The sequence below is a fragment of the Bufo bufo genome, chromosome 1 (genome assembly GCF_905171765.1).
Source record: "Bufo bufo chromosome 1, aBufBuf1.1, whole genome shotgun sequence".
Classification (NCBI taxonomy): Eukaryota; Metazoa; Chordata; class Amphibia; order Anura; family Bufonidae; genus Bufo; species Bufo bufo.
Window position 1 is genome coordinate 555,513,858 of NC_053389.1, and position 72,089 is coordinate 555,585,946.

General features: G+C 44.0%; 1 pseudogene; it reads left to right on the top strand.

Moving 5' to 3' along the window:
- The first annotated feature begins 30,606 nt into the window (after positions 1-30,606).
- On the top strand, positions 30,607-46,977 carry LOC120985836 (annotated as a pseudogene).
- The last annotated feature ends 25,112 nt before the right edge of the window (positions 46,978-72,089 follow it).

Here is a 72,089-nt window from a genome sequence, read left to right on the forward strand (position 1 = left end):
TGACTACATTGTCGCCCATGAAGATGAAATTAGGCATGTGTTGTTCATGCAGAGTCACTGACTGGATTAATGATGATATTCAAGTAGTATGGGCTTGTCACTGTACCATTCACAAAGTGTAGGGCAGTTCTGTATTGGCACCTCTTCAAGCAGCTGATGGGCTGGTTTGATTGGAGCTGGACCAACACCGATCAGATAAACCCTTTAAGCATTACAAACAGTCCAATAACAGTTCACTACTTACAGGTAGCAGTGGTGGTTCTGTTACAACAAACTTGTGTGTATAATGCCGGATGTTACATCCAGGGTGCCTGAACTGTCACCTTACTTCTATTTCTTACATAAGGTACCTTGCAAGAAGGTAACATGTCTTAATAAACATGAATCAACATTAAATATATGTTTTATAATTTATCCAGCTGACTGGCAGATGAATAAAACACAGGAGCCATGAGCCTGAACCAGCTATTAGAGGATGCAATGGATGGCATGGCCTGGATGAATAATGAAATACAAAAATAAGATACAAACATTTCAGTGCGTGTCTAGAGGCCCTGGTTTCAAATTTACATTGGGTCACACTTAAAGCACGCTAAAACAAATCCTGATGAGTAGAATGGCATAATGTGAATAATGCCAAAAACTGATTATACATTATGTACAGGGGCGGTGTCACGAGGGTGTCGAGGACCACGCCTGACTCCGTTATACCCGGGGTCAGGAAGTCGCAGCGGTTGGCTGCACGCTCTATTTAAGATAGGGCTGTTTTCCTTATGGTAGCTTTCTGGGTTTGCTTAGCAAACCCTTTTGGCTCACTCAGGGATCCGTAGCTCCTTCTCCTCAGCTGTTCCATGTCCAGCACTCCCAGACCTCCTTATATTTCTCTCTCACACTTCTCTGGTTGCCAGAGATAGAGCTTCCTGCCTGGACATCTATTCTGACCTTCTGGAGCTGTGTTGCTGCGTTCGCTGGTAGTTGGTCCAGTACGCTACCCTCCAGATCCCTGTTGGACCTTTTTGGTTTATTGTGGTCGCCCACCTGGGTGTATGTGTTTGTATGTTTTTTCTGAAAAGGGTTGTCAGAAGTTACCACCTCATCGTCCTTATGATTGCCCGGTTAACCTTATTCCCGGCGCAAAATTACCCAAGACCAGGTTATATAATCTTTCGGGTCCAGAGAGACAAGCCATGAAAGATTATATCTCCGAGAGCTTGGCTAAGGGACACATCAGACCCTCTTCTTCACCCGTGGCTGCAGGGTTTTTCTTCGTTAAAAAGAAAGATGGGGGCCTGCGTCCTTGCTTAGATTTTCGCGAATTAAATCAGATAACCATCCGAGACCCATACCCTCTTCCTCTCATTCCTGACCTGTTTAATCAGATTGCGGGTGCTAGGTGGTTCTCCAAACTTGATCTTAGGGGTGCCTACAATCTGATTCGTATTAAGGAGGGGGATGAGTGGAAGACAGCGTTTAACACCCCTGAGGGGCATTATGAAAATCTAGTTATGCCTTTCGGTCTGACCAATGCTCCTGCCGTCTTTCAACATTTCGTTAATGACATTTTTAGTCATCTTATCGGCAGGTTTGTGGTAATATACCTAGATGATATTTTAATTTATTCGTCCGATCTGAAAACACATGAGGTGCATGTCAGACAAGTACTGCAGGTCCTACGGACGAATGAATTATATGCTAAAATTGAAAAATGTGTCTTCGCCGTTCAGGAGATACAATTCCTGGGTTATTTTTTATCTGCGTCAGGTTTCCGTATGGATCCTAGGAAGGTCCAGGCAATTTTAGATTGGGATCTTCCTGAGAACCTCAAAGCACTACAACGGTTCTTGGGCTTCGCGAATTTCTATAGGAATTTCATTAAAAATTATTCACTTATTGTAAAACCGCTTACTGACATGACTAGGAAGGGGACTGATTTTTCTAAATGGTCTGACGCCGCTAAAGTTGCTTTTTCCTCTCTAAAAGAGAGGTTTACCTCAGCACCTGTACTAGTCCAACCTGATGTCTCTCAGCCTTTTATTGTTGAAGTCGATGCGTCAGAGGTGGGAGTGGGGGCGGTGCTGTCTCAGGGTCCGTCTCCTGGCAAATGGCGTCCTTGTGCTTTCTTTTCTAAAAAACTATCTGCAGCAGAAAAGAACTACGATATTGGCAATAGGGAACTATTAGCTATTAAACTTGCGTTTGAGGAGTGGCGTCATTTCTTAGAGGGGGCAGTCCACCCCGTCACTGTAATTACGGACCACAAAAATCTTCTGTACCTCGAATCAGCTAAGCGTCTCACCCCTAGACAGGCTAGGTGGTCGCTATTTTTTACCAGGTTTAACTTTGTGATTACCTATCGTCCTGGGGCAAAGAACACCAAGGCAGATGCACTATCTCGTTGTTTCCCTGGAGGGGGTAATATGAGTGATCCGGTACCCTTTCTTCAAAGAGGAGTGGTTGTTTCTGCGGTACACTCTGTTTTGGAGGGGAAGGTGTTAGAGGCCCAGGGGGACGCCCCGGTCTCTTGCCCCTCAGAGAAATTGTTTGTACCGTTGAACTTACGTTTCGAATTATTAAAGGAACATCATAATTCGGCACTTGCTGGGCACCCGGGTAGTAAAGCAACCTTGGAACTATTGTCTCGTCGTTTTTGGTGGCCAAGGTTGCGTCAGGATGTATTGGATTTTGTGTCTTCTTGTTCTACCTGTGCGCGCGCAAAAGTTTCACATACACGTCCTGCAGGGTCTCTATTACCACTCGTCATTCCCAATAGACCATGGACACATCTGTCAATGGATTTTATCACTGACTTACCTTTGTCTGCGGGTAAAACAGTTATTTTGGTAGTAGTGGACAGGTTTAGCAAAATGGTACACTTCATTGCGTTACCCGCACTACCTAATGCTAAGACTCTTGCTCAGGTATTCGTCAGTGAAATCGTGAAGCTTCACGGGGTCCCTTCCGATGTTGTTTCGGATCGGGGTACCCAGTTTATTTCTAAATTTTGGAAAGCTTTTTGTTCTCGTTTGGGGGTACACTTGTGCTTTTCCTCTGCTTTCCATCCTCAGTCGAATGGACAGACTGAGCGTACCAACCAAAACCTTGAGACATATCTAAGATGTTTTGTGTCTGAAAACCAAGAGTTGTGGTCATCATATTTACCGTTAGCTGAGTTTGCCATAAATAATCGTCATCAGGAATCCACTGGCAAGTCACCATTTCTTGGTGCATATGGTTTTCATCCCCAATTCTGTACTTTCAAAGAGGGGGGGTCTTCTGGGGTTCCCGAAGAGGAACGGTTTTCGTCATCTCTTTCATCGGTATGGCAGAAGGTGCAAGCTAACTTGAAAAATATGGGAGGTAAATACAAATGCATGGCTGATAAGAGACGGTCACCAGGTCCGGACCTAGGAGTGAATGACTATGTGTGGTTGTCTACTAGGAATATTAAATTGAAGGTTCCCTCTTGGAAACTGGGTCCTAGGTTTATTGGCCCTTACAAAATTGTAGCCATCATCAACCCCGTGGCTTTTCGCCTGGAGTTACCTCAGACTTTTAAAATTCATAATGTTTTTCATAAGTCGTTACTCGAAATATGTTCCACCTCTAGAACCATCACCGCTGCCACCCCCTCCTGTTGTCGGGGATGGTAACCTAGAATTTCAGATATCCAAAATTGTTAATTCTCGTCGGGTCCGCCGCTCTCTTCAATATCTGGTGCATTGGAGAGGTTACGGTCCCGAGGAAAGAATGTGGGTTCCTGCGTCTGAGGTAAACGCCGACAGGTTAGTTCGGGTTTTTCATGCCTCTCATCCTGGGAGACCTGGTCCTGAGTGTCCGGAGGCCCCTCGTAGAGAGGGGGGGGTACTGTCACGAGGGTGTCGAGGACCACGCCTGACTCCGTTATACCCGGGGTCAGGAAGTCGCAGCGGTTGGCTGCACGCTCTATTTAAGATAGGGCTGTTTTCCTTATGGTAGCTTTCTGGGTTTGCTTAGCAAACCCTTTTGGCTCACTCAGGGATCCGTAGCTCCTTCTCCTCAGCTGTTCCTTGTCCAGCACTCCCAGACCTCCTTATATTTCTCTCTCACACTTCTCTGGTTGCCAGAGATAGAGCTTCCTGCCTGGACATCTATTCTGACCTTCTGGAGCTGTGTTGCTGCGTTCGCTGGTAGTTGGTCCAGTACGCTACCCTCCAGATCCCTGTTGGACCTTTTTGGTTTATTGTGGTCGCCCACCTGGGTGTATGTGTTTGTATGTTTTGTCTGTCCTCTCCCTGGTGTTTCCCTCTTAGTGATAGTGGTGTGGACTAGCGATCCCACCGGCCTGTTCACTATCCAGGGCTCATATTAGGGAAAGCCAGGGTTTAGGCACGCGATCGCCGCACGGGTGAGGAACCCGTCTAGGGACGTCAGGGCAGTCAGGTGCCAGCCGCAAGGTGAGTTAGGGGTCACCACCTTTCCCTCTCCCTTGGGCAGGGCTTTCCCTGTTTTCCTCCCTGTGCGTGTCGTCGGTCGTTACAGGCGGACTGGGAACTTAAAGTGGCCCCGGAAAATATACTAAAAAAGTGTTCTTTTGTAGTTGGGTTAGAATTGATGGAAGGCAGGGCCAGCAATCCCATAGAGTGGCACATTATACCACCGCAACTGAGCCAAATACCATAGTCCATCACAAAATACTGCCAGCAGCACAAAATACATCCTCAAAAACTTCCACTGGTTGGACGTGAGGAGGGCAAAGGCAGCCCCCTGGCCATCGGCCCACCGGGAAATTTCCCTGTAAGGTCTATGGCCAATCTACCCCCGATTATGTATCAATGTAATAATCATCAAAGCACCATTCTTTACAAGGTCTGCCATGTGAAAAGCACAGTTCTGTCATAGCCAGAAAAGAATAATCCATGATTTGTCACTAATGTCACTAAGCTTTATCAGTTGACAGTAGGCAGAAGGTCTCTCTTGTCTCTGCTAGTCACTTAATAACACAGAATTATGCAAAGTCATGTTGACTTTACTAATTATTGTTACTACTTTGGTCAAGCATAACAGTGTTTTCTATTCATGTGTTATACTGGACAGAAGTGAGTGGCATTGTTTATATGGCTTGTTCAAATATTAATAAAACAATACTAGGTATTAGACACATTTATTCCTGTATGTATCGGTAGCTTTGTTCAGAACCTCAGTCCCAAATTCCATAATTTTTGCATGAAGGGTTATTTTGTCTGTCAAAACAACAAATACATCAGTCTAACCCAACGCTCACTATTATACGTCAATGGCATCCATCAGGTGCCACAATTGTTCATTGTGTACAGAATTTGCTATGCAATGTGTATAACCAAAACCCCAATGCAGATATGACCAGAGTCTTATGAAGTGTGGGTGCAGTTATAACTCTTATTATGAACTGTAATATTTTGCATCTAGCCTGTTATTATAATTATTATAATAATAATTATTATTACATATCTACTATATGCTCTACATCTGTCCAATTATTTTATCTGTTGACCAAGGATGATATCAGACACACTTGATAGCCAATAATTGCCAATACACACTTAGGGCTGTATTAAAACAAGAGATAGTTGGGCAGATCATCGCTAACAGGTGTTCTTAGGAACGCTCATTAGCGATGATCTACCTGTGTAAAAGTGCTGCCGATTATCCGATGAACGAGCAAACACTTGTTCATAGGTCAGTCACAATTTTTAAGCAAGCAGAAAAATCGTAGTTTGCCGGCTGCAGATCATGCTGTCTAATCACGGTTTTCTGCCGGCAAATAATGATTTTGTATGGGGACAAGCAATAGCATTAGTGATTGTGGCAAACCTAGCCACTTCTGGACTATAATGTAATAAAGGTTGTCTGTAGGTTGTGCTGTAGGCTATATGCGTTTTGCGATGTATATTGGGCTATGGTAATTCCATGCTAGCAGCCGTAAGCTACTAGCATGCCAGCACTTCGTTTCACGAACAGCGGCTATCCGGGCTGGTCGTGGAACGAAGGGGGGCTCCCCTGATAGACCACACACTTAGAGACGTGTGGCGCTTGTTAACCGATTGCAACAATGTTGCAATCGGTAATTAGAGGCTCTCCTAGGCGGCCGCCGTTCAACTACCGACCATGCGGCGGTCGGCCGTCTTGGATCCTTTGTTTCTTCAGCGGTGTTTGGTCATTTCAGCTGGGATCTGAGCTGTATTCTCCCAAAAGGTGCGCTCAGACCCCAGCTATCTACCGAACGTTCGGCTATGTTAAAGTACCGAATAATGTCCAGAAAAGGTATTTTAGTGTAAATTGTCAGTTTTGCTCCACGAGGGGATAATCCACTTACCCGTCCATTTTAGTGGGAGTGTCCCTCTCGTGCAGCAATGCCTGTTGGGAGAATTACAATGGCTGATGGGAGAAATCCCCTGAACTACCAGAAAAGAAACCCATTGTATGGAAAACTGTATAAATATACAAGCTTGTGAATAAAGCCGGCAGTTGACTCCCAGACTGTGTTTCGTCCGGTTATTGGGAGGATTGGGAACATTGCCTTACTGTTCAGCGCGGACTGTGGATTTACCTGTTATACCAGCGGAGATCATGGATTCTAATATTGCACTCCGCTACAGTGATCTCTCCTCTCCATACAGTGGAAGAGATTACTGCATGTAATAGTAGTGGTCACCTCCACTGACAAGCAGGCGAATGTTGGGAAGGAACGCTTCCTTCCCGGCAATCGTCAGCCTCATCTGCTGATCTAATTCAAGAAATGCTACCAATCACTGATAAGACTATGGAGCTCAGAAAGAGCAGAGTTTCATGGTATAAATGACAGGTTTTACAGAATTTTTCCCCATAAAACCATATATCAATCTGCTCAGCTTCTCCTGCTCTATAACATGTTTTCTGCACATTGCATTGTATTTAGTGGTGACAGGTTCTCTTTAACGGTTCTGCTCTGGAATGGATGCTATTGATAATTTCCCGCACGAATGAGTGGTTACACAATAATCTATACCTTCCAAGGGTCAATTATGTTTACAGCATTTAAATTATTCCTTTGACAGTGACGTACTAAACATACAAATTAATGTAATCTGCAATATGTACAGTATATCACAGCTTGTAATACAATGGTCATGGACAGATAAGGACATAAGGCCTATTCAGTAATGTTCCCATAAGTACTATGTAAAATCTAACAGCAAACAGCAATGCTATTTATGACAGCCTGAGCCACTAGGTACTGTATGACAGAAAAGACACAGGTTGCGTATTACCAGAATCTCTCGTGTACAATAGGTAAATATTACAGGACTTTTAATTATCTATGCAGTCCCTGACTTAAAAAGTATGAAACTATATAATATATATGAGAGTATTCTGCACAGAAAGATTCTGTTACAAGACCAGCTTTACCTTGCACTGTAGAGTGGTAATATTCATGGCTGGATGGAAAATAATTATTAATATTACCGTATTTTTCGCCTTATAAGATGAACTTTTTTAGGGGAAAAATGTCAGTGCATCTTATAGGGTAAATACTAATGAGTATTATGTAAGCGCTCATTAGTACTGTAGGACCGAGGAGCGGTGAATGCAGTGCTCTGTGCTGGCTCTGTACTCTCCCCGCCCTGGTCTTCATCTGCCAGCCCTGCAAGCTGTGCTGTGACCTGCGCACAGCGTGAGGACGTAGGCACGCTCTGACCTCACGCTGTGCGACGTCGGGTCACAGCACAGCACGGGAGGAATAGTGCTGAATCCCAGGAGCTGCGGCAGCATCTGGAAGAGGAGAAGTGAGTTACATAGTAACATAGTTGATTTTATTTATTTTTTGGTCTGATCTGAGGTCTGATGTACATTGGGGGTCTGAACTGGGGTCTGATAAACATTTGGGGTCTGATTTGAGGTCTGTTTGGGGGTCTTATTAAAGGGGTTTGTCGAGATTTTGATACTGATGACCTATAATGAGAATAGGTTATTAGTATCTGATTAGTGGGGGTCATTAAAGTGAATGGGGCTGAGTGCAATACCAAGCGCAGCTGCTATACAATGTATGGCGTTGTGCTTGGTAAGCTGCGAGAAGGAAGCGGCGCTCACAGGAGCGTTGGTGTCTTCTCAAACAGCTGATCGGCAGAGGTCCAAGGTGTCAGACCCTTACCATTGAGATCCTGATGACCTAACTTGAGGATAGGTCATCAATATCAAACTCTCAGAAAACCCCTTTAACATTGGGGGTCTGATCTGAGGTCTTTTTAGGGGTCTGAGCTACTGTCTAATTAACATTGGGAATCTTATGTGAGGTCTGATGGGGGATTTGAGCTGGGGTCTAATTAACATTGAGGGTCTGATCTGAGGTCTTTTTGGGGGTCTGAGCTGCAGTTTAATTAACATTGGGGGTTTGAGCAGAGGTATGATCAACACTGAATTATTTTATTTTTTTCTTACTTTCCTCCTGAATATGGAAAAATGAACCAAGCCAGCAAAGGAAGCAATATGGATATTAACAAATGTTAATAAGTGCCTTGTATTAACTTTCTCTACATTTGTGTGCTGTCTAGTGATGAGCGGGAGGTGCCATATTGGATTTCGCGATATTTCGCGAATATTCTATTGAATATTCATCTTATATTTGTCGAAATATAATATACGTCATTCTATTTATCGCTAATAATATGCGATTTAATTATTCGCGTATTGCGATTTTATTTTAACTGTATAAGGCAACTTTCCTATTGGTTGGCTATTTAGAATATTCCAATTTTTTTTTCCCAATCTGTACAGTTTTTCACATTCTCCTCCCCGACAAGCGTCCCCGTCACCATGGGAACGCCTTTGGGTTAGAAAATACCATCGGATCTGAGTTTTCCCTGAGATCGTGAAAACTCAGATCCGATGGTATTTTCTAACCCACAGGCGTTTACATGGTGACGGGAACGCTGGTTAGGGAGGAGTATGCGAACGACCGTACAGAAAAAAAAAAGACGAATATTCTAAATAACGAATATATTCACTAATTTGCGATATATTCGTTTTTTTGAATATTCGTCATATTCTAAAACACGAAGTTATAGCAATATAGCGAATATTCGTGAAATCAACTAGTGCCTCTGTTTGTCTCACATCCATGGGTATCATCCTCCCACATTATATCCTCACCCCTGTCTCCAGGACTTCTCCCATGCTACACTCATCTAATGGAGCTCTTTACAATATAGCTTAAAATATATTTTAGATAGCTTGGTTAACACACACGCGCATGTTTTGCTCGGCCAAGTGTGCATATTTTTCCAATAGGGAGAGTGAAGTGAGCCACAGCCAGAAACCTAGGTAGCAACTTAACCCCCTACCTCAGAGAACAAAAGGACCAGACAAATTGAAGTGCAATAGCCTTCCCAGACATCTGCCATTAGGGGAGACCCCCATACACAATAGATGGCCAGCCAGTCCCTCAGAAATCAGCAGAGTTGAACGGCATTAATCTAATGTGTATGGCCAGTTTTAGACTTACTCATGACATTCAGATTTTAGTGTTGGCATTTTACATTCCATTGTCTTCATACAACCTGACCTCATCATACATATCTCTTAACTGTGTTGTCTTTAACTTCACACATACGGCAACCAACTCTGGTAGTCTGTTTCAGCAGTCTACATGCAGCAGTAATTGTCTGGCCAAAAGCTGACATTTATGTCAGAAAGACGCAGGATGCCCATCAGAGTCAATGAGATATATATGGGGTTGTATCTGGCTATGCCGGTTATGGTAAACTCCCGTAGTCTGATTATCTGCCAGAATGGTCTACCGGAGTTAGTTGTTCATATGTGAACCAACTTTAACCTTGTTGCATCACCGTGAGCTTTATATGTGTTTTGGCAGGTATAGTGGAGGGATGGCTGGTGCAGCTTTATATAAAGTCAGGTCCATAAATATTGGGACATCGACACAATTCTAACATTTCTGGCTCTATACGCCACCACAATAGATTTAAAATGAAACAAACAAGATGTGCTTTAACTGCAGACTTTAATTTGAGGGTATTTACATCCAAATCAGGTGAACAGTGTAGGAATTACAACAGTTTGTATATGTGCCGCCCACTTGTTAAGGGACCAAAAGTAATGGGACAATTGGCTTCTCAGCTGTTCCATGGCCAGGTGTGTGCTATTCCCTTATTATCCCAATAACAATGAGCAGATAAAAGGTCCAGAGTTCATTTCAATTGTGCTATTTGCATTTGGAATCTGTTGCTGTCAACTCTCAAGATGAGATCCAAAGAGCTGTCACTATCAGTGAAGCAAGCCATCATTAGGCTGAAAAAAAAAAAAAAAAAAAACATCAGAGAGATAACAAAAACATTACGCGTGGCCAAAACTACTGTTTGGAACATTCCTAAAAAGAAGGAATGCAGCGGTGAGCTCAGCAACACCAAAAGACTCGGAAGACCACGGAAAACAACTGTGGTGGATGACCAAAGAATTATTTCCCTGGTGAAGAAAACACCCTTCACAACAGTTGGCCAGATCAAGAACACTCTGCAGGAGGTAGGTGTATGCGTGTCAAAGTCAACAATCAAGAGAAGACTTCACCAGAGTGAATACAGAGGGTTCACCACAAGATATAAACCATTGGTGAGCCTCAAAAACAGGAAGGCCAGATTAGAGTTTGCCAAATGACATTTAAAAAAGCCTTCACAGTTCTGCAACAACATCTTATGGACAGATGAGACCAAGATCAACTTGTACTAGAGTGATGGAAAGAGAAGAGTATGGAGAAGGAAAGGAACTGCTTATGATCCTAAGCATACCACCTCATCAGTGAAGCATGTCATGGCGTGGGCATGTATGGCTGCCAATGGAACTGGTTCTCTTGTATTTATTGATGATGTGACTGCTGACAAAAGCAGCAGGATGAATTCTGAAGAGTTTTGGGCAATATTATCTGCTCATATTCAGCCAAATGCTTCAGAACTCATTGGATGGCGCTTCACAGTGCAGATGGCCAATGACCCAAAGCATACTGCAAAAGCAACCAAAGAGTTTTTTTAAGGGAAAGAAGTGCAATGTTATGCAATGGCCAAGTCAATCACCTGACCTGAATCCGATTGAGCATGCATTTCACTTGCTGAAGACAAAACTGAAGGGAAAATGCCCCAAGAACAAGCAGGAACTGAACACAGTTGCAGTAGAGGCCTGGCAGAGCATCACCAGGGATGAAACCCAGCGTCTGGTGATGTCTATGCGTTCCAGACTTCAGGATGTAATTGACTGCAAAGGATTTGCAACAAAGTATTAAATAGTGAAAGTTTGATTTATGATTATTATTCTGTCACATTACTTTTGGTCCCTTAACAAGTGGGAGGCACATATGCAAACTGTTGTAATTCCTACACCGTTCACCTGATTTGGATGTAAATACCCGCAAATTAAAGCTGACAGTCTGCAGTTAAAGCACATCTTGTTCATTTCATTTCAAATCCATTGTGGTGGTGTATAGAGCCAAAAATTTTAGAATTGTGTTGATGTCTCAATATTTATGGACCTGACTGTATATATTCCTCATTATGCATACAAGTGGCTGGTCAACTGGACAAATTAGCACTTTAGAACTATCATTCCTCTCAACCCCTTGATACTGTAAGTTCTTGCTGCAGGATCTTCTCTGTCTCATTGTTTGGTGAGACACATGCTGCAATAGTTTTTCTAGCTTTTATATCTCTGAAATTATCAATTTACTTTGATTTATTTGACATGAATGAAGAGGTCTGTAATTTTTATTGAAGGTACACTTCAACTGTGAGAGACAGAATCTAAAAAGAAAATCTGAAAATCACATTGTATGATTTTTAAATAATAAATTTGCATTTTATTGCATGAAATAAGTATTTGATACAATAGAAAAACAGAACTTAATATTTGGTACAGAAACCTTTGTTTGCAATCACAGAGGTCAGACGTTTCCAAGTTTGCACACACTGCAGCAGGGATTTTGGCCCACTCCTCCATACAGATCTTCTCCAGATATTTCAGGTTTCAGGGCTGTCGCTGGGCTACATTGAGTTTGAGCTCCCTCCAAAGATTTTCGATTGGGTTCAGGTCTGGAGACTGGCTAGTCCACTCCAGGACCTTGAAATGCTTCTTATGGAGCCACTCCTTAGTTGCCCTGGCTGTGTGTTTGGGGTCATTGTCATGATGGAAGACCCAGCCACCACCCATCTTCAATGCTCTTACTGAGGGAAGGAGGTTGTTGGCCAAAATCTCACAATACATGGCCCCATCCTCCCTGCAATACAGTGCAGTCGATCTGTCCCCTTTGCAGAAAAGCACCCCCAAAGTATGGTGTTTCCACCCCCATGCTTCACTGTTGGGACGGTGTTCTTGGGGTTTTACTCATCCTTCTTCCTCCAAACATGGCGAGTGGAGTTGACACCAAAAAGTTCTATTTTAGTCTCATCTGACCACATGACCTTCTCTTATGCCTCTTCTGGATCATCCAGATGGTCATTGTCGGACTTCTAATGGGCCTGGACATGTGCTGGTGTGAGCAGGGGGACCTTGCGTACCCTGCAGGATTTTAATCCATGGCGACGTATTGTGTTACTAGCGGTAATCTTTAAAACTGTGGTCCCAGCTCTCTTCAGGTAATTGACCAGGTCCTTCTGTGTAGTTGTGGGCTGATTCCTGACCTTTCTCAGAATCATCTTTACCCCACGAGGCGAGATCTTGCACGGAGCCCGAGACCGAGGAAAATTGACAGTCATCTTGAGCTTCTTCCATTTTCTAATAATTGCGCAAACAGTTGTTGCCTTCTCACCAAGCAGTTTGCCTATTATCCTGTATCCCATCCCAGCCTTGTGCAGGTCTACAGTTTTGTCCCTAGTGTCCTTAGACAGCTCTTTGGTCTTGGCCATGGTGGAGAGGTTGGACTGTGATTGATTGATTGAGTGTGTGGACAGGGAGTGTGTGGACAGGTGTCTTTTATACAGGTTATACAGAGTTCAAACAGGTGAAATTAATACAGGTAATGAGTGCAGAGTAGGAGGGCTTCTTAAAAGAAAAACCAACAGGTCTGTGAGAGACAGAATTCTTGATTGTTTGTAGGTGATCAAATACTTATTTCATGCAATAAAATGCAAATTATTTAAAAATCATAAAATGTGATTTTCTGGAATTTTTTTTAGATTCTGTCTCTCACAGTTGAAATGTATCTACGATAAAAAATTAGAGACCTCTCCATTCTTTGTAGGTGGGAAAACTTGCAAAATCGCCAGTGTATCAAATACTTATTTACACCACTGTATTTACACAGAATGTATTTATAAACATTAGTTTCTGAATGAGTTTCCCAGTCCATACAGCTTAAAAATATTTTCAGATGCTGTGGTACCCCCAAACCAGTGACAACTGCAAGTTACGTAATTATTGCACTTGCTCTACAGTCAGGACCAGATTAACGTAGGGGTGGATGGAGGCCGCCTGGGTGAAAATAGGCCCAGCAGCAGCCCGCAATTGTAGGAAGCGGCAGCAGGGGCCGCCCGGCACAGGGAGATGAGTTTCCATTGTGGAAGCGCTCATCTCCATAGTCATCTGTATCGCTGTCCTCAGGACAGCGATACAGATGGCTGTGCTGTGGCAGGGCAGGGGAGGGAGAGGCGTGTCCCTTCCCTATGTCTCCTAGTGCTGGCAGCCTATCAGAGGCCGGTGCGATTACGTTGACGTAATCGCGCTGCCTGAGTTGTACAGCGCGGGACACAGGCCGGAAGAGGCCTGCATCGCATCGCTGACATGGAGGTAAGTATAAGTATTTTTTATATGTTCAATTACAATACTGCCAGGATGCTCTTGTTACTGGCACATGATGGGGGGGCCCTCTTGTTACTGGCACATGATGGGGGGGCCCTCTTGTTACTGGCACATGATGGGGGGGCCCCTCTTGTTACTGGCACATGATGGGGGGGCCCTCTTGTTACTGGCACATGATGGGGGGGCCCTCTTGTTACTGGCACATGATGGGGGGGCCCTCTTGTTACTGGCACATGATGGGGGGGCCCTCTTGTTACTGGCACATGATGGGGGGGCCCTCTTAATACTGGCACATGATGGGGGGGCCCTCTTGTTACTGGCACATGATGGGGGGGCCCTCTTGTTACTGGCACATGATGGGGGGGCCCTCTTGTTACTGGCACATGATGGGGGGCCCTCTTGTTACTGGCACATGATGGGGGGGCCCTCTTGTTACTGGCACATGATGGGGGGGCCCTCTTGTTACTGGCACATGATGGGGGGGGCCCTCTTGTTACTGGCACATGATGGGGGGGCCCTCTTGTTACTGGCACATGATGGGGGGGCCCTCTTGTTACTGGCACATGATGGGGGGGCCCTCTTGTTACTGGCACATGATGGGGGGGCCCTCTTGTTACTGGCACATGATGGGGGGGCCCTCTTGTTACTGGCACATGATTGCGGGGGTGCTCTTACTTATTCCTGGCACATGATTAAGGGCCTGGGGGGTGCTCTTGTTCCTGGCACATGATGGGGAAAGGGCCCTCTTGTTACTGGCACATGATGGGGGGGGGCTCTTGTTCCTTGCCATGATTGGGGGGGTGCTCCTATTCCTGCCACATGATTGGGGGGATGCTCTTGTTCATGGCACTTGATTGGGGGCCTGGGGGGTGCTCTTGTTACTGGCACATGATTGGGGGGCTCTTGTTACTGGCACATGATTGGGGGGGCTCTTGTTACTGGCACATGATTGGGGGGCATCTATGGGGGCACTTATTACTGCCACATTATTGGGGGACTTGTTACTGGCACATTATTGGGGGCACTTTTTACTGGCGCATTCTTGGTGGGCACTATAGGGGCATCTACTGAGGCCACAAAAAATGGGTATTTTATATGGGGGGCTCTGTACAGTAGCATTTTATACTGGGACACATTATGGTGGGTACTGTGGGGGAGAGGAGTACTATGGGGTCATCTACGGGGGCACTAAGAAGGGGTATTTTATACTTGCATATTATGGGGGACACTGAGGGCATCTACTGGGCACTATATATGGGGAATTTTATACTGGTACATTATGGAGGGCACTAGGAGGAAGGGGGGAGAGGAGCACTATGGGGGTATTTACTGGGGGCACTATATATGGGTTTTTTATACTGGCACATTATGGGGGCACTATGGGGACATTAGTTCAACTGGGGGCATTACAAGGGGGTATTTTTTGCATTGTCACATTATAAGGAGAATTATTTCTATTGGGGTGGGGGCATTATGGTGGGCTTTATTACTCCCCCATAGTATGACCCCCTAGTAGCAGCACCAGCCTCTCCCTGCTCTATGACCCCACTGCCCCTTCTCCAAATCCTTATTATGAAATCTTTCTCATTGGGATAAAACACAACATCAGCTCCGCCGAGTCCCCCAGTCAAAGTGTTGAAGTGGTGTCCGAGATCCCCAAGGGCCAAGCCAAGTAATTTCATGTGAAATTTGTTTATGTTATACACATATAGCATACACTGTACCAGTGTGTGCCACACAATATACAGTATACCTTTACACTGTGTAGTCTGTTCTATAAGCACCATTGTTTTGTGGCGGCGGACAGAAAATAATCTGGAAGTGCCCCTCCCGAGACCAGGCTCTGGATCTGCCACTGCCTCGGCCTCGCTAAAGTCGCCTGGCGGCCTCCCCGCAGCCCAGTTGGAAGGTCCGGGCTGACTGTCAGATGATGACAGGGCCGGCGCCACAAATAGAAATCTCCCAGGCCGACCCTTTACAGAACTCACCAGGACAGTGATAGGTCAGCTGTGCGTGCCGCACTGCGTCTCACATCAGACTCCTCCCCTAGGACATGGGCCCTGTCGTAAAGTGAAAGACTGAGGGCTGCTGCGCGCAGGAAGTAAAAAATTCTTCCTGCTTGGAGTCAGGTGCGGTGCTGCCAGCTGGCGGTGAGTCACGTTCAGCAGCCTTCAGTGTACTGCCCACTTGCCCAGAAAACAACTCATAGGCGGTAAGAAAGTAACTCAGCATTGGCTCACCTCACCTATTATACTGTATAATTTATACATATGTCATTCAGGAGCATGGAAAAGCTGGGTGATGATTTTTTTCACCTAGCTTTTCCATGCTCCTGAATTGCATATCTGCTTATAGGCATATATCTTTATAATAGCTGAGCCTGATCTATTATAAGCAGATATGCCATTCAGGAGCATGGGAAAGCTAGGTGAGAAATAGTCACCTAGCTCTTCAATGCTCCTGAATGGCATATCTGCTTATAATAGATCAGCTATTATAAACAGATATGCCTATAGGCAGATTTGCCACTCAAGAGCATAGCATGGAAAAGTTAGGTGAGAAATTGTCACCTAGCTTTTCCATGCTCCTGAATGGTATAGCTGCTTATAATAGTTCAGCTATTACAAACAGATATGCCTATAGGAAGATATGACATTCAGGAGCATGGAAAAGCTAGGTGACTATTTATCACCTAGCTTTTCCATGCTTCTGAATGGCAGATCTGCATATAAAAGCTTAGCTATTATAAACTTGTGGTCGGATAGGCTATCAGAAAGGTGTACCTAACCTATCTAACCCTTATCTACAACAAGCAGTAGAATTATGCCATAACTGCTGTGGTAGGGCAGCCTAAAGGGGCCAAAAAGAGCAGACCTTGTTTAGAGTAAATATGTACATAACGTTACGACACCCAATTTTGAACGGAAAGACCTTTCACGATGATGGTGCGGAATATACCGTATATATCACAGTGACTTCCACCTACCTTACCTCTTTGTCTTGTGCACCGGCACATCGTTCTTGGAGATGGTTAATGCTGATGCAATTGAAAGAGTGGCCGGTAACCAGGAACGATTAACTCCTATGTTGACTAACATATGACCCTATTACGAGAAGGTCTGAATCCTGAGAGCTGCAGACTGAAACAAACAATGGTGAATCTGTTGGAAGGGCCTAGATGAACTCCAACCATCCGCCAAAGGCCCTGATTGGGCACCGACTGTTCCTGGTGGCAAAATACTTTACCTCTACTTATTCCCCAGGCCACACTTTCTATTAAGGGCCCAAAAGTTAGAACATGGTGTCTGCCGTCTTACTGTAGTAGTAAATTAGGTGAAATGTGAAAACCCACCAGGCCTGGGGAACCATCCACAGGAATACATGGCTATTCCGAATAACGAGCTAATGTTGCCTGTAATAAGGACAGAACGTACACATAATACCTGCAATTGTGACAGAAAATAAGCTTAAGGTCGTGATAAACTATGTATGCTGCGCCTGTAGTCGTGATAGGACTTGTCGTGTCAGAAGACATGACAGACTTCGTAAACTGAGCCTTATACTGTACCTCCTACTGGAAGATGGACCGATACCCAGGACTTAGGCCGGACACCAACACCCTCAGCCCGAGTTTGTAGATTAAGTAAGCATGCCTGGGAGAAGATGATGTCCGCAAAGGCAGGCTTGGGATGACTGCTTATAAAGAAAACCATGAAAACCCAACAACCTAGAAAATAAAAGTCAGGGAAAACAATAACGTGAGTGAGACTCTAATGGCACAAGCCACACGTGCGAGCCACCACAAGAAAATTGTATTGCGAGCCACAGATGACCGAGCCATGTGAGCGTGTCTGAGGACAGAAAAAGACATGGAACTTACTTGTTGTGGGACCACGCAGCCGGCCTTGAATGGCGGAGTTATGTGTGTAAAATTTAAACGGAGAAGCCATGCGTGAGAGACTAATGGCGGAGTCATATGTAACACTAAAAGGGGGAAGCCATGCGTGAGAGACTAATGGCGGAGCCATGCGTGAGAGACTCTAATGGCAGAGTCATATGTAACACTAAAAGGGGAGAAGCCATGCGTGAGAGACTCTAATGGCGTAGCCATATGTAACACTACAAGGGAGAAGCCATGCGTGAGAGACTAATGGCGGAGTCATATGTAACACCAAAAGGGAGAAGCCATGCGTGAGAGACTAAGGGCGGAGCCATGCGTGAGAGACTCTAATGGCGGAGCCATATGTAACACTACAAGGGAGAAGCCATGCGTGAGAGACTAATGGAGGAGTCATATGTGTGACACTAAAACGGAGAAGCCATGTGTGAGAGACTAATGGCGGAGCCATGCGTGAGAGACTAATGGCGGAGTCATATGTAACACTAAAAGGGGAGAAGCCATGCTTGAGAGACTAAGGGCGGAGCCATGCGTGAGAGACTCTAATGGCGGAGCCATATGTAACACTACAAGGGAGAAGCCATGCGTGAGAGACTAATGGAGGAGTCATATGTGTGACACTAAAACGGAGAAGCCATGTGTGAGAGACTAATGGCGGAGCCATGCGTGAGAGACTAATGGCGGAGTCATATGTAACACTAAAAGGGGAGAAGCCATGCTTGAGAGACTCTAATGGCGGAGCCATGCGTGAGAGACTCTAATGGCGGAGCCATATGTAACACTACAAGGGAGAAGCCATGCGTGAGAGACTAATGGCGGAGTCATATGTGTGACACTAAAACGGAGAAGCCATGCGTGAGAGACTAATGGCGGAGCCATATGTAACACTACAACTGAGAAGCCATGCGTGAGAGGCTCTAATGGCGGAGCCATATGTGTGACACTAAAACGGAGAAGCCATGCGTGAGAGACTAATAGCGGAGTCATGTGTGTAAACCTAAAAACGGAGAAGCCATGCGTGAGAGACTCTAATGGCAGAGTCATATGTAACACTAAAAGGGGAGAAGCCATGCGTGAGAGACTAATGGCGGAGCCATGCGTGAGAGACTCTAATGGCGGAGCCATATGTAACACTACAAGGGAGAAGCCATGCGTGAGAGACTAATGGCGGAGCCATATGTAACACTACAACTGAGAAGCCATGCGTGAGAGGCTCTAATGGCGGAGCCATATGTGTGACACTAAAACGGAGAAGCCATGCGTGAGAGACTAATGGCGGAGTCATGTGTGTAAACCTAAAAACGGAGAAGCCATGCGTGAGAGACTCTAATGGCGGAGCCATGCGTGAGAGACTCTAATGGCAGAATCATATGTAACACTACAAGGGAGAAGCCATGCGTGAGAGACTAATGGCGGAGTCCTATATGTAACACTAAAAGGGTGAAGCCATGCGTGAGAGACTAATGGCGGAGTCATATGTGTAAACCTAAAAACGGAGAAGCCATGCGTGAGAGACTCTAATGGCGAAGCCATTCGTGAGAGGCTCTTATGGCGGAGTCATGTGTGTAAAACTAAAACAGAGAACCATGCGTGAGAGACTCTAATGGCGGAGCCATGTGTGAGAGACTAATGGCGGAGTCATATGTGTAAACCTAAAAACGGAGAAGCCATGCGTGAAAAACTAAAACGGAGAAGCCATGCGTGAGAGGCTCTAATGGCGGAGCCATATGTGTAAAACTAAAACGGAGAAGCCATGCGTGAGAGACTAAATGGCGGATTTATTTTTTATTTTTTTTTATAATTATTTCATTTATTTATTTATTTCTATCTTTTTTTTTATATACCACTTATGCAGCACCAGTATGACTTGGGGACTCGCATGACCATGACCCTCTCCGACAATAAACCTAGGACGCTAACCAGCCTACAACCATATTGTACCCCTAACGAACATGAAGAACGGTCATTGGGCCCCCGAAGCCATGAGATTGACCTGGATGACCTTACAGTGATGATAAGTAATTAAAACGGGAGCCAGACCTAATGGAAAATGCATAGACATTAGTGATCCGAACCACTTGCATGAACGAAACATTACCCAACTGCGAAATTGAAACAGATGGGAGAAACACAAGAGCTAGGGGCATTGCAGTTCGCTAAGAACAGACCCTCTTTGTGACAAAGGAATGAACAACATAGTAGGAATTTACTCCTATTGGCCCACTGTCTGCTAGGGAGCTATTTGGTTAACTGGGGCGGGAGATCAATCTAAGTGAATGCGAACCAGAAGTAAAGGAGACCAGTCTAAGTGAATGCAAACCAGGATTAAAGAACCCCACCCATTTTATTTTTTATTTTTTTCCTTTTCTCCTCTCTCTTCCCCCCAAGTAAACAGAAAAAGGTAGGCCTAAGGAATGTAACAAACCACCGAGGAAAGAAACGTAAGCCTGAAAAGAAAGCGGCTATCTTTATCGGAAGAGCAGTATCAGAGTGGTGTGCTGATAGCCCTAGTAAGAATACTGAGTAACCATTATGTAGCAATAAAAAGAAATGCAGCTTTAAGTGGAAGCAGAGTATAACACATGATGTAAGAACAAGTGGGTGAATGCAGCTCTGGATGTGAGTGGTGCCTAAAAACATGGTATGGGCACAGCTCTGAGTATGAGTATGAGGAGCATGGTATGAAGCGGCCGTATGAATGCAATCTGAAAGTGAGCAGAGTATTAATGTAATGCAACAGCGGACGCATGAACGCAGCTCTAGTAGTGAATGGCGTATAGGACAAAATGTAAATGGACACACGAACGTAGCTTTGAAGGTAACAATCCTAACCACGATCATTTGACCATTGAAGCCCAACCCCCTTCGCCCCAGAGCGCTACAAGTCACGGACCGTGTAACCAAGTCCAATCCTACCGTGAATGCCAGCACTCGCCTGGCACCTTCTGCCTTTGCCCAGGCGCAACCGAACCTCCACATGATGCTGCAGGTTTTTTTTTTATTTTTTTTAAATCAGCAACCATTGATCCATATTTACCATCACTTAAACCCAGCACGCGTAGCTTTGAGCCAACTGCAGACACGCACCCCGCATGTAACGCAGGTATCGGAAAACATACAACCATGCCCACTCTAAGCACATGCTACCCCAATAACTGTATGCAATGGCCCCACTAGGCCTCTGAATAGCCAGACAAACAATACAAACAACCATGGTTCGACCATTAGCGCCCAAACTCTGCTGCATCCCAGAGCGCTACATGTCGCGGACCGCAGCGTGGGTCCCGTACAAACAACTCCGATCCTACCATAAATACCAGCGCCGCCCAGCCGTAAGGAGCCTCCACACCATGCTGCTGTATCCTAGAGCTGAGCCAGAGGTAGTGAAATCAGCTGAATCATCGTCAGCCTGGGCCCACAGGTGCGTGTAATTAGCCTTGTAATCAGCCTCCCCTCCCACAAATGCAGCAATATTTTTGCTTAATACATGTATGCATATAAGCAGATATGCCATTCAGGAGCATGGAAAAGCTAGGTGACTACTGTATTTCTTGCCTACCTAGCTTTTCCAAGCTCCTGAATGGCATATCTGCTTATAATAGATTAGCTTTTATAAACACATATGCCATTCAGGATTCAGGAGTATGGAAAAGCTAGGCGTGAATAGCTTTTCCATGCTCCTGAATGACGCATCCAGCAGCACTAGTTAACTCCTTGAGGGGTGGCTATACATATACAGCCATCTACAGTATATAGATGGCTGTATATTTAAACTGTGGCCAGAGATGTACACTTAGGCTAAGTTCACACGGCAAATTTTTCACACGCAAACCCGTGCGTAAATCTGCTTCAAAATTACGCATGAACTTTAATCCAATAGACTTGAATGGGATTACGCAGACCCATTCACACTTCAGACTTCACGTGTGCGTATTTTCATATGCGTAATTTTGCATTCTGCTTTGTGAAAAAATATAAGTGCTGTCTTATATTTTTCTGCAAGTCAGGGCCGTAATCCTACTGAAGTCTATTGGAGTTGAAGTTATGCGAAATTCACGCGGAATGTGTGCGTAATTCTTGCAGAATTGCGCATCGATTCCTGCTTAATTCGCCTGAACGGCCTATTTTTTTACTTTTAACATAGCTAAACTACAACTACTCCCATCATGGGACAGAGACTGTCCCATGATGGGAGTAGTTGTAGTACCTGAGCGCTGAGGGATGGCTTTTGCACATCTTTTTTTTTTTTTACTGTTAGGACTACGACTCCCATCATGGACATACTGTGCCCATGGTGGTAGTTATACTCCAGGTGCTGAGGGACAGATCTCAGCGGGTCTCACTCCCGAGAGCCGCTGCGATCCGCAGTTATTAACTACACAAGCCGCTTGTGACAAGCGGGCGGCATATGCCTCTCCTACTTAATGGGGGGGATTATTGGCGTAATGGGATCGATAATGCAGGCTTTTCCTACCTGCCTACTCAATGGGGGGTCTACTTGCTATGTGACTGTCTACCTACCTACTGTATGGGGGCACAAGGGGGTGTTATTACCATTTGGGGCACTATAGATGGGGTGTTTGTATAGAGGTGCTAAGGGTGCTGGAAAACTGCTGCTTCTAAGATGTTTGCCTTCCAATACTGCAGAAACGAGTCACGTATCGGCATAGTGATCTGAGCAAGATGGAAAAGAAAAGAAAAGGGGATGACTCTGATCAGAGAAGACTTCACCCGTGAGTCCAAACCTTTCCCAATGTGGAAGCTTTTACACATAGCATCTTTTCAAAACGATTTATGGAATATTGCTAGTCATTGTCATTAATCAAGATGCTTACATTTTTACATGCAGTTTTGCAAATGTGTTTGTATTGGGTATAAAACCCATTGCACAACACCATGTTTCATATAGCATGCTACTGTGTATAAAAAATGATCTCCAAATAGATTCGAAAATCTTGAAAATCATGAAAATCTTGCACTGGGCCCACCAATGTGTAAAAATTGAGTATTGTCCAATTTTGGGCCCCTCTACAGGGAGTGCAGAATTATTAGGCAAGTTGTATTTTTGAGGATTAATTTTATTATTGAACAACAACCATGTTCTCAATGAACCCAAAAAACTCATTAATATCAAAGCTGAATATTTTTGGAAGTAGTTTTTAGTTTGTTTTTAGTTTTAGCTATTTTAGGGGGATATCTGTGTGTGCAGGTGACTATTACTGTGCATAATTATTAGGCAACTTAACAAAAAATAAATATATACCCATTTCAATTATTTATTTTTACCAGTGAAACCAATATAACATCTCAACATTCACAAATATACATTTCTGACATTCAAAAACAAAACAAAAACAAATCAGTGACCAATATAGCTACCTTTCTTTGCAAGGACACTCAAAAGCCTGCCATCCATGGATTCTGTCAGTGTTTTGATCTGTTCACCATCAACATTGCGTGCAGCAGCAACCACAGCCTCCCAGACACTGTTCAAAGAGGTGTACTGTTTTCCCTCCTTGTAAATCTCACATTTGATGATGGACCACAGGTTCTCAATGGGGTTCAGATCAGGTGAACAAGGAGGCCATGTCATTAGATTTTCTTCTTTTATACCCTTTCTTGCCAGCCACGCTGTGGAGTACTTGGACGCGTGTGATGGAGCATTGTCCTGCATGAAAATCATGTTTTTCTTGAAGGATGCAGACTTCTTCCTGTACCACTGCTTGAAGAAGGTGTCTTCCAGAAACTGGCAGTAGGACTGGGAGTTGAGCTTGAATCCATCCTCAACCCGAAAAGGCCCCACAAGCTCATCTTTGATGATACCAGCCCAAACCAGTACTCCACCTCCACCTTGCTGGCGTCTGAGTCGGACTGGAGCTCTCTGCCCTTTACCAACCCAGCCACGGGCCCATCCATCTGGCCCATCAAGACTCACTCTCATTTCATCAGTCCATAAAACCTTAGAAAAATCAGTCTTGAGATATTTCTTGGCCCAGTCTTGACGTTTCAGCTTGTGTGTCTTGTTCAGTGGTGGTCGTCTTTCAGCCTTTCTTACCTTGGCCATGTCTCTGAGTATTGCACACCTTGTGCTTTTGGGCACTCCAGTGATGTTGCAGCTCTGAAATATGGCCAAACTGGTGGCAAGTGGCATCTTGGCAGCTGCACGCTTGACTTTTCTCAGTTCATGGGCAGTTATTTTGCGCCTTGGTTTTTCCACACGCTTCTTGCGACCCTGTTGACTATTTTGAATGAAACGCTTGATTGTTCGATGATCACGCTTCAGAAGCTTTGCAATTTTAAGAGTGCTGCATCCCTCTGCAAGATATCTCACTATTTTTGACTTTTCTGAGCCTGTCAAGTCCTTCTTTTGACCCATTTTGCCAAAGGAAAGGAAGTTGCCTAATAATTATGCACACCTAATATAGGGTGTTGATGTCATCAGACCACACCTCTTCTCATTACAGAGATGCACATCACCTAATATGCTTAATTGGTAGTAGGCTTTCGAGCCTATACAGCTTGGAGTAAGACAACATGCATAAAGAGGATGATGTGGTCAAAATACTCATTTGCCTAATAATTCTGCACGCAGTGTATATAAGAAGGACATGGCTGAACTAGAGCGGGTGCAGAGGAGTGCGACCAAGGTAATTAATGGTATGGGGGGATTACAGTATCAAGACAGGTTATCAAGCTTGGGGTTATTTAGTTTGGAGAAAAGACATCTTAGGGGCGATCTGATCACAATGTACAAGTATATGAATGGACAGTACAGAGATCTTTCTAGGGATCTTTTTATACCTAGGCCAGTAAACCATGGCAAGGGGGCATCCTCTACGTCTAGAGGAAATAAGGTTTCAGCCGTCATCACAGGCAGAGATTCTTTACTGTATAAGAGCAGTGAGACTATGGAGCGCTCTGCCACATGATGTTGTGATGGCTGACTCAATAAACAAGTACAAGGGGGGCCTGGATGTTTTTCTGGAGAGTAATAATATTACAGGTTATGGATACTAGATTTATATGGATAGAACGTTGATCCAGGGATTTATTCTGATTGCCATATTTGGAGTCGGGAAGGAATTTTTCCTCTGTCATGGGGCAATTGGCATCAGCCTCATGGGAGTTTTTTGCCTTCCTCTGGATCAACACAGTAGGGTTTTAGGTTGAACTGGATGGACTCGTCTTTTTTTCAACCTTACAAACTATGAAACAATGAATATAAATTGATCAAAAAGTCACATCTACTCAAAATGGTACCAATAAAAGCTACAAATCACGAGCACCGACATGAGAGGGACCTCCACTAATCACCTATTTATTTATTTTTCTCTTTTCTGGTCTTACAGAAAGAAGACCAAATTACTTTGGATCAAGAAACAAAGAAGATAATTTTTTTCTCAACAAAAGGGTTAATGACGGGACTTTTTAAAATCTGTTGTGTGTTTTTTTTTTTTGCTTAGTAGTGGAATTGGTCTAATAGACTGCCTCCATTACTAAGCTGAGGCTCAGCGTTAGCCTGTAAATCAGCTAGCGCTAACCCCTCTTTATTACCTTGGTACCCACCATTACCGAGAAGAGCCGGGTATCGTCAAAAATTATGCTTTGGGTCTGGAGCAGTAGCATGCTGGTATTATTAGGCTGGCAACACCAAAAATAATTGGCCTTTGCCTCCCTGGTAACACCAGGATGCTGCTGTTTGGTTTTGTACCTGGCTGGTCACAGAAATAAGGGTTCCCCATTTTCCAACCCTAGCCAGGTACAAAACCTAACAGCAAGGTGGTTAGGGCCATTTATTTTGGCTGTTGCCAGCCTAATAATATCAGCCTGCTACTGCTCTGGATGGCCTGACGGTACCTGGCCCTTTCCCATACCTCTGGTGCCGGTAGGTACCAGGGTAATAATAGGAGGTTAGCGCTAACAGTTTTTAGTTTTTTTTTAAACTAACGCTAAGCCCCACATTAGTAATGGACACCATCTATTAGATTGATTCCACTACTAAGACAAAAAGAATCACATCAGGTTTAAAAAATTACTTTATTGAAATTCAAAAAGAAAACAGTCCCATAAACACTTTTATTCTATTCTTGATCTGAAGTAGTCCTGGTCTTCTTCCTGTACAAAGAAAAAAAGATAAAAGGTACAAAGAAATATATGCATGACTATAGTCTCTCTTGTTTTTACAGGTAAGGATGAAAAAACAACGTAGTGGTTGGGATAAGGTGAAAGCTAAATGAGGAAGAGAAACAAATTTAAAAAAATTGTCCAAAACAAGAAAAATTCCTGAATTTTGTGGAAAAGCACATCTGGAAAAAGCAGTTCAAGTGATGTACATACTTCCACTTCAAGTGATGTACATACTTCCACTTCAAGTGATGTACATGCTTCCACTTCAAGTGATGTACATGCTTCCACTCCAAGTGATGTACATGCTTCCACTCCAAGTGATGTACATGCTTCCACTCCAAGTGATGTACATGCTTCCACTTCAAGTGCTCCAAGTGACGTACATGCTTCCACTCCAAGTGCTCCAAGTGACGTACATGCTTTCACTCCAAGTGACGTACATGCTTCCACTCCAAGTGCTCCAAGTTCAACCAGTGCAATCGATGTCAGTACATCCATTTTGGTTGCTACACATGTGTCTACTGTAAGTGAAACTAGTGCAGGAACAAGTGGATCCACTGAGTTTGTCACAGAGCAGCAAGAGGAAATTTTTCCAAATGATATTGGAGATTGGAAAATTTGTGATTCCTTGAGGGAATATGTTTGTCAAAAAGGGGTTGCCAACTGTCAACATATGGACAGTAATTTTAGAGTCTCAGAAAAGATATGTCCAGGTGAAACTTATACAAGACACTGTACAAAGTCTTTGTTTTTCCGAGAAACGATGAATGGAGAAAAAGTTAAGCGTAACTGGCTGTTTTATTCCCCGAAAAACTGGCAAAAAAAATTGCGCTCTTTACAAACTGTTTTCGAAAGATGAAACAACGCATTTGGCTTCAACTGGTTATTCAGATTGGCGACACGCCACAAGAGATTTAAGCAGGCATGAAAGTAGTGCTTCCCATGGAAAAGCAATTGAAAACCCCTTATCATAAGAAAAACTTCTGACCAACGCATAGACAAAGGGCTTGTTAAACAGTTTGAGAATCAGAAAAAATATTGGCACGAAATACTTCAACGTATTCTGAGAGTTATAAAATTACTTTCATCACGAGGTCTTCCATTTCAAGGAAATTATTGGATCAGTACACAATGGAAATTATTTGGGTTGTCTTGAGCTGTTAGCTGAATATGATCCATTTCTAGCAGAACATATTCAAAAGCATGGCAACAAGGGAAGAGGTCACATATCATACCTGTCATCAACAATATGTGATGAGTTTATTGAATTGATTGGTCAGAAAGTGCTCCAGCAGATCATAAACTAAATTAAGCAAGCCAAATATTATTCAATTTCTGTAGATTCAACCCCTGACATTGCTCATTCTGATCAACTGACCATAATATTTCGCTATGTACTAGCTAATGGTCCAGTGGAGCGTTTCACAAAATTTATCCTAATATAAGGACATACTGGTATGGTGCTAGCAAACACAATTCTTACATTTTTTGAAGAAAACAGAATTTCCATCAAAGACTGCAGGGGTCAGTCATATGATAATGCATCTAATATGAGTGGTAAATATACTGGAATGCAGGCCTTAATTCATGAAAAAAATCCACTGGCTGTGTACGTACATTCCTTGTTGTACACACTCACTAAACCTTGTAGGACAAAATGATGTAAACAGCTGTCCAGTTGCAGTTTCTTTCTTTAATTTTGTACAGCAGCTTTATTATTTTTTCTTCTTCAACCCACCAGTGGAATCTGTTAACAAACAGTTTCAAACCGCGTGGTATATCAACATTGAAAAGGTTAGCTGATACTCGTTGGTCTGCTCACCATGATGCTGTGATTTGAATATAGAATAAAGTGACTGGCACTCGACCTTTGACAACATGAGTTAGTATATAACGAATAACAATTTATTTGCAGAGTAAAATGTAAATGTGTATGAGATGGTTCATACAATATGTATAAAATTGCAGATAAAAACACTTATGATGATAAATACAGTATGTATAAAATCGCAGATATGATTAATACAGTATGTATAAAATCGCATAAGATAACTGTAATAATTTGCATAGGTATAATCGTATGGCTAAAAATAGCAATTATAACACTCACCAACATAAATTCGCATTGGTATAAATTATAGTCCAAATTCTTAAAGCCTATGGGTGGTATTTGGATAGTCCTCTCACTCGATGTTTTAACAAACAAAATCCACAGTTATAGTAGATAGTGTGAATTCAAATAAGCAGTTGAGTCAGTATGAAATACTTCAAGAGAATAGATGTTGAAAAGTGACTTTTTCGGATGATGAAATCGAATAATAGAAATCGATAGTGGTTGATTGTCGGTCTGTACCTCCGCTACTACGTGGCGTCCCACGGAGCGGTCAGTATCCGACCTTACCTCCCTCCTGTGGATGACTCCGGCCGTGTTAGTTTGCCGTCTGGGTACGATACCCCGTGTGGTCCTGGAGGTGTCAGCTCGGCGTCCCATGTGCTCAGGTAAAATTGGTTTCCGGCTGTACGGTTGAGTCTTGGATATCGGAGGTGGTATAAAAGTTCGTAGAAAAGTAGCGCTTCTATTTGTCAGATGTTTTATCGATAAAAAGTCAAGAGTAGGTCCTGCGATATGGGATTCCCAGTACCACGCGGGGTATCGTACCCAGACGGCGAACTAACACGGCCAGAGTCATCCACAGGAGGGAGGTACGGTCGGATACTGACCGTTCCATGGGACGCCACGTAGTAGCAGAGGTACAGACCGACAATCAACCACTATCGATTTCTATTATTCGATTTCATTATCAACATCTATTCTCTTGAAGTATTTCATACTGACTCAATTGCTTATTCAAATTCACACTGTCTACTATAACTGTGGATTTTGTTTGTTAAAACATCGAGTGAGAGGACCATCCAATAGGCTTTAAGAATTGGGACTATAATTTATACCAATGCGAATTTATGTTGGTGTGTGTTATAATTGTGATTTTTAGCCATATGATTATACCTATGCGAATTATTACAGTTATCATATGCGAGTTTATACATACTGTATTAATCATCATATCTGTGATTTTATACATACTGTATTAATCATCATAAGTGTTTATATCTGCAATTTTATACATATTGTATGAACCATCTCATACACATTTACATTTTACTCTGCAAATAAATTGTTATTCCTTATATACTAACTCATGGTGTCAAAGGTCGAGTGCCAGTCACTTTATTCTATATTCATTTTTTGTTCCTTCTCTTGACTGGGTGGGTCAATACGTGACTAAGGCACCTATCCATACCTTCAGTTGGGTGAGCCTCTATTCCTTCTTCTTTTGTCTACATGATGCTGTGAATGCCTTACAAAAAGGCTATAGTACTATTAAAGATGTCCTTACAAATATTCTGAATGATGAATCCACAAAAGGAGAGATCTGTTTACAAGCCAAAGGCCTAAGCATTGTTATGGATCACCTTGAAACTGGAATAATGGTTGAAATATGGTCTGTTATTTTACCCAGGTTTCACAGAACCAGTCTGTGTCTACAAAATGCTAAATTAGATTTACATACAGCAACAGGCATGCTGAATTCTCTAAAGGATTTTGTGCAGTCTCTTCGTTCTAGATTCTCTGAATTTGAACAACAGGGAAAAAACCTTGCAGGCGGTGAGGAGTACCAACTACAAAGTGGACGAAAAAATTTAAAGAAATAGGAAGTGGGACTACGGTGATGCAGAAGATGCTGATGCTGATATGACACCATCTGAGAAGTTTAAAGTACACACCTTTTATCTTAAAATTGACTAACTGACTGAATCACTGAGGCACAGACAAGTAGCATACAGCGTAATTGAAGAAAGATTTGGCTTTCTGTCAGAAATATGCACACTAGCAACAGATAATCTACGCTCCAAAGCCGGAACACTAGTAACAACATATCCTGAAGATCTTGACCCCCTGTTTGCGGAAGAAGTTGTACAGTTTGCCTCTGTTTTCAAAATTTACCAGTCTTCCCCTACGAATAAAGACATTCATGAGAGTCAAGAAATACAAATGTACAAGTTTCTGATCACACAATCCCTAGTTGGTGCATTTCCAAACACATACATGACCCTTTGCATGTATTTGTGTTTAATGGTCAGTAACTGCAGTGGTGAGCGTTCATTTTCAGCTTTAAAACGTGTGCAAAATGAACAAAGATCTTCAATGGGTCAGGAGCGTTTAAATGCGCTCTCTCTGTTATGCATTGAAAATGGTTTGCTGGGGGGGGGGGCCTGACCGAGCTTGATGGCGGCTGCTTGAGAGCGGAGCTCCCGCCACTAGATCCTAATTCAGCCTTATAACAGCACTACCCGGAGAACAGGGATGAAGATTCAGTCCAAGGAGCTCACTAGAGTCACTTCGGAGCAAAAGAGGGACTCACCGCAGCATTCTGACATGGAGAAGTATCTCCAGAAATCAGCTCCCCAGACACCCGCGCGCACGTCAAAGATGGCACTGAAACGGCATGGGGCAGAAGACTCATGTGAGGCCTTGAGTCCCGAAACACCGCACGAGGAAGCAAGTGAGGTGAGCGGATCACAGGCGGAGGCTGGGCAAGTGGCGCTCACCCGAGATTTCATAGAGCAAGCTTTGCAAAAAGCTCTAGCCCCCATTGCAGCTGACCTGGCTACTATAAAGGCGGACGTTCGCCATATTGGGGACAGAGTCGAGTCCCTGGAGCAAGTGCAAGACGCCATTCTTTCTTTTAATACGGCGGTCAAAAGCTCTTTGGGCTCTCACACCTAGAGCCATGAACAGCCTGCCGCTACAAATGGAGGACCAGGAGAATAGGAGTCGTCGTCGTAATATCAGGATAAGAGGCCTCCCTGAGGCTGATGATAAAGAGGACATGATGAAAACGATGGACGTACTGTTTACCTACCTGCTGGGCCAAGAAAGATCTCAGAACATCACGGTCGAGAGGGTCCATCGTGCACTGAGACCCAAACCTAGCACCTCAGAGAACCCAAGAGACATAATCTTTGGTATACTAAGTTACAGAGACACTGAGGTAATTTTGCAAAAAGCAAGGGAGTTGAAGGAAGTAACCTTACAAGGCAGAAGTATTCAGATATTTCTAGATTTAGCAGCTTCTACTCTCCAAAAGAGGAGACTGTTGAAGCCACTAACGGATCTCCTACGTACCTCGAAGTTCCCTTATAGGTGGTTATTTCCTTTTGGCATATTGATCACTGCGGGGAACCGCCGCTTCACAGTGAGAACACCTGCAGATTTAGTCCCCTTTTGGGAGATGATGGACTTAACCCCTGTGGAGATCCCTTCCTGGTTGCCAGTCCCTTCAGAAGAAGAATTACCGCCTCTACCGACGACCTCACCATGGATGAAGCCGAAGCAACAGAGAAGCGGGCGGAACAGAAAAGCTGCAAGCAGAGATGTGGACATCTGAACCTATGATAGATGGTTGCTGCACGCGACCATATACACATAAGAGGCTGCCTTATCTCTCCCTTTCATGTTCTCTAGAGAAGTATAATTAGTTTTGTTAACCTTCCTGAACATCACCCTCTGACCATTGTTTATTTTAAGCTATGTGACAAATGATGTACAGTACAGACCAAAAGTTTGGACACACCTTCTCATTCAAAGAGTTTTCTTTATTTTCATGACGATGAAGGCATCAAAACTATGAATTAACACATGTGGAATTATATACATAAAAAACAAGTGTGAAACAACTGAAAATATGTCATATTCTAGGTTCTTCAAAGTAGCCACCTTTTGCTTTGATTACTGCTTTGCACACTCTTGGCATTCTCTTGATGAGCTTCAAGAGGTAGTCCCCTGAAATGGTCTTCCAACAGTCTTGAAGGAGTTCCCAGAGATGCTTAGCACTTGTTGGCCCTTTTGCCTTCACTCTGCGGTCCAGCTCACCCCAAACCATCTCGATTGGGTTCAGGTCCAGTGACTGTGGAGGCCAGGTCATCTGGCGCAGCAACCCATCACTCTCCTTCATGGTCAAATAGCCCTTACTTTCAAAGTTTTCCCAATTTTTTGGCTGACTGACTGACCTTCATTTCTTAAAGTAATGTTGGCCACTCGTTTTTCTTTACTTAGCTGCTTTTTTCTTGCCATAATACAAATTCTAACAGTCTATTCAGCTGTGTATCCACCGGACTTCTCCTCAACGCAACTGATGGTCCCAACCCAATTTATAAGGCAAGAAATCCCACTTATTAAACCTGACAGGGCACACCTGTGAAGTGAAAACCATTTCAGGGGACTACCTCTTGAAGCTCATCAAGAGAATGCCAAGAATGTGCAAAGCAGTAATCAAAGCAAAAGGTGGCTACTTTGAAGAACCTAGAATATGACATATTTTCAGTTGTTTCACACTTGTTTGTTATGTATATAATTCCACATGTGTTAATTCATAGTTTTGATGCCTTCAGTGTGAATCTACAATTTTCATAGTCATGAAAATAAAGAAAACTCTTTGAATGAGAAGGTGTGTCCAAACTTTTGGTCTGTACTGTATATCAGCGCCCTATAATGCCTTATACGATTTTGTAGCTAGAATTTACATAGTGATGATGCAGATGTATGTTATAATGGGTAGTACCTCCACTATGATTCAATTTTACCATATCGGGTATGAAGTAGGATCTAGGCCAATCAGGATATGTTTGTGGCATCGGATTATCCCCCCCCCCCAAGGAACAGAGTCCTACCTAGGAGTCTGTCTCATCTATATTATTGCTTAAGTTATGCAATGTTTATTGTTCATTTTTTGAAGCATTCTAAGTTATATACTCCATCCCTTGGTCCTGATACAGTGGGATGCGAAAGTTTGGGCAACCTTGTTAATCGTCATGATTTTCCTGTATAAATCGTTGGTTGTTACGATAAAAAATGTCAGTTAAATATATCATATAGGAGACACACACAGTGATATTTGAGAAGTGAAATGAAGTTTATTGGATTTACAGAAAGTGTGCTATAATTGTTTAAACAAAATTAGGCAGGTGCATAAATTTAGGCACCACAAAAAAGAAATGAAATCAATATTTAGTAGATCCTCCTTTTGCAGAAATGACAGCCTCTAAACGCTTCCTGTAGGTTCCAATGAGAGTCTGGATTCTGGTTGAAGGTATTTTGGACCATTCCTCTTTACAAAACATCTTTAGCTCATTAAGGTTTGATGGCTTCTGAGCATGGACAGCTCTCTTTAAGTCACACCACAGATTTTCAATTATATTCAGGTCTGGGGACTGAGATGTCCATTCCAGAACGTTGTACTTGTTCTTCTGCATAAATGCCTTAGTGGATTTTGAGCAGTGTTTAGGGTCGTGGTCTTGTTGAAAGATCCAGCCCCAGCGCAGCTTCAGCTTTGTCACAGATTCCCGGACATTGGTCTCCGGAATCTGCTGATACTGAGTGGAATCCATGCGTCCCTCAACTTTGACAAGATTCCCAGTCCCTGCACTGGCCACACAGCCCCACAGCATGATGGAACCACCACCATATTTTACTGTAGGTAGAAGGTGTTTTTCTTGGAATGCTGTGTTATTTTTCCTCCATGCATAACGCCCCTTGTTATGGCCAAATAACTCAATTTCAGTCCACAGCACCTTATTCCAAAATGAAGCTGGCTTGTCCAAATGTGCTTTAGCCCACCTCAAGCGGTACTTTTTGTGCTGTGGGCGGAGAAAAGGCTTCCTCTGCATCACTCTCGCATACAGCATCTCCTTGTGTAAAGTGTGCCGAATGGTTGAACGATGCACAGTGACTCCATCTGCAGCAAGATGATGTTGTAGTTCTTTGGTGCTGGTCTGTGGGTTGACTCTGACTGTTCTCACCATTCGTCGCTTCTGTCTATCCGAGATTTTTCTTGGTCTACCACTTCGAGCCTTAACTTGAACTGAGCCTGTGGTCTTCCATTTCCTCAATATGTTCCTAACTGTGGAAACAGACAGCTGAAATCTCTGAGACAGCTTTCTGTATCCTTCCCCTAAACCATTATGGTGAACAATCTTTGTCTTCAGGTCATTTGAGAGTTGTTTTGAGACCCCCATGTTGCTACTCTTCAGAGAAAATTTAAAAAGGAGGGAAACTTACAATTGACCCCTTAAATACTCTTTCTCATAATTGGATTCACCTGTGTATGTAGGTCAGGGGTCACTGAGCTTACCAAGCCAATTTGAGTTCCAATAATTAGTTCTAAAGGTTTTGGAATCAATAAAATGACAACAGTGCCCAAATTTATGCACCTGCCTAATATTGTTTAAACAATTATAGCACACTTTCTGTAAATCCAATAAACTTAATTTCACTTCTCAAATATCACTGTGTGTGTCTCCTATATGATATATTTAACTGACATTTTTTATCGTAACAACCAACGATTTATACAGGAAAATCATGACGATTAACAAGGTTGCCCAAACTTTCGCATCCCACTGTAGGTATATGCAGGGTGAGTTATTTCTGTGTAACGCATGAATGGCACCGTTAGTACTTAATATCGCAACATTCAATGTCCATTGCTGCAAAGGCCCAGTAAAACGGAGCCGGGTTTTCCGGACAATCAAGGCAACGGCAACAGATATAATTATGCTGCAAGAAACACATTTCACTGCCAACCATATTCCCAATTTAGGCAATTCCGCATTCCACTATTGGTTTCATTCATGTTCCGATAAAGCTGCATCAAAAGGGGTTAGCATTGGGCTGAAGAGACATGTACCCTTTACCTTGCATTCCCAGTTAGTTGATCCAGAGGGGCGATACTTATTGGTAAACTGTGAGATAGGTCATACGAAATTTACCCTATGTAATTTATACGCCCCCAACGTTAAAACGGTCAAATGGTTACTATTAACACTGGATAAAATATCTGCCTTTGCTTTTGGATGGATCTTAATGTGGGGAGACTTCAATTTGACTTTGAATCCCCTATTGGACTCTTCATCCCAGAGGTCAGCTATTTCGTTTAGGGCCCTAAAATCCTTACAGGTACGTTTAAAGGCTTTACATTTAGCAGATATCTGGCGGTCCGTACATGGGAATAGAAGAGACTACACCTTTTATTCCAACCCACACAGATCATACCAAAGGCTAGATTACCTCGTGTTCCCAGATAATAACCTGATGCTGATTAAGTCTGCCACTATTGATAGCATAACAGTGTCGGATCATGCTTTGGTATCCTGTGCCATTCAACTTCCTGACTTTGTTGGGAGAGAGTGGTCTTGGAGACTAAACCACACAATATTGGATACGCAAGCTCATGTAGATTCTATTACAAAGAAGTTGCAAGACTATTTTGATCTGAATGTGAACGCCGTTGCATCTCCGGCTATCTCTTGGGAGGCGCATAAGGCCGTAATACGAGGGGAGTTCATTGCGTTAGGTTCATATATTAAAAAAGAGAGGGCAAAGCGCTTATCGGAACTCTTAACCCGTATTTCCCAATTGGAAAGTTCACACAAAAGGTCTTTAGCAGAAAAAGAGTTTGAGTCACTGGTATCACTCAGGCAAGAACTTAAGTCTTTGCTTAACATTAAGGTTGCCAAAGCATATCTGAGGGTTAAACAAAAACATTACATTCACGGTAATAGAGGCAGTAAGGTCATGACGGCAATGATAAAAAAGAGAGCAGAGCAATCCTATATTGAGCAAATGATGACACCAGATGGTTCTCTTTCCACAGATGCTAAGGTCATATCTAAGGTGTTTACTACGTATTACCATGATCTGTACAATCTAAGGAAAGATGACTCTAGTGAAGTGATTAGAGACCGTCAAGACAAGACAACCTCCTATCTACAAGGTCTTAATTTGCCAGTATTATCGGATTCCGATAAAGAGGTATTGATAGCTCCAGTGACTTTGGAAGAAGTAAAAAAGGCCCTAAAATCAACCCCTAAAGGCAAGAGCCCAGGACCTGATGGTCTGACAGTCACCTACTACAAGAAGTTCTTTCCCACACTAGGCCTTCATTTAGTGTCCCTATTTAACTCCTTAATGACCGGTACACCCCTTCCCAAGCAATCATTGGAGGCACACATCACGGTGTTGCCTAAGCCTGGCAAGGACTTAAATTTCTCATCTAGTTATCGCCCAATTTCTTTGCTTAATGCAGATATCAAACTCTGGGCCAAAATCCTGGCCTATAGGATCGCAGTTTTGCTGGGTGGTTTGATCTCTCCGGAGCAGTCCGGATTTGTGAATGGCAGGGAGTGCAGGGACAGCACATTTCGGGTCATACAAGCACAGCAATATGCTCTGTCTCATGGCCAGAAAATTACCCTGTTGAGCACAGACGCCGAAAAGGCATTTGACAGAGTCGACTGGCATTACATGGAGGCCACCTTATATAAATTTGGTTTCCCTCCTCAATTTGTGACCGCTGTGCTGTCCTTGTACTCCTCACCCACGGTGAAAATTCGTATAAATGGCATTCTCACGCCTCATTTTGATATCCGCAATGGGACCCGACAGGGCTGCCCGCTCTCACCTACCCTTTTCATTCTATGCTTAGAAACTTTCCTACAGGCTATTAGGCAAGATCAAGAAATTCAGGGACTGCGTATTGGTCCCCAATCGCACACAGTAGCTGCATTTGCTGACGATATGCTCCTGTTACTATCAGACCCAAAGGTAGCATTCCGAGCTCTACTGCGGCAACTAGATAAATTCGGGTATGTATCTAACTTCAAAATAAATTTGGCCAAATGTGTGGCCCTAGGAGTTAACACTCCTCGGACGACTGTGGCCCACCTCAAAGCAAATTATCCCTTTCAATGGGAGAGTGACTGCATCAACTATTTGGGAGTTCAAATTACCAGAGACCCAGAAAAACTCTTCTCCCAGAATTACCCTAAACTATTAGCTGACATCAAACTCCAATTAAAAGAGCTGAAAATACCCTTTTTAACCTGGTTAGGGAGGAAAAATGTCTTAAAAACCTATATACTTCCTAAATTGCTATACTTAATGCAGACATTACCGGTACTAATACCCCATCACTTCTTAACTCAAGTTCGAAAAACGTTCTCCGCATTTATCTGGAATCAAGCTAAATCTAGATTAGCCTACAAGAGATTAATTCTGCCCAGATCCAAGGGAGGTCTTAGTTTGCCTGATATAGGTGGTTACTATAAGGCTATACAAATGAGACTGCACTCGGAGATAATAAATCCCAGAGTCAACAAATTAGGTTGTCAAATTGCTAGGAGAGTATTGGGGTCAAAAGCTTTAGCAACGCTATGGGATCTAGGTGGGTCACCTCAGCACAATAATAAAATACCTGTATCGTTGAGGGGAGTAGTGGATTGCTGGCACAAATTGTCAGGCTACTTGTACGCCTCCAACTCCATATCACCTCTCACACCTATCAGGCATTTACCCTATTTATTCAATGCGGACTTCCATGATGATATGGGATTATGGGCGGCACTAGGTGATATAGCAATTGGAGATTTCCTAGCTGATCGTCTAGTTCCAGAGGTATCGATTCTGAGGACTCGTTTTGGGCATATCCCCTGGACTGTAACACAATACTCCCAACTTAATAGGTATTGTGGGCAATACTTATCTAGTACTCCGAGCAACTACACCCCTACTTGGTATGATGCACTGTGGAATCGATCTGTGGGCAAAAAGGGTACGATCTCTCATCTTTATAATAAAAATTTTGAGATCGACTCTGATGCCAAACCTTGGTTTATTGAGCAGTGGGAGAAGGAGATTAGACATCCTCTGGATGATGATACTACCGGCAGAATACTAACCCATTCCCATGGCCACTCGAGATGTATTAAAATACAAACCGGATTCCAAAAAAGTTGGGACACTATACAAATCGTGAATAAAAACTGAATGCAATGATGTGGAGGTGCCAACTTCTAATATTTTATTCAGAATAGAACATAAATCACGGAACAAAAGTTTAAACTGAGAAAATGTACCATTTTAAGGGAAAAATATGTTGAATCAGAATTTCATGGTGTCAACAAATCCCCAAAAAGTTGGGACAAGGCCATTTTCACCACTGTGTGGCATCTCCCCTTCTTCTTACAACACTCAACAGACGCCTGGGGACCGAGGAGACCAGTTTCTCAAGCTTAGAAATAGGAATGCTCTCCCATTCTTGTCTAATACAGGCCTCTAACTGTTCAATCGTCTTGGGCCTTCTTTGTTGCACCTTCCTCTTTATGATGCGCCAAATGTTCTCTATAGGTGAAAGATCTGGACTGCAGACTGGCCATTTCAGTACCCGGATCCTTCTCCTACGCAGCCATGATGTTGTGATTGATGCAGAATGTGGTCTGGCATTATTTTGTTGAAAAATGCAGGGTCTTCCCTGAAAGAGATGACGTCTGGATGGGAGCATATGTTGTTCTAGAACCTGAATATATTTTTCTGCATTGATGTGCCTTTCCAGACATGCAAGCTGCCCATGCCACACGCACTCATGCAACCCCATACCATCAGAGATGCAGGCTTCTGAACTGAACGTTGATAACAACTTGGGTTGTCCTTGTCCTCTTTGGTCCGGATGACATGGCGTCCCAGATTTCCAAAAAGAACTTCGAATCGTGACTCGTCTGACCACAGAACAGTCTTCCATTTTGCCACACTCCATTTTAAATGATCCCTGGCCCAGTGAAAACGCCTGAGCTTGTGGATCTTGCTTAGAAATGGCTTCTTCTTTGCACTGTAGAGTTTCAGCTGGCAACGGCGGATGGCACGGTGGATTGTGTTCACTGACAATGGTTTCTGGAAGTATTCCTGAGCCCATTTTGTGATTTCCTTTACAGTAGCATTCCTGTTTGTGGTGCAGTGTCGTTTAAGGGCCCGGAGATCACGGGCATCCAGTATGGTTTTACGGCCTTGACCCTTACGCACAGAGATTGTTCCAGATTCTCTGAATCTTCGGATGATGTTATGCACAGTTGATGATGATAGATGCAAAGTCTTTGCAATTTTTCGCTGGGTAGCACCTTTCTGATATTGCTCCACTATCTTTCTGCGCAACATTGTGGGAATTGGTGATCCTCTACCCATCTTGGCTTCTGAGAGACACTGCCACTCTGAGAAGCTCTTTTTATACCCAATCATGTTGCCAATTGACCTAATTAGTGTTAATTGGTCTTCCAGCTCTTCGTTATGCTCAAATTTACTTTTTCCAGCCTCTTATTGCTACTTGTCCCAACTTTTTTGGGATTTGTTGACACCGTGAAATTTTGAATCAACGTATTTTTCCTTTAAAATGATACATTTACTCGGATTAAACGTTTGATCTGTCATCTACGTTCTATTACAAATAAAAATATTGACATTTGCCATCTCCACATCATTGCATTCAGTTTTTATTCACAATTTGTTTAGTGTCCCAACTTTTTTGGAATCCGGTTTGTACAAGAAAATTCCTACAAGATAATTACCAGATGGTACAAAACTCCTGCAAAATTACAAGCTGTCACTCCTACATATTCCGCAGATTGTTGGAGATGTAATGGGGACAGGGGCACCATGTTCCATATATGGTGGTCTGGCCCTCTTATCGCTAAATACTGGGATATGGTCTCCGAGGCAGTGCAAGAAATTTGCTTGGTAAGCTCCCCTATCACCCCATTGGTGGCTCTCCTAAATTTACCCGATCGTAATTACAAACTTGCCGTGCATTCCCTGCCAGCGCAACTTATAGCTGCAGCAAAATTGCTCATACCGAAGTATTGGTTATCCAAGGATACCCCCAGCCTTCAAGAATGGATTTACAAAGTCCAGGAGATATGCCAACTTGAGGAGTTGACAAGCTGGGAATCGTTGTCGCATGACAAGTTCTTACTGACCTGGGACAAATGGATAGATTGGTACAAGCAGCGCACTAAGTAGAGGAATCTGGTTTACAAGCTCCTAGGGATCCTTACACTTGATTAAGCACATGCCCAGCGAGAGAAGGTTTGCAATAAATGTGTTGCCCACTGGGCTTCACTGGCCTTGTGTGTCGTAGGCCATAGCATATTTACTGCTTTATAAAAGAATGTGCGATTCTATCATAACTGTTTACTTACTACTTTTATGCCTGATGTTTATAAATTTAATATGCTTACATTCCTGCATAAGATATTTTACACCATGCATTGATGACCATTGTTTGAGTATGGAGTATTATGGTTATTTGTTCTTTTTTACAAAATGTCATTGTGATTGTGAACTTGCATTGTCAAAACAATAAAATAAAGATTTGACAAAAAGAAAATGGTTTGCTGAATGAGCTTAATCTTGATTCTACAATTAAAGAATTTGCAAGCAAAAAAGCACAAAAAGCGAATGTGTAGTTTAATTTTCTTCTGCAAGTTTAATTTATTTAGATTAAAACTCAGAGCCAGATTTATCATTTACTCTGACAGCTCACTCCACTTTAACATATGGCTAAAGTCAGTTTTAGCCAAGTCAGATTTATGATCGGCCCTTTAAGACTGTAATAAATGTGGTTTGACGTTAGCAGTTTATCCGTCAGTAAGCAGCTTTACAAAAGTCGCACATCTTTACGAAAAAGTTGCACGTTTTTATGAAAAAGTTGCATGTTCTATTAAAAAGTCTCATAAGATATGCATGGTCCTCACTGGAGTGAAATTGCTACTTTTTTGAGACTTTTTAAATAGTCCCAATAGTAAATCTGTCTAGAGATTCATTTACATAAGAAAACACACCCACTTTCAGAAAACTGCCGAGTATAGTGCAGAGCAGAAAAAAGTCGCAAATTTGTGCGCAGTTTTAGCGTTTGGGACTTTTTTGGGGACTTTTTCACTCCATTATTCTGACCTGAGCTAATGATAAATCTGGCCTTCAGTTTAGAGTTCGGTGAATAACACTGTGTGTTTAAGTTACTCTCAACACCATAACAGCAGGCCTATGTGATTATGATGCTTAGGGTAATACTTTAAAGAACATATTTATATGAACCATGTATCTTACATTTATATTTAATTTATTTATATGGTTTGTTATATTTATAAGAAATGGTTGTTGTGAATGTTGTATTTATTATGGCTTTATTTAATTGACCAGTTTTCTATTGTTCACAAAAAAGAAATATTTTCAATATGTTCCTGTTATGGCACTTTAATGGTAATTAAAATTGTTTAAAGTGCATATGACATAAAAAAAACGCACATGAAACCGCCGGCACAGCCAAAAAGAGGTTAGTGTATGGATACTTTGCATACCTTTATAGATTCTTGCCTTTATGTCACAAAAAAAAATAAAACTTTATGGGGGGAAAGTGTATAACAGGTGTGGCTGGGGGTGCGCTATGCTCCTGGGCTGCAACACTTCTGCCCTGTGAGTTCATGCCTGCACCTTCTTTGACACACACACAGTATGCGCTGTGAATGGGGATTGCAGTGCATGCACAGTCTCAGGTTCCTACAGACTCCACATTTGTGTACCGCAATCCCCATTCACCCATTCATGGCACATGCGCAAGATCTCAACAGGTCGCTGTCAAGTGAGCCGTTGGTGTCAACCAAAGGAGCGGGCGTGACTTCACATGGGAGAGGTGTTACGGTCTGGAGGGCACAGAGGACACCCTACCACACCTCTTTTGACACTCTGGGCCCCCATAAGTGTTTTACTTATTATTATTATTTTTTTAAGCTAAGTAAAGGCTAAGGAACAGATTCTATAAAGGTATGCAAGGTATCGATACATCAACATCTTTTCAGCTATGCTGGTGATTTCATATGCATAAAACATATGACAGATGCACTTTATTTGTGTTATAAAAAATTGCTCTACGTTGCGTTTTCATTTTCTATAAAAAGGCCCATTAAAATCTTCAGCACCAGGCCCATGATGCTCTTAATCCAGCCCTGTCTACAGTAATGCCTGCTTCATACTGTATCTGACCATGCTGTTTCTCCATCTGCTCTGTGCTAGAGTACATATTATAAGCCTTCATGGGAAGTGTGGATTATACGAGCTAGTAGTGTTGGTCAAACCTCAGAAATTTTCAATCGGTCTTCCTCTGAAAAAGGGAGATGAAATGATACTGAAACATTTACCTATGAAAAGGCATGTTTTCTACTTCTTCGTAGAAATGAGCAGAAGAACAGCGTGGTTATCTAACTTGGAGATCTACTGGTCCCTGCAATAAGGTATACCAGTGGATCACAATCTACTATTTGGCCACCAGTGGAGTATTAAAAGAACCCAAACTGCTCAGAGGAAACCAAACAATCAGAAGAACCAATTCCACGCATAAGTTTTCCTGGTCAGATTCAAACTCAGGACTGCATCAGTGCAAGGCCACCGTGCTAACAATGTCTTAAGTTCTTAGTGATCAAAAACTGTCAGTTGTGGGAAATCACCTTCTTCATCCCTTCCTGGTTATTGTATGCAGTTACTGTGCAAACACATTCATCATGTTTGCGTATCACACGCTTACAACATATCTTCGATTTTATATGCTCATTATCAAAAGGTAGAAATTTCACGTAAGACTTCCTCTATAAATGTTATTCGTTTTTTAAACAGAGCATTAAGAAAAATTTGAAATTGATTAATTAACAGCTTACCAGCATAATTATAGCTATTCTTGCATATATGTAGACATATTTAGAACATACAGTACAAGCTGACTTTCACTGATTACAGTATTCCTTTAAATTATATAGTATTTGTAAAGAGTAATTAAGTTGTATTTAGACAGAGCTGGGTATTAAAGTGAACAAGAATCCATAATTGATTAAAGGGGTTGTCCTACAACAACAAAATGTCTACATTTTTCAAACCAGCATCTGGATCTTAATTAAAAAGAATATTATAGCCACTAGCTATTCAATACAATCTATCTTTTTAGTGCCACCTCCATTTGCTGTTTCTTCTTTCCCTTATTTCTCTTTGTCCACCTCACTAGCATCACTGAGGTGGATAACATCACTCTGTAGTAAATATGGAAGTATATACACTCACCTAAAGAATTATTAGAAACACCTGTTCTATTTCTCATTAATGCAATTATCTAGTCAACCAATCACATGGCAGTTGCTTCAATGCATTTAGGGGTGTGTTCCTGGTCAAGACAATCTCCTGAACTCCAAACTGAATGTCAGAATGGGAAAGAAAGGTGATTTAAGCAATTTTGAGCGTGGCATGGTTGTTGGTGCCAGACGGGCCGGTCTGAGTATTTCACAATCTGCTCAGTTACTGGGATTTTCACGCACAACCATTTCTAGGGTTTACAAAGAATGGTGTGAAAAGGGAAAAACATCCAGTATGCGGCAGTCCTGTGGGCAAAAATGCCTTATGGATGCTAGAGGTCAGAGGAGAATGGGCCGACTGATTCAAGCTGATAGAAAAGCAACGTTGACTGAAATAACCACTCGTTACAACCGAGGTATGCAGCAAAACATTTGTGAAGCCACAACACGCACAACCTTGAGGCGGATGGGCTACAACAGCAGAAGACCCCGCCGGGTACCACTCATCTCCACTACAAATAGGAAAAAGAGGCTACAATTTGCATGAGCTCACCAAAATTGGACTGTTGAAGACTGGAAAAATGTTGCCTGGTCTGATGAGTCTTGATTTCTGTTGAGACATTCAAATGGTAGAGTCCTAATTTGGCGTAAACAGAATGAGAACATGTATCCATCCTCTGATGGCTACTTCCAGCAGGATAATGCACCATGTCACAAAGCTCAAATAATTTCAAATTGGTTTCTTGAACATGACAATGAGTTCACTGTACTAAAATGGCCCCCACAGTCACCAGATCTCAACCCAATAGAGCATCTTTGGGATGTGGTGGAATGGGAGCTTCGTGCCCTGGATGTGCATCCCTCAAATCTCCATCAACTGCAAGATGCTATCCTATCAATATTGGCCAACATTTCTAAAGAATGCTATCAGCACCTTGTTGAATCAATGCCACGTAGAATTAAGGCAGTTCTGATGGCAAAAGGGGGTCCAACACCGTATTAGTATGGTGTTCCTAATAATTCTTTAGGTGAGTGTATATATATATTAAAAACTGGTATCAATAAAAACTACAGTTCGTCCTGCAAAAAATGAGCCTCCACACAGCACAGTAGATATAACTATAAAAAAACGCTTTGGGGGTCAGAATATGGTGATGTGTAAAATAAAACAAAAAAACTAATTAGACTCAGGCTACTTTGACACTTGAGGTTGTTCCTTGTTTGCCGTGCTGTGGCCAGACCTCCAGCCCACCCTCATTATAGTGAATAGGGCCCAGCAGACTTCCGGCAGCACGGTGGCTTAGCACTAGCATGGATCCGGCAGGCTGTTCCCCCTCCGGAGCAACCTGCTGGACACTGCTACCGCAAGTGGGACTGTAGCCTTACCGGTAGTTCCGTTTTCTTGCATCCATCATGACGGCCATCAGGAGAAGAAAGAAAGAAAGAAAGGATTAAATTGCCCCACCGACCCTCTCTCCTCAGTATTTTCAGATTACCCAGGTGGCTGTCAGAATTTTAGTTTTAGTTTTTTTTTCATACACGGAAGATTTTGTTGCAGAATTTTCAGCAACTGAAAATCAGTTCCATTCATTTGAATTAGGTGTAAAGCACATGGATCTGCAAGCCTCATTTAGGTGAATAGAACTGATTTTCAATCACGGAAAATTCTGCAACAAAATCTGCTGTGTGTGAATGTTCCCTTATCTGTGAACAGCAGTTACAAAAAAGAGTCCCTTTCTGGAAAACTCTGCTCACCTACTGTTAGGCCTTTTGCACACGAACGTGTGCTGCCCGTGCTGCGGACTGCAAATTGTGGTCCGCAATGCATGGACACTGACCGCGGGCCAGCCGCATGCGGATCGCGACCCCATTTACTTGAATGGGTGCGCGATCCATCTATTCCGTAAAAAGATAGGACAATTTCTATCTTATTGCAGAACAGAAGTAAGGAACGGAACCCCACATAAGCACTCCGTAGTGCTTCTGTTCCGTGGTTCCGTTCCTTTCTGCACTGCATCTCCGGATTTGCCAAAATACAGGGCAGTAGCCTACATCCCACAAGCGCCCTCCAGGCCACAGAGCCCCCAAACTACGGACCTTTGTCCACATTGAAATACCAGCACAAGCGGCTCATCCAGTGATCTGAAGAAGGCTATATGCCGAAAAACGTTTAATTTATGTGAACTGGAAAACCGCCTATGCAATAAAGTACTGCACTTAAAGCATACAAGTGGTTTTCAGGAGTCTTTCTCTACATTGCAACTCAGCCTGGGAACTGTCTCCTGACACCCACGGAAAATTCCCCACCCAGAGTGGGATCCAACCACTTAGTATCTACAAGACCCCTTAGTGACCGCCGTAAAAACATGTATGGGTGGTCACTAAGGGGTTAAAGGTGTTGTCCAGCTTTCAAAGGCTTTTGGGCAGCCCTCCCCAGCGGACCTATGGAGGGAAGCATTGTTACCTGCTCCCTGATATACTGTTCCAACTCCCTCTACTGCATTCCAGCTCCCACTTGCTAACTTCTAGAATGGACAGGGGTCATGTGTGCTAATGTTCAGCAGGGAAGGGGGGCTGTCTAAAAGTGTTTGAAAGCCGTTTTAAGGCAGGTGTTTCTAACAATGTAGGCATTACCTCCATGTCTTTCCCTATTTGGTGAATCATGTTACAGCCTCTCTCATTCCTTAAAGGTGTTGTCCAGGATTTTCATATTGATGGGCTATCCTCAGGACAGTCCTTTAATAACAGATTGGCGAGGGTTCAACACCCTGCACCACTCACAATCAACTGTTTTGTTGTACCTCTGGCATCAGAAGTCTGCGGTAGAACAAGACAACTCTGTCCATTGTTTAGTGAACACAGCTAGTAACGTCAACGTTGCTGCCATGCTTTTTGTGGGGTAAACCCTTTAACATAGCAGTAAGGAATTATAGGGGTTGTGCAGCTGTTAATATTGATGACCAGTCGTCAGGATAGGTCATCAATATCTGTTAGTGGGGGTCTGAAACCCGGCACCCCCGCCAATTAGTTGTGAGACGAGGCGGTGCTCCATGGAAGCTCCACTTCTTGGTCATCACACTATGACTCGTCTCCTGTGGGGAGGTGGTGTAGTGCAATTACAAGCACTCACTCCATTGATTTGAATGGAGCGGGAACTTGTGTTACACTGCAATTCCGAGAAGTAGTGCAGGGTAATGGACAGGAAGCGGCGCTCGCATGGAGCCCAGCCCTCTCTTCAAATAGCTGATTGGCAGGGATGTCGGGTGTCACACCCGCGCCAATCTGATATTCATGACCTATCCTGACGATAGGTCATCAATATTAATGGCTGGACAGCCCCTTTTAATTTGGAAGTGTTAGGGCTCTTCTCCTTTAGGGTACATTCATATGACCATGTTTTGCAGACCGCAAAACACTTATGGATACCGGCCACTTGTGTTCAACATAACCCCTTAAAATTCTTCTGTACTTTTAATTCTTCCAATATATGGGTTTAGCATAGTATTTTAGATGTGATGTTTTGCATCATTTTGAATACGTTTAAATATGTGAATCTTTTTTTCTTTTTAGGAACTTGACCGGGAACTTCCTGTTATTGAACCCTATTTTGTACAGCACCCTGAACTTACTGGCAAAACTTAAAATGGCATAAGGATCACTTGGCTGGGCCATGTGTCTGTCATGGTGGAAATGGTTGATTTGGTATTTTTTTTACTGATCCTTTCTTCAGTGAGAGGGCCTCTCCGTTTAGCTTTGCAGGTCCCAAACGGTTTCGAGGGCCACAGTGCACTATAGAGCAGCTTCCCAAAATAGATGCCGTTGTGATAAGCCACAATCATTATGATCACCTTGATTACGGCACTGTACTGGGCCTGAATGCCCGGTTTGGTACTGAGACAAGGGGGTTTGTTCCCTTGGGTCTCTTCACCTGGATGCAGAGCTGTGGCTGCGAAAATGTAATTGAACTGGACTGGTGGGAACAAAATTGTGTTCCTGGGCATGATGAGGTGACCTTTGTTTTTACCCCATGTCAACAGTGGTGCAAGAGGACAACGTTAGATGACAACAAAATACTCTGGGGTAGCTGGTTTGTACTTGGACCCTCGAATAGGTTTTATTTTGCAGGAGATACTGGCCAGCGCTGTCAATCAATGCACATGGGGGTGTGATTAGGTGCAGAAGTCCAGCATTTGCAAGGTACGGGGGCGTCACAGAAGCAGTGCTCGGAAGGCATAAGCCCGCCTCCCAGTGCTCGAATTCCTCATTTGCATATTTTTTTAAAGTTGCTTTTTCGGACATACTGGACCTACTACATGAGAAATAAAGGTGTGGGTTTTGTCTGCGTCATTGGCCCTACCAGGATATATGCCTGGTAGGGTAGGCTTGAACCGGGTGACAGAGCCTCTTTAAAGCATGGGCGTGACCTTTGCTGGCAGGCTTAAAGAGGGAGGGAGGACTGGAAAGTGTGCCCATCCAATGTAAATGTGGATACTCGTGCTCAGTAAATTCTCTGGAGAATACCTGATGTTTAGTCATTTAGTGTTATCTTTATATAACTGTTTTCACTTGCTGAGGTCCACACATAGCATTTATATGTAATTAGGCCCCCTAGCTTCCAAAGCACAATTACAATTTTGATGTGTCAGGGGTCTTTAGGCCCCCTCAGGTGCGACTGGCACCTCTGCATTCCCTATAGTCATGCCACTGCTCCATTATTCAGTGGATTGTAAACCAATATTTCATGGCCTTCCATGCTACTGTTAGCCACCCTAGAGCCTTCCATTTGAGGTATACCAGCCTGGCAAACAAGCATTTGGCACATGCTGAGTGAATGGGGTCTATGGATATACACTGCGTGCAGAATTATTAGGCAAATGAGTATTTTGACCACATCATCCTCTTTATGCATGTTGTCTTACTCCAAGCTGTATAGGCTCGAAAGCCTACTACCAATTAAGCATATTTGGTGATGTGCATCTCTGTAATGAGAAGGGGTGTGGTCTAATGACATCAACACCCTATATTAGGTGTGCATAATTATTAGGCAACTTCCTTTCCTTTGGCAAAATGGGTCAAAAGAAGGACTTGACAGGCTCAGAAAAGTCAAAAATAGTGAGATATCTTGCAGAGGGATGCAGCACTCTTAAAATTGCAAAGCTTCTGAAGCGTGATCATCGAACAATCAAGCGTTTCATTCAAAATAGTCAACAGGGTCGCAAGAAGCGTGTGGAAAAACCAAGGCGCAAAATAACTGCCCATAAACTGAGAAAAGTCAAGCGTGCAGCTGCCAAGATGCCACTTGCCACCAGTTTGGCCATATTTCAGAGCTGCAACATCACTGGAGTGCCCAAAAGCACAAGGTGTGCAATACTCAGAGACATGGCCAAGGTAAGAAAGGCTGAAAGACGACCACCACTGAACAAGACACACAAGCTGAAACGTCAAGACTGGGCCAAGAAATATCTCAAGACTGATTTTTCTAAGGTTTTATGGACTGATGAAATGAGAGTGAGTCTTGATGGGCCAGATGGATGGGCCCGTGGCTGGATTGGTAAAGGGCAGAGAGCTCCAGTCCGACTCAGACGCCAGCAAGGTGGAGGTGGAGTACTGGTTTGGGCTGGTATCATCAAAGATGAGCTTGGGGGGCCTTTTCGGGTTGAGGATGGAATCAAGCTCAACTCCCAGTCCTACTGCCAGTTTCTGGAAGACACCTTCTTCAAGCAGTGGTACAGGAAGAAGTCTGCATCCTTCAAGAAAAACATGATTTTCATGCAGGACAATGCTCCATCACACGCGTCCAAGTACTCCACAGCGTGGCTGGCAAGAAAGGGTATAAAAGAAGAAAATCTAATGACATGGCCTCCTTGTTCACCTGATCTGAACCCCATTGAGAACCTGTGGTCCATCATCAAATGTGAGATTTACAAGGAGGGAAAACAGTACACCTCTCTGAACAGTGTCTGGAAGGCTGTGGTTGCTGCTGCACGCAATGTTGATGGTGAACAGATCAAAACACTGACAGAATCCATGGATGGCAGGCTTTTGAGTGTCCTTGCAAAGAAAGGTGGCTATATTGGTCACTGATTTGTTTTTGTTTTGTTTTTGAATGTCAGAAATGTATATTTGTGAATGTGATGTTATATTGGTTTCACTGGTAAAAATAAATAATTGAAATGGGTATATATTTGTTTTTTGTTAAGTTGCCTAATAATTATGCACAGTAATAGTCACCTGCACACACAGATATCCCCCTAAAATAGCTAAAACTAAAAACAAACTAAAAACTACTTCCAAAAATATTCAGCTTTGATATTAATGAGTTTTTTGGGTTCATTGAGAACATGGTTGTTGTTCAATAATAAAATTAATCCTCAAAAATACAACTTGCCTAATAATTCTGCACTCCCTGTATTTAGTGTATGTGCCAGGAGCTTTCCCCTTCCATACCCCAAACCTGCCACATTGAACATGGCATCTGATCTGCATACAGCATGTTATAGAGCAGGAGGAGCTGAGCAGATTGATGTAGTGTTTTGTGGGAAAACATTCTGTACAACTTGTCATTTTTATTTTTATTTACTTTTATAATCTCCGTCTCTTCATGGCATGTTGGATTTCTTCTTTGCTCGAATTTTTTTTTGACACTTCATTGTCATAGACAGTGAGGCATATGTCATGTACACTACAGAGAAGATGTACAAGTGACGTAGAACTGACTGCAACATGCAGGACTTTTCTCTCCCCTATTTTTGAGGAACCTGTGACTGAAGCCCCAAACGGAGCCTCCAATGCAGTTGTGAATTATTTATGTTTTTTTTCTGTTTTTTTTAGGTAGTTTATGAAAAACCAGCACATTGACCCAGAAGAAGCAGTAAGAGTCCATGGTGATGTTCGTGCCAAGAAATCTGTTGGAATTCACTGGGGAACTTTTGCTTTAGCAAACGAGGTTTGTCCTAGCCTATATTTGTCATTCTAAATTGAATTGCCATACAATTGCATCGAAAATCTAAATGCCCATATGCAATGAGCCGGACCGTGGTACGGTTACACGGACGCCAAATTATGCAGTGGGTCAGGATATGTGTATAATAGTCTATTGTTTGTTCGTGATGCCAATTGCAGCATGCGCAGGGTACTAATGTAGTGTCCCACTAGGTAAATGTGGGCACTACACAAGGGTCAATTGGGCCACGTTGTTCTCCACCTCCTGTGGAACAGTGGCATTGTACTTTACATCACATTTTAATGTGTATTGCTATGCTTTTATGTGTATTTTTCCCTGTTTATCCATGTTTCAGGCCTGTTAGGGTGTAATTCCTCCTCCAAGACAGTATAGGGAGCTAGGGAACCCCTAATATAAATAGTCAGGTCCTGTTCAGGGAAAGGGTGTGTAGAGTCAGAAGGGAGTGTGGACTTTAGCTAGGCAGCAGCTGAAGTGAGCTTCTGACATGCAGCTAGACAGCCCAGGCTTCTAGTTGTTACCAGGGGAAGAGTTACCTCCTGAGAAACCTGCAGTTCCTACAAAGTACAGTACAGAGCAGAGCAGAAGTGTTTCCAGCCAGACAAGAGAGCTGAAGGGCAGAAGGATCTATCTAATGCAAGGAGATATATATCTGAGGAAGTTTCTTTACCAAGGATAAAGCCACTGTGGCAGTCCGTTATTTAGCTCACCTTTCCAGAGGTGAAAAGGTAGGGGGATTAGTCAGATTATTTCGCAGAAGGAGACCTCAGGAGACAGAAGTGCATTTCAACTGGCGTCCTGCCAGCTTTATTTCACAGGTTGCATTAAAACACAAAAACATAAACAGAACACCTAGCCTTGTCCAGGCTCTAACTAAACAATAAGTCCCTCTCTAGGACGTGGATGAGCTATCCTCAGTCCACCCAAAATAAGCACGCTGTCTGAACAGCAACCTGTGATACTTGCAGTTTGCAGGCTCTGGACCTTCAGGGTCCCTCAGTGAGATGTGGCTTCTCTCACTCCCAGGAAGTTCTGAGCAAGTGTGTTGTCAGCCCAGTTTTCTAGCAACTCCCCAGGTGCAGCTCATCAGGACCCAGGCTTAGGTTTTTTAACCCTTTCCTAAATAACTTTCTTCAGCATATGCTAAGAACCTGGGAGACACATATATACCCTCAATTACTTCACCCTGTGAGACACCACACCACCAATAGGGCATACTGGCCTTAGGATCAAGACAGACAGGAGTTCTGAGGAATAGTGCACAGGATTTCTGAGGAAAAGGTGCAGCCTGATCTGTGAGTGTGTTTAACCCTCTGAGTATCTTGCAAGAACATTGTTGCCTGCCATTTATAAAAGCCTGCTTGAGACTGCTTCTGTCACATGGAACTGAACCTAAAGAACTGTATATAGTTAACTGCTTCAGTAAACAAAAGTTTTGGTTCACTGCAAACCCTCGTTTGACTAGTAACCGTGACCTCACTATCGCAATACCCTGCAGGGCTGCGTACTGCACTAACACAGGGCCCTTTAAAGTGTTGTAACTCACGTACCAGGTTAGGAATGCCAGAGTGGTGTAATGTCTCTGTATGGTAGTAGTAATGGTGTCAATGGTGTCTCCTACCTGGGTACGGCTGGACTCCTGGATCCTGGCTCACTTGCAATAAAATGAGTGTGGTGCTAGTAGGAGTAATTGAGGAACTTGTAGCAGTAATTGAGATCCAGACCTTTGGTAAAGTTCAAACTTGTCTTTACTAGTTGCAGCTTTCATCCACGCGAGATACAGCATTAGTCTTTGGTCCCAGCAGGTATTGGCAATGTGTGGCAGGAATCTATCTTCTGCTCTATCATGTGCCTTGAGCTTTTGCAGGAAAGGGACGTCTGCTTGTTAGCTCTGTAATGTGGCAGGAATTTGTGTTCTGCACTATCTTCTGCTGTCTTGGGGACTGACTAGCTGAGGAAGAATTTGGCTTCTCCTGGGGTCTCTGGACGGTACTCACAGCTATTGTCTCAGGGTATGCTTCTCTCTGGAACTGGAGTGGTCTGCTTGCTTTCTTCCAGCTAAGGCTGCAAGGCTCAGGCTAGGGATGATGATCAATGTCTCAGCCGAGACAAGATCCTGGCTTTGGATCCCTATATCTGGGAGCTCCTACACGCACAGCCTTCCTCTAGCCGGGGTGGCTGGCACACTAACTTAACTTGCTTCTCTCCCCATGAGGCAGGATATGGGCGCAGCCCATTTTGCTCATAGAGGGGGAGGCTGAACTGGAATGAACTATTCCAGTTCAGAAACACTAAACTGGCTAAGTCCTTGCTGAACACATTGCTGCCACCTGCTGGTGAACATGGAAATTCCAGCAATATATATTTCCAAGGCTTTACAATGCACATTGGTGAGAATATGATGTGAAATTACATTAGATGACAAGGTAAATACACTTAACAGGTTGTAGCGGGGTAAAAGAGTTTCGTAACACAACTCTGGGGTGTTACACATAGGCTGTAGACTTAAAGGCTATGTACACCTTCGGGAGTAATTATTTCTTAAGATTGCATTTTACTTATTTTGGGCTTAAAATCATTTTTTCAATTGTTTTTTGTTAAAAATATTTAGCAGATTTGTCATAAAGTGATAACTTCTGCCTAGCTGTGAGAATTGTTCTTTCACTTTGTGCCGATCATAATCTAATAAGCCTCATCTCTAAATTACCAATAGCTTATTTTAAGCCACATTGAGCTATAATGAGTGTTTATGAGATGACTGATAAGGAGCCATCAACTAAGCTACCTGACGGAACACAGTAATAACACAGAGCATGCTACTAGAGAATTTCAAGGCTCTACAAAAAAAAGGGGCTCAAAAGTTTTAAAGACCCATGGAAAAAAAATTATTTTAGCGCAAAATGTGCAAAAGATGCAATAGTAAAAAAAATGCCCCCCAAAGGTGTCCTTAGCCTTTAACCTCCTTAGCGGTAATCCCGAGTGTGGCTTGGGGTCACATTACACTGCAAGCAGCGGTAACCCCGAGCCACATTTGGGACTGCCATGAGTTAATTTGAACGGTGCAGGGATGGATGCGGACAGCACACAGTGTGCTGTCTGCATCCGCATTTCCGGAGTGCGGCGCGAACTACCGGCTGCAGCTCCGGAAGTTTGTACCGCTCCGGGTACAAAACTAATGAAGATATCGTACCGCCAGGGAGGTTAAGAATGTTTCTGTCAACTTCCACATATGAAGTCACAAAAGCAAGTGATATTGGCCACCCTATTCTTGTTCAGTATGTAGCCTTAAAGGGAGATTGTTCTGTCGAACACGGTTTTGATTGATGGGCAGCATGTTATAGAACAGTAGCCGAGCAGATTGATATATAGTTTTGTGGGAAAGATTCTGTATAAATTGTATTTTATTCATTTAAATTCCTGCACTGTCTATAGATATGCCTGCCAATCATTGAGTGAAACCGCCGACTGCACACCTAGGCATGGAAAGAGCAGGGATTGAAATGAATAAAACTGAAGTTTTACTGAATCAATCTGTTCTATAGCATGCTGTCCACTGATCAGAAGCCATGTTCATTGTGACAGGTTCCCTTTTTAAGGCTGCATACTGGGTGATGATGGGATGGAGGCCAGCGCCACTTGCTTTCATGACCTCAAGTTTTGGAAGATGTCCGCAACCTTTTATTTTTACATTGCGTGGACAAAACATGATGTCTACAGTAGGATTGCACCGGGTATCGAATTACCGATACCCAATCGATACTTTTGTACCCGGATGTAATGACCTGCGTCACGCACAGGGAGGGAAAAGGGAAAGCCCTGCCCAAGGGAGAGGGAAAGGTGGTGACCCCTGACTCACCTTGCGGCTGGCACCTGACTGCCCTGACGTCCCTAGACGGGTTCCTCACCCGTGCGGCGATCACGTGCCTAAACCCTGGCTTTCCCTAGAATGAGCCCTAGATAGTGAACGGGCCGGTGGGATCGCTAGTCCGCACCACTGACACTAAGAGGGAAACACCAGGGAGAGGACAGACAATACAGACAAACACATACACCCAGGTGGGCGACCACAGCAGACCACAAAGGTCCAACAGGGATCCGGAGGGTAACGTTCTGAACCAACTACCAGAGAACGCAGCAACACAGCTCCAGAGGGTCAGTATAGAAGTCCAGGCAGGAAGCAACCAGAGAAGTGTGAGAGGGGAATATAAGGAGGTTGGGAGTGCTGGACAAGGAACAGCTGAGGAGAAGGAGCTACGGATCCCTGAGTGAGCCAAAAAGGGTTGCAAAGCAAACACAGAAAGCTACCATAAGGAAACAGCCCTATCTTACATAGAGCGCGCAGCCAACCGCTGTGACTTCCTGACCCCGGGAATAACGGAGTCAGGCGTGGGTCTTGACACCCTCGTGACAGTACCCCCCTCTCTACGATGGGCCTCCGGACACTCAGGACTAGGTCTCTCAGGATGAGAGGCATGAAAAGCCCGAACTAGCCTGTCGGCGTTTACTTCAGACGCAGGAACCCACATTCTTTCCTCGGGACCGTAACCTCTCCAATGCACCAGATATTGAAGAGAGCGGCGGACCCGACGAGAATTAACAATTTTGGATATCTGAAATTCTAGATTACCATCCACAACAACAGGAGGGGGTGGCAGCGGTGACCGTTCTAGAGGTGGAACATATTTGTTGAGTAACGACTTATGAAAGACGTTATGGATTTTAAGAGTCTGAGGTAGCTCCAGGCGAAAAGCCACGAGGGTTAATGATGGCTACAATTTTGTAAGGGCCAATGAACCTAGGACCCAGTTTCCAAGAGGGAACCTTTAATTTAATATTCCTAGTAGACAACCACACATAGTCATTCACTCCTAGGTCCGGACCTGGCGACCGTCTCTTATCAGCCATGCATTTGTATTTACCTCCCATATTTTTCAAGTTAGCTTGCACCTTCTGCCATACCGATGAAAGAGATGACGAAAACCGTTCCTCTTCGGGAACCCCAGAAGACCCCCCCTCTTTGAAAGTACAGAATTGGGGATGAAAACCATATGCACCAAGAAATGGTGACTTGCCAGTGGATTCCTGACGACGATTATTTATGGCAAACCCAGCTAACGGTAAATATGATGACCACAACTCTTGGTTTTCAGACACAAAACATCTTAGATATGTCTCCAGGTTTTGGTTGGTACGCTCAGTCTGTCCATTTGACTGAGGATGGAAAGCTGAGGAAAAGGACAAGTGTACCCCCAAACGAGAACAAAAAGCTTTCCAAAATTTAGAAATAAACTGGGTACCCCGATCCGAAACAACATCGGAAGGGACCCCGTGAAGCTTCACGATTTCACTGACGAATACCTGAGCAAGAGTCTTAGCATTAGGTAGTGCGGGTAACGCAATGAAGTGTACCATTTTGCTAAACCTGTCCACTACTACCAAAATAACTGTTTTACCCGCAGACAAAGGTAAGTCAGTGATAAAATCCATTGACAGATGTGTCCATGGTCTATTGGGAATGACGAGTGGTAATAGAGACCCTGCAGGACGTGTATGTGAAACTTTTGCGCGCGCACAGGTAGAACAAGAAGACACAAAATCCAATACATCCTGACGCAACCTTGGCCACCAAAAACGACGAGACAATAGCTCCAAGGTTGCTTTACTACCCGGGTGCCCAGCAAGTGCCGAATTATGATGTTCCTTTACTAGTTCAAAACGCAGGTTCAACGGTACAAACAATTTCTCTGAGGGGCAAGAGACCGGGGCGTCCCCCTGGGCCCCTAACACCTTCCCCTCCAGAGCAGAGTGTACCGCAGAAACAACCACTCCTCTTTGAAGAATGGGTACCGGATCACTCACATTACCCCCTCCAGGGAAACAACGAGATAGTGCATCAGCCTTGGTATTCTTTTCCCCAGGACGATAGGTAATAACAAAGTTAAACCTGGTAAAAAATTGCGACCACCTAGCCTGTCTAGGGGTGAGACGCTTAGCTGATTCGAGGTACAGAAGATTTTTGTGGTCCGTAATCACAGTGACGAGGTGGACTGCCCCCTCTAAAAAGTGACGCCATTCTTCAAACGCTAGTTTAATAGCTAATAGTTCCCTGTTGCCAATATCGTAGTTATTTTCTGCTGTAGATAGTTTTTTAGAAAAGAAAGCACAAGGACGCCATTTGCCAGGAGACGGACCCTGAGACAGCACCGCCCCCACCCCCACCTCTGACGCATCGACTTCAACAATAAAAGGCTGAGAGACATCAGGTTGGACTAGTACCGGTGTCGAGGTAAACCTCTCTTTTAGAGAGGAAAAAGCAACTTTAGCGGCGTCAGACCATTTAGAAAAATCATTCCCCTTCCTAGTCATGTCAGTAAGGGGTTTTACAATAACTGAATAATTTTTAATGAATTTCCTATAGAAATTCGCAAAGCCCAAGAACCGTTGCAGAGCTTTGAGGTTCTCAGGAAGATCCCAATCTAAAATTGCCTGGACCTTCCTAGGATCCATACGGAAACCTGACGCAGATAAAAAATAACCTAGGAATTGTATCTCCTGAACGGCGAAGACACATTTTTCAATTTTAGCATATAATTAATTCGTCCGTAGGACCTGCAGTACTTGTCTGACATGCACCTCATGTGTTCTCAGATCAGACGAATAAATTAAAATATCATCTAGGTATATTACCACAAACCTGCCGAGTAGATGACTAAAAATGTCATTAACGAAATGTTGAAAGACGGCAGGAGCATTGGTCAGACCGAAAGGCATAACTAGATTTTCATAATGCCCCTCAGGGGTGTTAAAAGCTGTCTTCCACTCATCCCCCTCCTTGATACGAATCAGATTGTAGGCCCCCCTAAGATCAAGTTTGGAGAACCACGTAGCACCCGCAATCTGGTTAAACAGGTCAGGAATGAGAGGAAGAGGGTATGGGTCTCGGATGGTTATCCGATTTAATTCGCGAAAATCGAGGCAATGACGCAGTCCCCCATCTTTCTTTTTAACGAAGAAAAACCCTGCAGCCACGGGTGAAGAAGAGGGTCTGATGTGTCCTTTAGCCAAGCTCTCGGAGATATAATCCTTCATGGCTTGTCTCTCTGGACCCGAAAGATTATATAACCTGGTCTTGGGTAATTTTGCGCCGGGAATAAGGTTAACCGGGCAATCATAAGGACGGTGAGGTGGTAACTTCTGACAACCCTTTTCAGAAAAAACGTCCTCAAAGTCCGAAATAAATGTAGGTAGGGTAGTTATGGAGGCGACTAAGCAATTGCTATTTAAGCAATTTTCTCTGCAATGCTCACTCCACTCCGATATCTCCCTGGCCTGCCAATCCACCACTGGATTGTGCGCTACCAACCAGGGAAGGCCCAGCACTACCGGAGTGGGAAGCCCCTCCAGAACATAACATGAAAGCATCTCGTTATGGTGGTCCCCTACCCGAAGGTGTAAATTATGAACAATGTGGGTGAGGTTTCTCTCAGACAGAGGAGCAGAATCAATAGCGAATATGGGAATAGGTCTCTGTAGCGTACAGAGAGACAAACCCATAGTGCGGGCAAAATGGGCATCTATCAAATTTACCCCTGCTCCACTGTCTAGAAAGAAAGAAATAGTCTCCGTCTTAACACCAAAAACAATAACTGCTAGCAACACAAATTGCGATGTACGTATGGAGGAAACATATACCCCCCGGCTGACATCCTCCACACAGCCTGGGGTTAGTAGTTTTCCGACGGTCTTTTGTTTCTGAGGAAAGAAGGACAGACATTAATGAAATGACCCCTCTCCCCACAAAAAAAACAAACCCCACGCCTACGGCGAGCCTCAGGGGGACGGACCTGACGAGCAGTTCCTCCTAGCTGTATAGGCTCGTCTAAGTCTGTACAGACTAACTGCTGCTTGGGAGGGGTTACCAATTGCCCCGGGTTTTTTCAACCTGTCCCTAAGGCGTCTATCTATTCGGATAGAAAGGGACATAACCGCATCAAGGGAAAAGGGGGTCTCATATAATGCAAGCGCATCCTTGACCCTTTCGGATAACCCAGAGCAGAACTGACTCCTGAGAGCCGGGTCGTTCCATTGGGTATCCGTAGCCCACCTACGGAAGTCAGAGCAATATTCCTCTACCGGCCGCTCTCCTTGTAGGAGTCTCCGTAAACTTGATTCAGCCAGTGCGACTCGGTCAGGGTCGTCATATATGAGACCCAAGGCCCCGAAAAACTCATCCACTGACCGAAGAGCCTGGGAATCAGAGGGTAAAGAGAATGCCCAGGACTGTGGGTCCCCCTACAGCAGGGAAATAACAACCCCCACCCGCTGTTCTTCATTACCAGAGGAGTAAGGGCGCAGTTTAAAATATAATTTACAGGCCTCACGGAATGTCAAAAACTTGTCCCTTCCCCCAGAAAATCTGTCAGGGAGAGGGACCTTGGGTTCCGCAACAACCTGGTTACCAGTAGCAACCGCTAGGCTTGTGGTCAGTTGTAATTGCTGCTGTTGCTGGAGAACCGACGCCTTCAATCCTGCCACCTCCAAAGACAGGCCATGAAAGTGTTTGGACAGAGCAGCAATTGGATCCATACTGGATTCTAAGTAGGTAAAAAATTTTATTTTATTTTTTTTTATTTTTTTTTTTACCTACACAAAATAAGGGCCAGATATAATGTAATTACCGGCGTCACGCACAGGGAGGGAAAAGGGAAAGCCCTGCCCAAGGGAGAGGGAAAGGTGGTGACCCCTGACTCACCTTGCGGCTGGCACCTGACTGCCCTGACGTCCCTAGACGGGTTCCTCACCCGTGCGGCGATCACGTACCTAAACCCTGGCTTTCCCTAGAATGAGCCCTAGATAGTGAATGGGGCCGGTGGGATCGCTAGTCCGCACCACTGACACTAAGAGGGAAACACCAGGGAGAGGACAGACAATACAGACAAACACATACACCCAGGTGGGCGACCACAGCAGACCACAAAGGTCCAACAGGGATCCAGAGGGTAACGTTCTGGACCAACTACCAGAGAACGCAGCAACACAGCTCCAGAGGGTCAGTATAGAAGTCCAGGCAGGAAGCTCTATATCTGGCAACCAGAGAAGTGTGAGAGGGGAATATAAGGAGGTTGGGAGTGCTGGACAAGGAACAGCTGAGGAGAAGGAGCTACGGATGCCTGAGTGAGCCAAAAAGGGTTGCAAAGCAAACCCAGAAAGCTACTATAAGGAAACAGCCCTATCTTACATAGAGCGCGCAGCCAACCGCTGTGACTTCCTGACCCCGGGTATAACGGAGTCAGGCGTGGGTCTTGACACCCTCGTGACACCGGATTGATTCAATACCAGTATTTGCCATTTACCAATACTAGGCTGCGCTACTGCACAGCCTAGTATCAGAGAACATGGCACTTGCCGCTCTCCGTGCACACCATGTTATCCTCAGCAGCACAGTGCAGAAGGAGAGAGTCCCTCCCTCCGTCCCCACTGTGCCGCTACTGCCACCAATAAGAAGATAGACGGGAGGAGGAGGGGAGGGACTGTGGCCACTGCGCCACCAATGATGATAACTAACGTTTAATACAAATATAAGCGGCGGGTGCCGGCAGCAGAATTACATACCCGGCACCCGACCTCTATGACAGGGTGCTGCAATCCACGGCAATTAACCCCTCAGGTGATCACCACCCACCGTACTCTCATCATTTGCACTGATGTTCTACAGGGGCCCCACCAGCTCATGTCCCTAACAACCAGCCTTGACTCCTAGATGACTCAGTCCTGGTTGATTTCCCCAATGCAGTGATTGTCATCCCCAGTATCATCATGCCTGCAGTGTCATCATCCACAATGAAGCCTTAAAGGGGATGCCTCCTGCCACTATTACAGCCCTGTGCAAGCACTTGAAAGCTAGGTTAGCACATTGTAGAATGGATGTATATATTTGGTAAGGAAATGTTCACACTGGAAATCAAGTGAAAAAATCTGCTTTTATTTTCAGACCTGATGCAGACATTTTAAATGCAGAGCATTGCCAATCCTTTTTAGATTTCTCTCATTTTTTTTATTGAATGGATACATATAAGGGTAGATTCGCACAACTTAGCATTTTGCAGTCTGCAAAATACGGATGACATTGATGTTGCATCCCTTTTTAATGCAGACTTATTGGGGGACATTTACTAAGCATGTTGCGACAAAATTATGGAGTAAAATGCGCCAAAAGAATGGCATTTTGATTGGCGCCAAATATATCAACTGTTTTCTCCAGAATTTTCACCATAAAGAATGCGTCACGCCAGAAATGAGTTATAAATGTCAAAGTGAGCAGGGCTAACAAATAGGCGCATATTACGCCTCATTTATCATCCTCTTATCAGCAGAAATGGCTCAAATTGTTGCGGACAATTCAGACAACTTATGTGGTGTTGTTTTGTGTAAAAAGTCGCGTTTATGGCATAAAGATGTGACCTTTTGTCAAAAAGTCGCATTTATGAAAAGTGAAACCAACTGTGAGAGCAAGTGATAGGTAAGTAATAAAACAGGATGCATTTATTTTTATCTAAGGGTACTTTCACACTTGCGTTTTTCTTTTCCGCCATAGAGTTCCTTCCTAGAGGCTCAATACCGGAAAAGAACTGATCAGTTTTATCCTAATGTATTCTGAATGGAGAGCAATCTGTTCAGTATGCATCAGGATGTCTTCAGTTCAGTCTTTTTGACTGATCCGGACGAAGAAAATACCGTAGCATGCTGCAGTTTTCTCTCCGGCAAAAAAAACTGAACACTTGCCGGAATGCCGGATCCGGCATTAATTTCCATTGAAGTGTATTAGTGTCGGATCCGGCATTAAGTGTTCCATCTATTGCCGGATAGACGGATCCGGATTTCTAGTCTGCGACTGCGCCGGGAGATGGAGGAGCTGGTGTCGCAAACTTCCTGATTGTCTCTTCGGCTCCAGCCTGCGAGGGAGAAGGAAGGACGCCATTGCAGGTGAGTATAAAGTTTTTTTGTTTTTGTTTAAAATACAAACCGGATTCCAAAAAAGTTGGGACACTAAACAAATTGTGAATAAAAACTGAATGCAATGATGTGGAGATGGCAAATGTCAATATTTTATTTGTAATAGAACGTAGATGACAGATCAAACGTTTAATCCGAGTAAATGTATCATTTTAACTGCCTCCGGACCGCATAACGCAGGATCGCGTTCCGGAGGCGGAAGCCCTGCGCAGAGTCACGCATATACGCGTCATCTCGCGAGACGCGAGATTTCCTGTGAACGCGCGCACACAGGCGCGCGTGTTCACAGGATCGGAAGGTAAGCGAGTGGATCTCCAGCCTGCCAGCGGCGATCGTTCGCTGGCAGGCTGGAGATGCGGTTTTTTAACCCCTAACAGGTATATTAGACGCTGTTTTGATAACAGCGTCTAATATACCTGCTACCTGGTCCTCTGGTGGTCCCTTTTGCTTGGATCGACCACCAGAGGACACAGGCAGCTCAGTAATAAGTAGCACCAAACACCACTACGCTACACCCCCCCCCTGTCACTTATTAACCCCTGATCACCCCATATAGACTCCCTGATCACCCCCCTGTCATTGATCACCCCCCTGTCATTGATCACCCCCTTGTAAGGCTTCATTCAGACGTCCGTATGTTTTTTACAGATCCACAGATACATGGATCGGATCCGCAAAACACATACGGACGTCTGAATGGAGCCTTACAGGGGGGTGATCAATGACAGGGGGGTGATCACCCCATATAGACTCCCTGATCACCCCCCTGTCATTGATCACCCTCCTGACATTGATCACCCCCCTGTAAGGCTCCATTCAGACGTCCGTATGTTTTTTACGGATCCACGGATACATGGATCGGATCCGCAAAACACATACAGACGTCTGAATGGAGCCTTACAGGGGGGTGATCAATGACAGGGGGGTGATGACCCCATATAGACTCCCTGATCACCCCCCTGTCATTGATCACCCCCTGTAAGGCTCCATTCAGATGTCCGTATGTGTTTTGCGGATCCGATCCATGTATCCGTGGATCCGTAAAAAACATACGGACGTCGGAATGGAGCCTTACAGGGGGGTGATCAATGACAGGGGGGTGATCACCCCATATAGACTCCCTGATCACCCCCCTGTCATTGATCACCCCCCTGTAAGGCTTCATTCAGACGTCCGTATATGTTTTGCGGATCCGATCCATGTATCCGTGGATCTTTAAAAAACATACGGACGTCTGAATGGAGCCTTACAGGGGGGTGATCAATGACAGGGGGGTGATCACCCCATATAGACTCCCTGATCACCCCCTGTCATTGATCACCCCCCTGTAAGGCTCCATTCAGACATTATTTTGGCCCAAGTTAGCGGAAATTTTTTTTTCTTTTTTTTTCTTACAAAGTCTCATATTCCACTAACTTGTGTCAAAAAATAAAATCTCACATGAACTCACCATACCCCTCACGGAATCCAAATACGTAAAATTTTTTAGACATTTATATTCCAGACTTCTTCTCACGCTTTAGGGCCCCTAAAATGCCAGGGCAGTATAAATACCCCACATGTGACCCCATTTCGGAAAGAAGACACCCCAAGGTATTCCGTGAGGGCCATATTGAGTCCATGAAAGATTGAAATTTTTGTCCCAAGGTAGCCCGAAAGGGAGACTTTGTGAGAAAAAACAAAAAAAAATCAATTTCCGCTAAATTGTGCCAAAAAAAATAAAATTATATGAACTCGCCATGCCCCTAATTGAATACCTTTGGGTGTCTTCTTTCCAAAATGGGGTCACATGTGGGGTATTTATACTGCCCTGGAATTTTAGGGGCCCTAAAGCGTGAGAGGAAGTCTGGGATCCAAATGTCTAAAAATGCCCTCATAAAAGGAATGTGGGCCCCTTTGCGCATCTAGGCTGCAAAAAAGTGTCACACATGTGGTATTGCCATACTCAGGAGAAGTTGGTCAATGTGTTTTGGGGTGTCTTTTTACATATACCCATGCTAGGTGAGAGAAATATCTTGGCAAAAGACAACTTTTCCCATTTTTTTATACAAAGTTGGCATTTGACCGAGATATTTATCTCACCCAGCATGGGTATATGTAAAATGACACCCCAAAACACATTGCCCAACTTCTCCTGAGTACGGCAATACCAGATGTGTGACACTTTTTTGCAGCCTAGGTGGGCAAAGGGGCCCACATTCCAAAGAGCACCTTTCAGATTTCACCGGCCATCTTTTACAGATTTTGATTTCAAACTACTTTCGGGCCCCTAAAATGCCAGGGCAGTATAACTACCCCACAAGTGACCCCATTTTGTAAAGAAGACACCCCCAGGTATTTCGTGATGGGCATAGTGAGTTCATGGAAGTTTTTATTTTTTGTCACAAGTTAGTGGAATATGAGACTTTGTAAGAAAAAAAAAAAAAAAAACATCATTTTCCGCTAACTTGTGACAAAAAATAAAAAATTCTAGGAACTCGCCATGCCCCTCACGGAATACCTTGGGGTGTCTTCTTTCCAAAATGGGGTCACTTGTGGGGTAGTTATACTGCCCTGGCATTCTAGGGGCCCTAATGTGTGGCAAGTAGTTTGAAATCAAAATGTGTAAAGAATGACCTGTGAAATCCTAAAGGTGCTCTTTGGAATGTGGGCCCCTTTGCCCACCTAGGCTGCAAAAAAGTGTCACACATGTGGTATTGCCATACTCAGGAGAAGTTGGGCAATGTGTTTTGGGGTGTCATTTTACATATACCCATGCTGGGTGAGATAAATATCTTGGTCAAATGCCAACTTTGTATAAAAAAAATGGGAAAAGTTGTCTTTTGCCAAGATATTTCTCTCACCCAGCATGGGTATTTGTAAAATGACACCCCAAAAAACATTGCCCAACTTCTCCTGAGTACAGAAATACCACATGTGTGACACTTTTTTGCAGCCTAGGTGGGCAAAGGGGCCCACAGTCCAAAGAGCACCTTTCGGATTTCACCGGCCATTTTTTACAGATTTTGATTTCAAACTACTTCTCACGCATTTGGGCCCCTAAAAGGCCAGGGCAGTATAACTACCCCACAAGTGACCCCATTTTGGAAAGAAGACACCCCAAGGTATTTTGTGATGGGCATAGTGAGTTCATGGAAGTTTTTATTTTTTGTCACAAGTTAGTGGAATATGAGACTTTGTAAGAAAAAAATAATAATAAAAAAAAATAAAAAACATCATTTTCCGCTAACTTGTGACAAAAAATAAAAAGTTCTATGAACTCACTATGCCCATCAGCGAATACCTTAGGGTGTCTACTTTCCGAAATGGAGTCATTTGTGGGGTGTTTGTACTGTCTGGCCATTGTAGAACCTCAGGAAACATGACAGGTGCTCAGAAAGTCAGAGCTGCTTCAAAAAGCGGAAATTCACATTTTTGTACCATAGTTTGTAAACGCTATAACTTTTACCCAAACCATTTTTTTTTTTTACCCAAACATTTTTTTTTTATCAAAGACATGTAGAACAATAAATTTAGAAAATTTTTTATATATGGATGTCGTTTTTTTTGCAAAATTTTACAACTGAAAGTGAAAAATGTAATTTTTTTGCAAAAAAATCTTTAAATTTCGATTAATAACAAAAAAAGTTAAAATGTCAGCAGCAATGAAATACCACCAAATGAAAGCTCTATTAGTGAGAAGAAAAGGAGGTAAAATTCATTTGGGTGGTAAGTTGCATAAACTGTGAAAGTAGTGTAGTGCAGAAGTGTAAAATGTGGCCTGGTCATTAAGGGTGTTTAAGCTAAGGGGGCTGAAGTGGTTAAAGGAAAAATACGTTGATTCCAATTTTCACGGTGTCAACAAATCCCAATAAAGTTGGGACAAGTAGCAATAAGAGGCTGGAAAAAGTAAATTTGAGCATAACGAAGAGCTGGAAGACCAATTAACACTAATTAGGTCAATTGGCAACATGATTGGGTATAAAAAGAAGCCAAGATGGGTAGAGGATCACCAATTCCCACAATGTTGCGTAGAAAGATAGTGGAGCAATATCAGAAAGGTGTTACCCAGCGAAAAATTGCAAAGACTTTGCATCTATCATCATCAACTGTGCATAACATCATCCGAAGATTCAGAGAATCTGGAACAATCTCTGTGCGTAAGGGTCAAGGCCGTAAAACCATACTGGATGCCCGTGATCTCCGGGCCCTTAAACGACACTGCACCACAAACAGGAATGCTACTGTAAAGGAAATCACAGAATGGGCTCAGGAATACTTCCAGAAACCATTGTCAGTGAACACAATCCACCGTGCCATCCACCGTTGCCAGCTGAAACTCTACAGTACAAAAAAGAAGCCATTTCTAAGCAAGATCCACAAGCTCAGGCGTTTTCACTGGGCCAGGGATCATTTAAAATGGAGTGTGGCAAAATGGAAGACTGTTCTGTGGTCAGACGAGTCACGATTCGAAGTTCTTTTTGGAAATCTGGGACGCCATGTCATCCGGACCAAAGAGGACAAGGACAACCCAAGTTGTTATCAACGTTCAGTTCAGAAGCCTGCATCTCTGATGGTATGGGGTTGCATGAGTGCGTGTGGCATGGGCAGCTTGCATGTCTGGAAAGGCACATCAATGCAGAAAAATATATTCAGGTTCTAGAACAACATATGCTCCCATCCAGACGTCATCTCTTTCAGGGAAGACCCTGCATTTTTCAACAAGATAATGCCAGACCACATTCTGCATCAATCACAACATCATGGCTGCGTAGGAGAAGGATCCGGGTACTGAAATGGCCAGTCTGCAGTCCAGATCTTTCACCTATAGAGAACATTTGGCGCATCATAAAGAGGAAGGTGCAACAAAGAAGGCCCAAGACGATTGAACAGTTAGAGGCCTGTATTAGACAAGAATGGGAGAGCATTCCTATTTCTAAGCTTGAGAAACTGGTCTCCTCGGTCCCCAGGCGTCTGTTGAGTGTTGTAAGAAGAAGGGGAGATGCCACACAGTGGTGAAAATGGCCTTGTCCCAACTTTTTTGGGATTTGTTGACACCATGAAATTCTGATTCAACATATTTTTCCCTTAAAATGGTACATTTTCTCAGTTTAAACTTTTGTTCCGTGATTTATGTTCTATTCTGAATAAAATATTAGAAGTTGGCACCTCCACATCATTGCATTCAGTTTTTATTCACGATTTGTATAGTGTCCCAACTTTTTTGGAATCCGGTTTGTATTTGAAAAACGAATCAATTTTAATTTTTTAATTTTTATTTTTTTCTTGTTCTACGGGAGACTATTCTTGTTCGGTGGCGGTCATTCAGGGACCGCTACAAAAAGGCCTACAACGCGGAAGTTCGGAGCCCAAGTGGTTCTGGAGAAACCTGCAAGCGGCCATATCGTTATGCTGCCGTCTTGGGGTTCCTACGCAGAACCTTAGAGTTACAAAGGTAAGCTATTATGTTTATACATATTGTGAATTCTGTTATACAATATATGTGTATGGCCCTGGCAGACTGTCATTTGTCACTCTGTTTGGGATATCCACATATTATCTTGTATAGTAGAGATGAGCGAAGCGTGCTTCAGATTATACATCTGAAGTTGCTTTCCAAAAAATAAATAAATCATACTGTACATAGACACTTCTCTGTACACTAATGGAATGTATGGGCTCTATCTATGTACAGTATTGAAATTTTTATGTTGTAATGCAACTTACTATGTAGCATCCGAAGTCGCTTTGCTCACCTCTATCCAGAGGTTTTCCATTGAAATACAATTGCTAATTGTGTTTTTCTTTTCTTTGCTTTACAGCACATCAAGCAGTACTCGGGCGCCTGAAGTTCCTCCGGAAGTGGTCCCTGAGGAGCCAGCCACCGTGGGTCCCTCTCGTCCTGCTCAACCAACTGGTCAGGACCTCAATGTTCGCCTACCTGTGCCCTCTGGCGACGCAACGATTACAACATTAGCCCCACTTTGAGGCCCTCATGCTTCGCCAGAGGTCCAGTAGGAGCCGTCAGGCGGACTACAAGGATCTCACAAGGCTCGTTTACGAGTCCTTGATGTGATTCACAAATAGAGTTGCCGCTTTGGAGGATAATATTCGACGTCTGCAGGACGGGGCGGTGTTGACATCGCAAATGAGTCCGGTGCATCAATATTTGATATCGTTGCTCCCAGTGATGGAACAATTCACGCCCGACCAGCTGTTTGAGGCAAGAAGACAGGTGGACTGCATCTTTTGGCTAGTTCAACACTGTCCCACACACCTTCCCCCGCCCCACACCTATCCCCCATCCCACACCTATCCCCATTTCCAAACTCAATCTCCCCCTTCCCAACCTCCCCATTCCCCATCCCAACCTCCCCATTCCCCATCCCAACCTCCCCATTCCACATCCCAACCTCCCCATTCCCCATCCCAACCTCCCCATTCCACATCCCAACCTCCCCATTTCACATCCCAACCTCCTGAACACTATTCTCAACACTTTTCTCCCTCTCCTCCTCATTACTTTCCTCCAACCACTTTCACCACTCCCTCTACTCTTGCTCGGGAAAGTCCATCTCCTGCCCAATCCTCCACCCTAAATACTCCCACTGTTTCACTTGTCACAACACGCACTTCTTTGTTCACAGTGGCGGAAGAACAACCGTAGAGAGGGGCCCAAAACCGAGCAGTGCCCTCCACTCCCCACCCTTCTCCTGCGACAAGGCCTTTTTTATAGGCAACTATAATTTAATGTTGTTTTTAATTTATTTATTCATAAATAATATTTAATATAAATAAATGTTATTTGTTTTTTCTAATTTTTGTGAGGTTTATTTTTTTATACGCATTTGATAAAAAAATGCTTTTTTTTTGAACACTGAAAATTTCCAGGCACTGGCGGAGCAACAGAATTATTTGTTGTTCCACCAGGGTGGGGAGATTATGTTGCCAAGAAAAAGTGTTTATCAAAGAGGCCTGACCTAATTTCCCAGCGCTGGCGGAGCGACATAAGTAGTTGTCGCTCCTCCAGCATGGGGAGATATGTTCACAAGCAGTAGAGTGTAGATTAGAGGACTGACACAATCTCCCAGCACTGGTGGAGCGACACAAGTAGTTGTCGCTCCTACAGTGAGGGAATATTATTATGACAAGGGGTAGTGTGTTGATTAAAGGCCTGACACAATCTCCCAGCGCTGGTGGAGCCACACAAGTAGTTGTCACTCCTACAGCGTAGATAGATCAATAGAAGCCACAAGACTCAATTTATGTTTTCATAAAAAAATTTATAAACAAATTTCTAGATCAATTCAACAAACTATATCCAATCACATAACCACACAAAACAGCATCAATCCTAAATAAAAAGATAAAAATTTTAAGGCTTATTGCACACGACAGTATATTTTCACGGTCCGCAAAACGGGGTCCCGTTTTTCCGTGATCCGTGACCGTTTTTTCGTCCGTGGGTCTTCCTTGATTTTTGGAGGATCCTCGGACATGAAAAAAAAGTCGTTTTGGTGTCCGCCTGGCCGTGCGGAGCCAAACCGATCCGTCCTGAATTACAATGCAAGTCAATGGGGACGGATCCGTTTGACGTTGACACAATATGGTGCCATTTCAAACGGATCCGTCCCCATTGACTTTCAATGTAAAGTCTGGAGTCCCTTTTATACCATCGGATCGGAGTTTTCTCCAATCCGATGGTATATTTTAACTTGAAGCGTCCCCATCACCATGGGAACGCCTCTATGTTAGAATATACTGTCGGATATGAGTTAGATCGTGAAACCTCATTTCCGACAGTATATTCTAACACAGAGGCGTTCCCATGGTGATGGGGACTCTTCTAGTTAGAATATACTACAAACTGTGTACATGACTGCCCCCTGCTGCCTAGCAGCATCCGATCTCTTACAGGGGGCCGTGATCAGCACAATTAACCCCTCAGGTGCCGCACCTGAAGGGGTTAATTGTACTATCATATCCCCCTGTAAGAGATCAGGGCTGCCAGGCAGCAGGGGGCAGACCCCCCCCCCTCCCCAGTTTGAATATCATTGGTGGCCAGTGCAGCCCCCCCCTTCCTCCCTCTATTGTAATAATTCGTTGGTGGCACAGTGTGCGCCCCCCCCCCCTTCCTCCCTCTATTGTAATAAATCGTTGGTGGCACAGTGTGCGCCCCCCCCCCCTTCCTCCCTCTATTGTAATAAATCGTTGGTGGCACAGTGTGCGCCCCCCATCGGCCCCCCCTCCCTCTATAGCATTAACAACATTGGTGGCACAGTGTGCGCCCCCCATCGGCCCCCCTCCCTCTATAGCATTAAGAACATTGGTGGCCAGTGTGCGGCCTCCCATCTCCCCCCCCCCCCCCCCCCGATCATTGGTGGCAGCGGGTTACTAGCAATAGTACAATAGTTAAAGATTCATACTTACCTGGGAGCTGCGATGTTCGTGTCCGACCGGGAGCTCCTCCTACTAGTAAGTGACAGTTCATTTAGCAATGCGCCGCACAGACCCTGTCACTTACCAGTAGGTGGAGCTCCCGGCCGGACACGAACATCGCAGCAGCAGCCAGCAGCAGGTAAGTATGAATCTTCTACTATTGTACTATTGCTAAGTAACCATGGCAACAAGGACTGTAGTAGCGTCCTGGTTGCCATGGTTACCGATCGGAGCCCCAGCGATTAAACTGGGACTCCGATCGGAACTCCGCTGCCACCAATGATGGGGGGGGGGGGAGATGGGAGGCCGCACACTGGCCACCAATGTTGTTAATGCTATAGAGGGAGGGGGGCCGATGGGGGGGCTCACACTGTGCCACCAACGATTTATTACAATAGAGGGAGGAAGGGGGGGGGCGCACACTGTGCCACCAACGATTTATTACAATAGAGGGAGGGAGGGGGGGGGGCGCACACTGTGCCACCAACGAATAATTACAATAGAGGAAGGGGGGGGGCCGCACTGGCCACCAACCTATTATTACAATAGAGGGGGGGGGGGGCCGCACTGGCCACCAATGATATTCAAACTGGGGAAGGGGGAGGGTCTGCCCCCTGCTGCCTGGCAGCCCTGATCTCTTACAGGGGGATATGATAGTACAATTAACCCATTCAGGTGCCGCACCTGAAGGGGTTAATTGTGCTGATCACGGCCCCCTGTAAGAGATCGGGTGCTGCCAGGCAGCAGGGGGCAGTCTTGTACACAGTTTGTAGTGTATTCTAACTAGAAGCGTCCCCATCACCATGGGAACGCTTCTGTGTTAGAATATACTGTCGGTTCTGAGTTTTCACGAAGTGAAAACTCAGCTATGAAAAAGCTTTTATGCAGACGGATCTTCGGATCCGTCTGTATAAAAAGTAACCTACGGCCACGGATCACGGACAGGGATGCAATCTTGTGTGCATCCGTGTTCTTTCACGGACCCATTGACTTGAATGGGTCCGTGAACCGTTGGCCGTGAAAAAAATAGGACAGGTCATATTTTTTTCACGGCCAGGAAACACGGATCTCGGATGCGGCTGCAAAACGGTGCATTTTCCGTTTTTTCCACGGACCCATTGAAAGTCATGGGGTCCGCGAAAAAAAACGGAAAACGGCACAACGGCCACGGGTGCACACAACGGTCGTGTGAAAGAGGCCTAATAAAGATATAAACACAAATCAGATCATTCGGTCGTCCTGCCACTCCACTCTTCCTGCATCGGAGCAGAAATACTCCGCAAAGGAGTCTCTCATCCTAGAAACTGCCACACTTGTCCGCGGTTCAAAATTTTGAATACTGGCCATCTCGCTGTCTTCAGGGATCTGCTCAAAATTTTGTGGTTCTTTAATGAGGAGGCAGTTGTGTAACACGCAAGTTGACTTTAGTATCTCATCGACTGTTTCAACTTTAAGTTGAATGGGTTTTGTGAAAATTCGCCATTTGGCAACCAAAATGCCAAAAGTGTATTCAACCATTCGGCGAGCCCTGGTCAGGCGGTAGTTAAATATGCGTTTTGTTTGATTTAATCCACGGCTTGAATACGGTTTAATAAGATTTCCACACATTTTCCACGCCTCATCAGCTACCAACACAAACGGCATGGGTGGAGCATCTGTACCTGGCAGTGGTTGAGGTGGTGGGAAATAAAATTGTCTATTATATAGACTTCACCCCATGTAGGAATTTTTAAATACCATTGAATCGTTTGTTCTTCTGTAAGCCCCAACATCTATGGCCACAAAACGGTATTGGGCATCAGCGATGGCCATTAGTATGATTGAAAAATATTTTTTTGTAATTAAAAAACTCTGACCCAGTGCCTTGGGGCTTGATAATACGGATATGTTTCCCGTCTACTGCCCCAATACAGTTTGGAAACTGGTAGACCTCCAAAAATGTTTTTGCAATTTCGCTCCACATTTGCCTACTTGGATGTGGGATAAATACCTCTTGTAACTGCTCCCACAAAACACGGCACGTATCCTTAACAATAATGGAAACGGTGGATATTCCAAGGTGAAACTGGTAATGGAGGGATGTAAAACTTTCTCCTGTTGCCAGAAATCTATCAGAAGAAAAAAAAAAGGCAAATATGTAAAAAAATAAAAAATATAAAAAAACAAAAACAAACATGATATTGGACCAACTTTTTTGGGACCTTTTTTACAGGCCATTTTTAACTGGGCAAATGACATTTTTAATCCAGTGAAAAGGGCTCCCAAAGGAGAACGATAGACATATGCTTCTGACTAGAATTGCTCACAGGTGCGTTATAATAAGGCAGACCAAGCGGCTGCCTTAGGGCGCAGAGACGGGAGGGGCGGAAAAAAAGAAACTTTTTTTTTTAAATACCCAGTTTTTTTCACCCCTGGGTTACAGGAGGACCAGGAAGCGGTGAAGGATCTGTACTCACCGCTTCCTGGTTCTCCGCTTGGCTGTCTGCTGTAAAGGGCTGCGCACCATGTGACCTCACTGTGCGCAGCCTTCACAGCTGACAGCCAAGAAACAGGAAAAAGAGAGTAAGCGCTGGTGGTGAGAAGCGGCGGCGTTCAGGAGCAGGAGAGGTAAGTTAGGTAAGTAAGTGATGGCTGACATGGGGGCATGATGGCTGACATGGGGGCATGATGGCTGACATGGGGGCATGATGGCTGACATGGGGGCATGATGGCTGACATGGGGGCATGATGGCTGACATGGGGGCATGATGGCTGACATGGGGGCATGATTGCTGACATGGGGGGCTGATGGCTGACATGGGGGGCTGATGGCTGACATGGGGGGCTGATCTGAGGCATTGGGGGTCTGATTGCTGGTCTGACCTGAGGTGCAATGGAAATATTTTTTTC